Source organism: Tauraco erythrolophus, chromosome 8 (genome assembly GCF_009769465.1).
Source record: "Tauraco erythrolophus isolate bTauEry1 chromosome 8, bTauEry1.pri, whole genome shotgun sequence".
Classification (NCBI taxonomy): domain Eukaryota; kingdom Metazoa; phylum Chordata; class Aves; order Musophagiformes; family Musophagidae; genus Tauraco; species Tauraco erythrolophus.
In genome coordinates this window covers 29,011,666-29,083,754 of record NC_141472.1, presented here as the reverse complement: position 1 = coordinate 29,083,754, position 72,089 = coordinate 29,011,666, and the positions used below count along the sequence as shown (strand labels likewise).

General features: G+C 39.8%; 1 protein-coding gene and 1 long non-coding RNA gene across 5 annotated transcripts; one reads left to right on the top strand and one right to left on the bottom strand.

Annotated features, from left to right (window-relative positions):
• Positions 1-26,371: 26,371 nt before the first annotated feature.
• Positions 26,372-34,644, bottom strand: LOC147528378 (uncharacterized). 3 transcript variants are annotated; one of them, XR_015222312.1, is made up of 4 exons: positions 32,792-34,644; positions 31,682-32,233; positions 29,714-29,829; positions 26,372-26,410 (listed from the first exon to the last, which is right to left on the bottom strand). It is a non-coding gene; the product is annotated as an uncharacterized LOC147528378 (long non-coding RNA). The 3 variants fall into 3 exon arrangements; XR_015222310.1 differs by lacking the exon at positions 32,792-34,644 and having other exon boundaries at positions 31,682-32,323; XR_015222311.1 differs by lacking the exon at positions 32,792-34,644 and having other exon boundaries at positions 32,101-32,323.
• GYPC (glycophorin C (Gerbich blood group)) lies at positions 26,408-61,515 on the top strand. Of its 2 annotated transcripts, XM_086616182.1 has the most exons (4): positions 46,911-47,783; positions 51,205-51,208; positions 54,041-54,088; positions 56,657-61,515. In XM_086616182.1, the coding sequence occupies exons 1-4, from the start codon at positions 47,658-47,660 to the stop codon at positions 56,851-56,853; spliced, it is 375 nt and encodes a 124-aa protein (XP_086472308.1). In that variant the 5' UTR covers positions 46,911-47,657; the 3' UTR covers positions 56,854-61,515. The 2 variants fall into 2 exon arrangements, with proteins under 2 accessions (XP_009988516.1, XP_086472308.1); XM_009990214.2 differs by lacking the exons at positions 46,911-47,783; positions 51,205-51,208 and adding an exon at positions 26,408-26,483 and having other exon boundaries at positions 54,038-54,088.
• Positions 61,516-72,089: the final 10,574 nt, after the last annotated feature.

Here is a 72,089-nt window from a genome sequence, read left to right as displayed (position 1 = left end):
TGCAAACAGCTCTTGAGACTTCACATTGTGACTTTCTGAACTTTCTTCTGTATTTCACTTCATGTTTCTCTGAAGCACAATTTACATCACAGGCAGAAGTAGGAAGCTGAGAATTCCCACAGATTTAATGTTAGTTTTCTTGGGAAAAGGACAGAGCAAAAATTGTCTAAAAACTAAATAAGCACTTTCAGATTAATAAATATTAATAGCAAAGATTTGCACTTACAGAGCAACTTCCATCTGGAGGTCTTGCCGGGCTTCATAAATATTAACAATTCAGTTCCATCAAAATCTATGAGAATATTTCCACTGAGATTCTATGAAAATGAGTCTTGGTGTTGTGTTTTTCTGGTTATTATTTTTACCCCTTCTTCTGACTCACAGCAATCCTGTTCCTCCTTGGATCTTGCCAGACATTGGGGCTCGTGCTCTGAACAGACCTCCATCTGAACATCTCTCCTCAATTTGTGAGCTTAATTAGCCCTGAAGTGATTTTTTTTCCAAGAGGTGGCGACTCCCTGTGTGTTTGCTTTTCCTCTTCTCTACAAGCAGAAGGGACAGAGAGCTGGTCAGAAAAGTGTTATCATCAGGAACAAGCATATCTGTTTCATCTGGAAGTGCAGGCTATTCCTGAAAGCAGGGTTCAAAGCACTTCTCTTGTCTCCTAACCGTCCCTACCTGTTAACTATTTCCCTGCTGCCAGTGGTCCCCTGTTTCATAGAGGGGCTTGGATCAAAAGCAGCATTAACACTAACATGAATCAGATCTTCATTAAAGGAGTGCTCAAAATGAGAAGGTAGAAACACTTCTGTGAAGAGTCAAAACCTTGCACTGCAAGTTGGCTGGATGCATGCCTTTGGGAAGATCACAGGATCCTAGAGAGTTCCAAGGCATCTAGAGTCAGAGCTGCTTCTTCCCATGACACAAGGTAACATTTGAGTTGTGAAGTCAGCAGGAGCCCAGAGCTGCCACCTCACATAGAAGCCAAATTTGATCAGCTGAATAATATTTGTTTTCCCATTAGGGTTCTTTTCTGTTTACTCATGCAGGTTATTTGCTTGTTTTACTCTCTCTTGCCTTTTTTCTTGCTTCCTCAAATATTAATTTATTGAATAATTTCTCTCAGGGTATCCACAGTGTCAGAAGAAAGACTAACATAACTCTGTGGAGAGGGAATTTTCTGAAGTCTGATTTGCTGTTGATGAAGGGTTTGCTTTGTTTTCGTTTCATGGATGCAACCACTGCTCTAGACTGTGACACACTGCTGGACACTTTTCTGATTTTGCAGTTTCCGATGGAAAGTGTCTGGTTTTAAAATATATTTGAAAAGACTTTTGGCTTTTGGGTATTAATTTTAAACAATTTGTTCTTTTCTTTCTTGATTTACTTTATAGAAAAATAAATATTTGAGACTAGATGTTAGCAGGGAAGATTGTTTTTGCTTCTCCCACTTCCCTCATCTCTAAATGAACAAACACATGGTCAAGGAATGAGTTCATAGGATGACTTGGCAGTTATTTTGTAAAAGAGGAAAATAATGAAGGAAGGACTATATTTGTTAAAAAAATCAAACAAATCATGACTTGTGCATTCAGACAGAAATCTGAGATTCAACGTCGATTTAAAAAAAGACACGCGAAACTACATTGTGGAGTAGTCTGATTCATCAAGCTTTTAAAACAGAAAAATTGAAAGAAATTTAATAAAAGTCTTTTTAAAAAATCAATTCTGCACCACAAAGGCCAGACTGTTAACACTGTCTGCAAGGAATCCAAGCCTATAATGTGGATCAGAAGCCAATATCCTTGCTAATAGGGAGAGTGGGAGGATCATTTCAGTTGCCTGTCCTCAACGCTTTGTGTTATGGTTTTGTCCTGAATAAATGGTTTCACAAGTGAACTGTTGAAGTAAATGGTCTTTAAATGACATTACAAAATGAATTGTAAACAACAGGACCTTCACAGTTTAAAGGAGAAATGTTCGGTTCCGTTCTTTCCTTCTTGTGTCTGAAAGCCTTGAATATCTTGTAGAACAACACACATACAATATAAATGCTGCAGCATCTCTGTTTGCTTAGAGAATTTGCAGATTGACTTAGTGTAAAGTCAATCCATCCTCAGCTAATACTCAGCTGAGCCCAGGGGGTGAAATTATGTGATAATTCTTTACAGTGTCTTCCATGGCTGTGTTTTACCTTCAAAATCTAAGCATTTTACCCTCAATCACCTATCAAAAATGGTTCTTATATTTTATGAAGTGGTAGCTTAAACTGAGATGCTCACGGCTACCTGAACAGTGACCTGCAGCACACAACATGCAGAGAGGTTAAAGGATCTCTGCTTGTTTAGTCTAGTAAAAGAAGGCTAAGAGGCTTGCTGGCACTGGCTGCTGTCTGCTCTTATTATGATACCTGTACAATCTTTTTTGAACCAGGGGAAAAGCAGCACAAACATACTGGGACCAGGGGCCAGTCCCTCAGGTGAGTGTCAGAGATCCGGAGTCACAGACAACACAACTCAGCCAACTTGACCTATTCGTTCTTTCTGCTGGCTGAAACTGCCAACATTAATTCACACCAGAGAGCAGCCAGAGCAAGGAAGTCATTGCACATAGACCAGGCATCAGCTGCCAGGCACTAACAATGCTTGATTTTTACCTGACCCAACTCATTTCCTAGATATGAAAGAGTTTGCAGTTCAGTGACTCTTCTGTGGGCTAGCCAGTCCTGCCTTACAATCCTGCCTAGAAATATAAATAGCTTAAAAAGAACACTTTTTTTTTTTTTAATCTACTCAAGATTTGACCTCTGACATTGATAACATGAGAGGAGAGGCAGTCTTACATGAAAGTAAACAGCCTGAACCTTCTGAAAAGGGAATTCACTGCTGAAATTTCACTGTTAAATTCATACCACAAAACCCAGTGTATTTACTTCTCTCTGCTCACTGAAAAACATTTTCCTCTCCCTTCCCAGGTGCCCTGGTGATTTTGTAGGGATTCCTCCACAAAGACCACTTTTTATTTTTTCCTTTTTCTTTTCTTTCTTTTTTTCTTTTTTTTTTTTTTTCTCCCAAAAGAAAGAAAACACAAAGCATTTGAATGAGATTTGGACTCCAGGACGACCTCTCCTTTAGTTCCCCATTGGGACATTTGTACTCACATTCCTCCCCGGACTACATTTCCTGCACCTCTGCAGGCTCGTTTTAGCCACAAACACCAACTTCTGTCACAAAGTATGGATTTTCAGCCCTTTTGCTGAAGCAGCCCTAGCATCAGCCCCTGGGACAAGGGCTATCCCTTCTTCCCAGCCAGGGTTAGTAAAAGCAGGGGTGGTATGACCTTGATTACTTGTGACAGAAAATGCTCCCAAGCAAGAGAAAGAGTGAAAGAGAAGGTGCCAGGATCAGACCTTTGCTGGAATGTATTTTCCTTGAGAAATATAATCCCTTGAGACCAGGGCTTGTGGGTGTGTGATGTGTGGTATCCTCCTCCTCTGCTGTGTTTACGTAGGGCTCACTCAACCCCATGGGCATGAAAACAAAATCTCCCCTCATGAGCCTTTGTGGCGAGTCACCCACCTCCCTCAAGCGCAGATGTGAATTGCAGGCTACCTGAAAGTCTCACATGTAATACAGAGACGAGTTTGTTTTTCTGTTCCTGGACTTTTGGCTGTTGAAAACTATCTTGTGCTACAATACAGTGTCAGGGGGACACACCTCTTCCAGTGCGTTTCTGATTCACGAGAGGACAGTCTTTGCGATTGGAAGCTGAGGGCTTAAGCAATCTCTTTTCCCCTGCTGGTGACCAGAGTTCTTGTTCTCAATGCTGCTTACAGATAGTCATCTCTTGCACAAAATTGTCTTATCTTACTCCCGTGAAGGAGACGTCTGAGATGCATCTGGGAGATGAATGCATGTTTATCTGAGCCTGCCTCTTTCAGGATGCCTTAGCTCAGAGATAGGGGAAGGATGCTAGACCTTTTGTTTCCTTCTGTGAAGAAAAATCCAGGCTCTGGGAGGGGCTGAGAGACTTTAAACAAGAAATAAGGAGGCTTGAGGGAATACAAAGAGTTCTCACTTTTTTCTTGAGAGTAAGAAAACAGGAACAGAAAGAAGTGGAACGGGTGAAAAGGAAAAGAGAAAACAGGTATGATGGGCAATGGAGAAAGGTAATGAAACAAGGCCAGAGCCAGGAATGGAGAAAAGGAAAAGGAGATAGTTTTCCAGAGAGAAAGCACAGGTCTGAATTCTGCAAGCCATTCTCTCTTTCTGAAGGATAATACCTAAAGAGCAAACAAAAACCAAAGACACTATGATATCCCCCTCAGGATGTCTTCCAGCAGAAGTCTGTATGGGGCTGTTGTGCTGTGTGGGCAGGGACCTGGTTGTGCAGGTAGCCCAGCACATACCTAGGAAGACAGGATGACTGTCCATCTGCTCGCCCTGATATTGGCTGGGGTCCCAGAGCTGCACAGGGAAGAATTCAGATGACAAAATGGTAAGCATATTTTGTCTGTCTGTCTAGCTGCTTATCCAGGCACTGCTGTCTCCTTCCTCTTGCTCTTCCTGGAAATCTGGAGTGAAGCAGTGGATGCCAAACTCTCCTTCCTGCCTTGGTGATTGCAAAGCTTCTTTCAGTGAAGTATAAGAGGAGAGGAAAAAGCCAGCACAAGTGTTAAGGATCCCAGGACATCATCCTGACCCCTTCCTTTCCTTTCCCATGGAGATGATTCCAGCTGCTGTTCTTATTCTATTTCAGCTTCAAGCTCCTTATATTTGTACCTCGCCATGATAAAAATTAGGGCTTCTAGTTCAGGTACAAAGAAAAGAGAAAGGGAAAATAGTAATAAATAGTAATACCATTATTGCTATTGTTAATAATAATAATAATAATTAATAATTAATAATAGAAATTTGGAAGATGTAATATGATGCAGAATTAGTCAGAGACAAATTAGTAGGAGATTAAAAAAGGGCAGGAAAATATTCTGACGTGCTTTTAAATACCAAGGCCTAAGATAATCAGGCCTTTTCCCAGGGATTTTTTGCTATCTTTCAACTTTAGTTGCATTGTATTTTCTTCTCAATGCAAATACAAAACCCAGAGCTCCTGCTGACATGGAGAGATTCTTCAAAATAAATGTTAATATGATCTGTCTCACCTCCCAGAGACAGGCTCTCATTTTGAACACGGTTTGTGATAGTTCCTAGTTTCACCCTCCAAATCCCAGAACAAACTAATGCAAGCTACAGCCTGGAAAGAGAACATTCACTTCTAAATTAAGGCTTTAAAATGCTATCTACAAGTGAAAAGAAACACGAGATTTCTGTTGTCATTATTATTACTTAATACATAGCCGGGGAATCTAATCTAATATGCCACCCTGCCCTGCAATGTAGGAGTCCATCAAACCAAATTAATTAACCAAGTGGAATTAATTAATCCCTTTGATACTACCCAGTTTGAGAACTGAGTGTTTGAGTTTTTTTAAACTTTCAAACTGGCAGCTGGGAGAAATTACTTCTTTTAAATAAACATGCAAATGAAAAAAAATTCATGCTGAAAGGAGTATTTTTTCTGTCTTGATCTAAGATTATTTAGACTTCCTCCTCATATTGTAGTTTTTCCTATTGTTATCTTTTTCTCTCTCTACCATTCTAGAAGTTGGGGTAGAATACAAACATTATTTCAGGCCCAAATTAAACAAAGGCAATAAAATACTTAGAACGGAACCTAGGTATGGAATTAGTAGTGGACTAAGGAGCCCTTTTCTTCTCCATTAACACTGGCTAGTGTAATATGGGCTGTCACATCATGTAATATTGTCATCGTCAAGTGGCTACATAGCCCTTTAGACTGGAACTGCATTTAGGTGCTGTTACTTCTTGCCTTGGCTCTGCGACCATGAAAAAGAGCAGCTTTATACATATTTGTATATTTGTGATCATTTCTCCACTCAGATATCTTTTCTTTAAGCTGAAGGCCTAAACTGTCATTTTTCTCTCCCAATATTTTATCACAGGTCATGTTTACTAGAGCAGTGACCATTCACTTGGTCTCCCCTGAACTCCCTTCAACTGCTTCATACCTTTTCTGTAGTGTACAGTAGAAAGCTACACACTGTAGCTTGTCTAAAGCCTTGTCAATGCTCAGATAACTTTCTATGTTACAGGTGATACTCCTACTTATATGTTTACTTTTTGCATGACATCATGAACACGACATGACTAGTTCAACTGTTACAACTCTTCAACTGTCTGAAGAACTGCTACTTATACTGCTTCTTCTGTCTTTGCACTTGATTTTTCCTTTCTCACTCTGATGTCTCACACTTTCTATTCTTATATTATGTCATCACAGATTTTTCCCAACCACATCTGCAACATAGCTGAATTAGTTTCAATTCTTATTTTTTTCTCCAGTGTCTTTGCAAGCCCCTCCTGGGTTGTACTCTACAGTTTTAATAAACATGATATCTATTTTATCAGGCAGGTTATTAGTAAAAAAGTTAAAAGAATTGTCTATAGGTCTGCAGAATTACATGCAAAATATTATTCTGGTTGAAGATGGAATCACTGAATCACTACTTTTGCTCTCAGTTCATACCCACTGAATATTAACCTCCTTCCCTCAATTTTCTTTGGCTGTCTTAGAGTCCCTGTGTATCCCTTCCTCATTGGCATGTTTTTTTCACAACTGAGGACAGAAGAGCAGGAACAAGAAAATGCTCTATGGGATTTGACTGTTCAGTGTTCTTCAGTGCCTGCCCACAAGTCTGCTGGACCCAATTTCTTCTCCTTCTTCACATTGCTACTAGGCTGATACAAACGGCACAAAGCATCACCTCATTTTTCCTGGGGCCTGGGAAAATACATCTTCCTCTTAAAGAACATAAATAGCTTCCTAGTATTGTCTCACCAATGATGAACCCAGTCATTTCCTTCTTCCTGGATGTACAAAAATGTTTGTCCAGCCATGCCAGATTCGCTCTGTCTTGTTATTCACAGATTATGGGGACATGCTACTTGGGTAGGAAACAAATCAAAACAAAAATCTAGTACAAGTATATTAATAAAACTGAGCAGAGTAAAGAACCGAAGTCTAGACTGTTCAAAGACACCTAATCCAGTAAAATCCTTTTTTTATTGTATTGTGCCTAATATATTTGCGTACATATACTTGTAAATCCTAGCTAAAATTTCCAGACCACGTTCAGACCACCTACTGCAGCATCTAATGAAGATTTAGTCTATATTATTATATTTATTGCCAAAAAGCAATGAGCAATACAGACACAGATGGTGAGAGTCATGTCATAGATGGTGAGATGCATGTCACCTAACTTGTAAAGTCTTCAGGGTTAGCATCCATATCTAAAGTAAGTAGTCTAGGCTCCTTTTATAGAGAGTGGACAGAAATAGGAATTTCTCAGTTGCAATTTGTCACAGCCCAAATTACATGTTTAAAAAGGATTAGATGAATCATGGCCTGGAAACACCTGTTGCTTTCCCTTAGTCATAAAAGGAATCAACATGATCCGTATATTGGTCAATATTGCACATAGTCAAACTTGGAAAAGAAGAATCTCAGTGGAAAGCTTGGAGCTGACATATTCCAAACAATACATAGACAGAAACAAAAGCTGTGTCCAGGTTATTGTCATGTCTCGTCCTACTTTCCTTTGCTGACCTGATGGGAATAAATATGGCCCCTGGGAGTCCCACCATTCCCTGGAACCTAGAGGCTGTATTAAGGGCTCAAACCCCTTCCCTTTGGGTTAAATATCAGCAGAGGGGTGAGACCCAGCAGGATAATGTGACCATTCCAACTTTCAAAACTGGGTCACAGAGGACAAAACACTAATTATAAGTTCATATGTGTAGCTTTTATCTAAGAAGTGACTTTCTGAGTTGCTAACTTAAGTTGAAGTGATGTGTTACTTTATCTGGCAAGGATCTTTAAGAATAAGTCACTTGAAAATAACAAAATGCATGGCTATGAAGGCATAATAGAGCATCCACAGAAGCGCAGGGGAGTGGGTGTGACTTACACGGATCTCAGCAAGATCTTTAACACATCGCTATGCATAGGCAGGTGGCAAATGAGATCAATGAAGGCAGGGAAAGGGACATGGGGCTTACTATGCAGAAGTCGAAAGATGCAACATTTAAGCATTGCAAGTACACAGAAATCATTGCTGGTAAGCATAGCATGAGAATCTAGAAAAAGTGAGGTGCTTGTCGTTATTTGTCCACTCTTTTCTTAGGCTTGATTCGGGATGGGTACAAATAATAGTAGCTCTTTGGGAAAAACAGGATTTGGTGAGGATACACAGGATCAGATGCCCGGTTTGGAGAAGCCAAACCTTAAGTCTAATAGTTCAAAATTAAAATGTCAGATAACTGCAAATGGTACTCACTAGCTGAGGAAGAGACAGATTTCCAAGGTTTCAGAAGGCTTACGGTAAATCATCAGAAGAAAGCAAACAAACAAGTCCTCAATTAAGCAAAAACCCTTTTTCATTTTTATTTTAAATGAACTAGTGAGGTTCTGAACAAGCAATACAGCAACTACTTGCTACTCAATATTTTTGTGTTACATATATACAGAACCATTAACAGCATCCAACACAGAGCCAGGCAGTGATAGACAAATGGATAGAGGAAGAACAGGCTTATGGTCTGAAACCCAGTGAAAGGCTACATAAAGCTCAGCAGAATAAATATGTTGAATTTAGGAAGGAAACTTGTGGGTGATTTCACTGCCACTTCAGATACCTTAAGGGAAAGTGCAGCTCTTTAAAGTGACCCAGCTAGTTTGTCTCTGGGAATCCACTTAAATATTGGTCCTCCTTTCATGAATTGTCTCCAAAGAAAACCACAGGAAGCAAAGATCTGCTGGTTTTGAAGTTTGTCTACTTCAACAGGAAAAAAACAAAGAGATGGTCTCCCATTTCCAAGGACGTCCTGAAAGCAGGCAGCAAGGACTCAGCTTACTTCACCAAATGGACAACACATTAGAGAACTCCGAAGAAACATAAAAAAAAAGCTTCAGCACTCATTTTGTTTTGGGACATTTCCTTTGTGTATCTTTCTGACGAGATATTTAACATCATTCCATATGAAGTGGCTGCATATTCTACTGTATTAAAGGGCATTAAGCAGAACCTTCAGCTTTTGTAAATTTTCATGTTATTAGCATGGCAGCTATTAGCTATCACAGCGCAAAAGTGTGACTTTGGACATGACTGGTTTGCAGCCAATCAGGTCAGATATGTGTGGGCAGATTGCATGTCAGTCTTCAGCACTTAGAGGGATGGAACTGTATAACACATGCTAAGAGATGCTGGCTGCTCTTCTGACCTTTAGATTACAATACCACAAGAAAGAACAAGGCTCCTAGAACTGGAAATTGGTCCCACTGTGAATGTGATGTGTGGGACCTACATACACAGAAAAGTAGGAGAAATAGTTGGATGACTGATGTGCATATACAACTTTTTTTTTGCATACATAAATTGTGCAATTACATCCTTTTCATTTGCATGTCATATTCTAATTGACTATAGTATCAGGAATCCTCACAGAGAAGATGATGAATTTTTGCTATGTTTACAGACATACTCTTACCCTCAAAGCTTTCAGTAATTTAAAGTCTTGTTACTCATTTCTTCTGTCTTCAGATATTTTTGCACTGGAAAGTACAAAATTCCTTTACAGGAAGTTCCAAAATTACAATATGTAATTCCTGAAGTACAGAAATTACAAGAATTTCTAACTGTTTGGTATAGAATTATCAAGATTCAAGAGTTTTAAAAACATGAAAAATATTTATCATAGGAAAAGGAGGAATCAAAGCAATTTCAAAAGGTAAATTATGATTCAAGCTTTTTATCAAAACAGTTTTTATTGGTACTCTTTGATAAGCAATGGCATAACTATATATGAAACTATAACAGATTCCTCTACATAAAGGAATATTAAAATATCTGTCCTGACCTTGACAAAGTAACCTTTTCTGTGGTGAGGGTATCCACCAGCAGCAGTCTGGAGAAGTAATATCAAGATTCATCATTGATATTGCTGGTCAGAAGCCTCCTTTCTGTCAAAATGTTTTCAGTGACAGTTCATTTGTATCAGTCTCTGTCTTTTTCTTCATTGTCTCCCAAGGATGTATTCCCCTCCTGGTGAATTGTGTATGTACAACACAGACCTCTGAAGCCTCCTGACAAATCATCACCTGCGCTATATTACAAAGAGTTTTCCAAGAGGGTGCCATTTGGTTCCAGAGTCTTGCAGTCCTGTCCTGGGGCACGTGGCACAGCTTGGATACAAGCTCCTTCCAGAAGTTTCAGTAGAATTGCACATCATGTAATTCAAATCGAGTGAATTTAGTAACAAGTGCCCTCAGCTGTGAAAATAGATGCCTCATAAATAGCATCCAGACATTAGAAAACCTGAGGACTCCTGAGGACTTCACAAAACATAAGAGGAAGCAACATTAGTACATGGTTTGCAGGAATCTGGTGACAAAAAAAGGAGCAGATATTAAAAGCAAACATCAAAATGAAGCAACAGTTGTTTTGAATAGTTGCTACAGTGTTAGGCATTGGGGAGCCGTGAAACTTCCTCAGCCATTCTTGTTGCTGTCTTTTTCCTACATTGTCACTAATATCCAAGCTACTGTAGTAATTTAATTTTACTTTATTGCACTGCTTTTCCAGCCCTTCTAATGAGATAAGGATTTCTGACAACATTGAAACTTGAGGTGGTAACAATTTGCAAGACAGACCAGACACAGAGTATGAACTGTACAAGTTATAAATGAAAGAGAGGAGGGGGAAAAAGGTATGTTTTGCATTCCTTGGAGTCAGACCAGAGAAGCAGGACCTCAGTTCTCACTGCTGAGAGGTATTTGAGATAGTGGGGAGTTGGCTCAGAACATATCTATCCGTAAAGTTTGGCTCCAAGACAAAACTGGCTTTCTGATTAAACAAGAGGATGGCAGCCTTTGCTGTTCAGTTACTTGAACCATGCTCAGGAGGATGATCAGCTTGAACCTCAAGGGTGACCTTTTACAGGGGATATAGAGAATGCCTACATTTTGAGGAGAGTGTGACACGAAAAGCTAGTTTATTTAGTAGCACTACGTCCAGGAGCAATACAGCTGCGGAAGTCCACGGCGCTTCCAGGGCTGTTCACCTTTCTAGAAGAGCTCCGCACAGTATTGGCACACCTATCCTGCCTTCTCACACCCTGAATGACAGAGATAGACAGACTGCCTCATCCAGAGGTAGCTTGGTTTACTTCATTGCACCCTGGCTCTGGACAGAATAGTCATTGTCTTTCTCTGCTCCTCCTTTGCCTGTTTCTAAAAGAGGGGAGAATTTCCTTCCTAGTCCTTTTTCTGGAGCTCTTCCTCACTTCGTCTTTGTTCTGCAATATTACTTAACTTCCTATTGTTTACTACAGCTCTACATATCACAATACTTCCACTACTATTACTTTTTATCTTGTTATCTTTTACTAAATCATATCATTACCTCCTTCTTGTCACTTTCATGCACCAAACCATCCTTGACCCCTTTTTTGTCACATGCTTTATCAGCATAACTTTTGTTGGTAATGCCACATACTTTTGAGAGCATTTTGGGAAAGTAACAACAAGCAGGTTATTTTGGTAGAGCACATGTTGTCACACCAGGGAAGAAGAGGTTACATAGCAAGGACAAATGTGTCATGATTTCCAGGGGACACCAATCTGTTTAGAAGCTGTAACTCCAGGTGCAAGAGAGTTCGTGGCATCGCACTAACGTCCGCAGCAGGATATCAGAGAAAGCCTCTAGTGAATGACTCTGCAGTGAGAAACTTTGATGACTCGGGCTCATGCTGAGAAAAGTAGTTGAGCTGAAGTCATAGAATAAAGTAGAAAACAATATATCCTCCTATTCAATTGTTCTCTCTGAGTAGTTTTAAAGTATTCTGAACCCCCAGGTCAGAATCTCTTTTATTTCCAACAGAGTTCTATCATTTTACATCAGCAGAGAATTTGGCCCTCTTTCTTTTGCACAGAGAAGGGTTATATTAAATTTAATACCTAATATCACTCTCAGTTACATAGCGATAAATCTAAAGTTACTCTACTCTTTCGAGCTCAAAGTACCGAGTGCAAATCCAATAGGTTTATCCGACTTTTACAGTGAGATAACAGAAAATAAGCTGTGCTTCAGGACATTAAGACCAGAAGTAACATACAGTAAAAGAACTAATCTTGGAAATAAATTATTAGGATTGTGCAAATACAAGAAATAAAAATCTCAATAGGCAAGGAGAGAAGAGTTAAGATGCTCTGCCTGGAATTGCAATTTATTTTCTTCTCCTGGTAGAAGCTGTCCTGGACACGATATGCCAGCTGCTGTCTCTGATATATGTCTCCTGCTTCCCCATATGCTTCATATATAGGCTTGCATATCACTCTGCAGTCAGCCAGCAGCTTTAAAATGTCACACTGATAGCTTGCTTGGTGACACTGCCCACCCTCTGTGCTTATGACTTAATTTGTAGGTCTCAAGTCTACTTATATACACATAAAGGCAGAACGAAGGAGGTGGTTTACAGTTAAATTCTTGAGCAATGCTACAACAACAAACTCTGGAGTGAGCTAATACAGATGGTTTCATCGGCTCATGGCCTGTAGGGACAGAAGCCACATCACAGTCATGTCATCAGATACTCTGCCCTTTAGAGGCTTTTCATTGGCTGATTCAGAGATTAATATTTTCAAGACCACTTAGGCCACAGAATGATATCGAGCTAATAAATTCTGTTTGACTCATAAATCTTCCAGCAAGGTGTCTGTAAAATTTCAAGAAATAGAAAAATTCATACTTTTTCTTAGTACTTTGTTCTAAATCTTATTTGTTAAAAAAGTGTGTCTTTTTACTTATTTGCATTTTTATGGAGTAAATGCATAATTGTTAACTCTCATTAAACTTTACTTCACTAGATTTAAAATCCTTTTTTGTACCCGATTATTTCTTTCCCATAGAGATATTTGAGAGCAATAATCATATCACCTCTTGATCTTCCTTTTGATAAGTTAAACAGATGTATTTCTGCAGCAAGGCCTTGGTCTTGTATGAATCATAAATGCAGTATACTTAAACATATGTCTCTTCCATGCTTTCAAAATGGAAAAGAAAAAGATCCACCATGGTGTTCCTTCTTGTTTTCCAAAATGTTGACAAGATTGCAGAAGTTAGGTCAAGCCACCACAGTTCCCAGAAGAGGTGAGGTCAGCCGTTGATTGATCCTCTCAGACTTTTTATAAAGATCTGCAGCTGATGAGATTTTTTTCAAAGTCAAAGGACACATTTAGTTTCAAGCAGTCAACTGGCTTCCCAGAGAATTCACTCTACGCAAGGGGGCAAAAGTCCCTGTACAATCAAGGGAGGAAAACGAAATGACACCAAAAGGCAACTTGGCATGTCTAAGAGGTACTACTCTCTCTCTGCTGCAACAGGTAACCCCTGTATAGCAAGCATTCCGCATTCACAGTGCCAAATGCACTATTCAAGACAGATGCATGAAGGTGAAAAAGAAGAAGAACCTTAATCATTTAGTGGCCAGAGTGCCTACCCAGAAAACTGGAGTATGCCTTGGGGTTTTTCATCTTGGGAGCATGAAATTGGTGATCTCACTTGTCCACAATGAGCTCTAACCACAGTGCTATGCCATGACCCTAATGGAAGATAACTATGCAGAGCCAAGGGGTAAAAAAAAAAGTCAAGAGTTACCAATGTCTATCTGTGGCAAAGATATCAGTTAAAAGTAAAGTGGACATGCAATGACTTCTCATTGTGCTTGCATGTATTTTACAAGAAAACATTGTGGTGATATAATTTTTAGTCTGACAGAGCTGTCCACATTTCTACTTTCAGAATGTAAATGACATAAGATTTTTAACTGATTTAGGTTAAGCTAATGTGACTTCCAAATGTAGAAAAACCCTTCATATTTCAATATTACAGGTGTGTTTCTCTTTCTAGATAATAGTTGCAGTGCAGGATGCTTTTAAATCTTTTTTTTTTTCCCAGTGATCAAAACATTCAACATTTCCAACCTTTTCTGTCAGTATATTGTAGGTGATCTTCTGTTCCTCTAAGGAATCCAAATAATTTTTATCTCTCTGCCAGCAAACTGCAATTTTGTGATATCTGCTCACTAGCAGAGTATGGAGAATTGCTAGAAACATTCTGTCTTCCTTCTGGTATTAGGATAAACACATGAACAGAATTACTGAATCTCCCCACATACCTTCCAAAACTTGAAAGACACTGACCTTACACTGGTAAAAAGCTGACTATAAACATAAATATTGGGGATTTTGGTGTGTGTGGAATTAGTGTCTAGATATTGCCCATGGCTGTTCAATTTGCCATTGAATTCACTATTAAGTCAATGTTGACTTTATGGATAATATAAAAATGTTAACTAATATGATAACAGCAATGATTTAAGAGAAGTTAGATGGGAAGATTAACAGGTCAGGGCTAGCACCAAAAGAAATAAATGTTAACACAAGAGAAAAACAACAATGCTATTTGGTGGAGGTGTTTCAAATTTTTTTCAGGTGAGTTGCAAGGAGAACAAAACATCATCCTCAATAACCACTTTAAACTTCAATGGCTCTATACAATGCCCTTAACAACAAGCTTTAACTTTTGTTCAGCCCTGAATTGGTCAGGCAGTTGGACAAGATGATTGTTGCAGGTCCCTTCCATCTGAAATTGTTCTATTATACTCTGCTCTACTCTACTCTACTCTACTCTACTCTACTCTACTCTACTCTACTCTACTCTACTCTGCTTTACCCTACTCTATACATAAACAATATCTGGGTACTCTATTCAGCAAGATCAGATACCAGCTAGACACTATCATTTTATTTTTCATTTTATATTTTAGCTGAGATACTGTAAGCTAGATCATTTATATGGGAATCGGTCCATATTCCCTAGATATCTTTAAGCACTTCTATCTCTCCTTCATTTATGCACCTACAAAAAGTACATAGCTATATTTGTACAAGTATCAACTAGGTGATCTCACAGCTCAAAGATTCATTATTTTAGGCTATTAGGTACAGCAAAATTCCATAACTTTGAAGGTACTAGAGAAAAACAAATTCTATTGGTAGCTAGTGAAATTCAATATCCTAAGGGTTATTCCCTATGCTAAACTTGAAAGAAGATGGTTTTATATTAGATATATGATAAATAGAGGGATAATTTATTATTTGCAATTATTTTTCTTTAGTAGAAGTTACCCGCTCCATTTGAAAAAATTATATTCTTTTATTAGAACTTGTATACCTCCATCTCACTGTCAAAAAACGTATTTAAAGTTGTATTCTAAATCTCTACTAACACAATGTTAATACTGGAATACTGAGTAAATTTCTGAATGCATTTAAGATGAGAACAACCATTTTCATCCATGGGAATTTTAACAAGGACTACAGTGACTAGAAAACAGTAGACGTTTTCAGCGAAAGGTCAGGATTTGAATTAATGTAAAAAAAGTTGACCAACAGCAAAAGAAACAATAAGTCAAAAATAATTTTGCTGTAATTACTGTACTTTTCAAGTAATTAAAGCTTTGATGGCATTACGTATAATGGGCAATAACATGACTTTATTTATTTAACCTATAAGCAGGACATTTCAGAGGATATCTGGCAATCGTTTTTTGAAGCTGAAAAAGAAAACAAGAGAAAATGATGGCAGGTTAAATTTCAAATGATAGAATATTGATACAGAGTATTAATTAATACAGAGCATTTATTCGTGCTACATGGTGCGTATAATCAGCTACACTTACAAAATGAGGATTTGATTGCCAACTATTCCAAAGCATATCAGCACTTTTATGTGGAAAATGAAGGGACTTTGTCCATTTACATTTGCTAAATAAAAGAAGGATGGTCTCTGTGAGGAGCATGAAATGGTACCAGAATACAAATAGCAAATCTAAATATTCCTAGAAATGCTGCAACATCCTTTGTATCTCAGCAAAGAAGGGTGTTGGGTTTTTTCCTCAGAGGGGAAACAAAATTAGTGGTGTAGTTCATCATACTTAATTTTAGGCATAGAATGAATCACCTTCTGGAAACCTCTGTCTCCTCCTTTGACTCCAGAGGGAAAGCAGAAGACTAGAATAGATTATGTGACTAATATTTCAATCACTGAAGATACATAAAATGACATTAACCCCTTATCTTTAAAAAGCTTCTTCAATAGACTACCTCATTGTTGAATCTAACTAGGAAATTTTACTTGGGTTCTGTGGTAGAGGAAGAGTCCATACATAATTGTTTATAGGAAACCTTCAGTAATCAGGAAAATCTTTAAGCATGCTTTCAACTTGGGAAAAGACTTAAGGATGTGCTTAAAATTAAGAGCATGTTTTGTATTTTCTTAAATTAAGGTAGCCATAAGGACATTCTTCAGTGCTTTTGCTTTCCTAATATGAGTTTGAGCTGCTAGAGAAGAATCAGCAGTGTAGCGCTGGTGCCACACAGAATTTCTCCAGCACTTATTTCAGTGTTTGAAAAAAACTGACAGGATCCAGTGATCGCAGAGATTTCTGAACTTAGATCTTTCCCAAAACTTGCTGATCTAAACCAACTCCATTCCTGAACTCTCCCTGTCAAATCTAGATCTTCTTTCAGCCTGACTTCACAAACCAAAATTCATATTAATGTACTTGGTAGAAAAGATATATGTTTAGGTTATTCAGATACTTGTCCTGTAGTTACGTTTATTGTCCTGACTTATAACTTCTCAGGCAGCTCTTTGATTTAATAAGGAGAAAAACTATTTCTAAATAAAGCATTGCAGATTTCACAGTAAAGGGTGTATGTATCAGTAGACTTTGCTTACAGCTTGTTACAAGAAAGGAGTAATCTCTATATATTCTCTTTCAGCATCTCACATTTCCTTGCAGTGTAATGCTTACCACGTCCAACAGGAATACAGGGAAGGTAAAATGTAGATCTGCGAGAGTGTTGCAGCTAAAATTTTCAACCATGTTCATACTTATCATTTAAATAAGTTTCAAGGAAGTCTGTGACATTGTACCCACAGCCTGCATTTGAACTTTGCAGTAAAACAAAACAAAGCTCATTGTATAATTTAGTCAGCAGAAGCATTCATTGTGTGTTCCAGCCCCTGATTAGCTGTGAGTGGGTCTGGTGAGCTGTTGCAGTTGGGCTTGTTGCCATTCCAGCATGTGCAGTTTGAGAGTTTTTTGCTTTGTTTTGATCTTTGCAGCTGTATATTCTTCTCCTGCTGAACATCAAAAATCTTGAAGTAGTGCCAATCAGATACAGCTGAATTGCCTTTGCCACAGTAAAAAAAAAATGATCAGCATGCAATTTATTATTAGAATAGACCGTTCTAAATTTTTATTCCCATCACAGCAGACATCTATATCCATTTTTGTATAAAAACTTACTTAGCGCAAATAAAAGGAACAGTAGATTAGCTGGTTTTAAGACCATATCCTAAAATATTAGTTGGACTCAGTGGGGAGTGAACCTCAAGGATAGCCACATCCAGGGCATTTAGTCGCAATTTGGGAACTCTTTCACTCTCTCTCCCTGTACAAAGCTTGTAAAACAAATTTATTATCAGTGGCTTAGGAATCTCACTTAAGTGAGATGAATGTCTTGCTGCTCGAGAGAACTATAAACTGCTCATTAAGCAGGGGTGGGTGAATTTCCTTTAAGATTGAAAGGGAAAATAAGGCATTCCCTTGTGTCTTGCTAAAAGACACTGGGGAATCACGTGTCTTACACTTGGTTTTGGCTTTGAGCGTCCTCCCTGGAACTCTGGTTTTACAGTCACTTTCTTATCTGCTTAATTCTTGTGAATAGTCTTTTGAAAGCAATGGAGGGAACTGTCTGCAGGATATTAGTAAATCCAGTCACAAGACTGCACTGGGAAGACATACGTGTTCATGTGGCAAGGGTCAAAAAACATGTTTTTTTCCTTAGAGTACACCAGTGAGCAGAGAAGAAAAATTTATTTTTGCACTATAGCTGTAAGTTTACACCAGGATTTTAGCCAGGGCTCCACGGATACTATGTCTATTGATTTAGGAATTGTTTAGAATAAGATTTAATAAAATAACCAAAAACAAAGGAAGAAAAAAAAGAATACGAAAAAAAATCCAAAAACTACCAGCATAAAAACGTTCATTGCTTTGGAAGCTTCAATTTCATCTTAGTGATCCCAAAGGATGCCCTGCATGTGGGATACGGTAACCACTTGCCACTTTGGGAATGATATCCAAGAGCCTAAGGATTTGCTTTGCAAACACTACAGCCAGGGATCAGGGGAGAACACATCCTGAGGGAGCTTGGGAGGACCCAGGTTTGTGCTAACTGCTTGTAAGCCCGTTCTTCCCACTGCAGTGCTGAGTTATTGGTGCGATTCTAATGAACTCCATTAGGATTGCAGACTACATCTTCTAGTTATTTAATTAATCACTCAACAAAGGAAACAACTTGACTAAGTTGATAAACACAAATATCTTCATGATTTCTCAGACAAGTTGCAGAATGAAATAAAAAACTATGCAAGTGTAAAGTTGTTTTAAAATAAAAACAACTAAAATTACATGACTCATGAAAAAAATGAAGTTCAAGCCTCCCTTGAGCTAGGAATTTTGTGAAGTTATTTTTAAAGCAGTGATAGGAGCAGTGCTAAGTGACAGCTTCTTGGGGTCATCACACACATCTTCATGGTGCCTTGGTTTCATTCAATTTAATTATGCCCTTATCACATGCCATCTTTGTGTTCAGATAGTGGGTTAAAACACTGAACTCTGCACTGAAGTATTTCTGCTTTTACAATTAATCCAATGCTATGGAAAGCAACCTGATAACCAAAGTGAAGACTGTTAAAATATCAATATGATGAGGAAGATAATCTAGCATAGTTATTATAAAGTGTGCTTGTAAAAATTACCAGGATAGCATTAATTTGGTAGGATAAATATCTTTGAGCAAGTCTAGCCTGCAATCCTGCATAGAAACTGCTAGTTGTGGATTGACCAGAGGTATGGAAAAGAAGAAAAGCAAGATCTTTCTGTTTTTGCACTTACAGAAGAAAGAAGTCTTAATCTGATGCCTTTTTCTCCAGAGAGGATAGTACACTCAAGTTAAAAATGAAAGCAAATACCTCAGTGTTATTACATTTCAGGAAGTACCATCTGCCAATTTAACTGTGTCTATTTGAGTCCATGTTGTTGCAACATGGGAAGCAGACTCAGGAATGGATTTAAAGAACACACACTTGTCCAGCACCTTCGTTGGACATAGCCCAGCTACTGCTTTGGTCAAAGCATTCACGTCGTGATCAGAAAGATCTCAACTTTGGATGTCTCCCATCCATGCCTGATCCATCCAGATTAGAAAGAGTAGAAAAGAGGCTGAAGCCCTTGCTAAAGTACCAGAGAGCTTAGAATCCAACCTCCTAGAGATCAGTCTGAGACAAACCCATAGTTCATGTTACCCAATGTCAGTATAGGTGATGGACAAGCAACCTTTGAGACGATTTTGACCTGCACTTATCTAGCAGTGAAAGCATAATTTCACACTTGGGTAACAAAACATACCAGGCTCCATAAGCATGAGGATTCTTAACTTTCTATTTTCTGGCCATTTTAGAGTTATGCAGTGACCTAGGAAAAAAAAATGTGTTGAAATTATGCTACAGATAATATGGTTCCTGTTGCTCACCAACATAGGCTGCGGCTCCACGGCAGGTTGTTGCATCTCCCGCAGCCAGGAGGAAATGGCCCGCCTTTTATAGGAAGGGCCTAAACCTTACCAGCTGGATGCATATCCATAATTCCCCCTTTTTGTTTACTAGTTTTTAGAACTTCATGGTGAACAGAAACCCAGTTCGGGGTCACCAGATGTTGCCCACCAACATAGGCTGCGGCTCCACGGCAGGTTGCTGCATCTCCCACAGCCAGGAGGAAATGGCCTGCCTTTTGTAGGAAGGGCCTAAACCTTACCAGCTGGATGCATATCCATAGGTTCCAACTACATAAACAAGAATGACAGTTTTCAGTTAAACTGAAGGTCTAACTACACCAGATCCACAAGGAATGATGACTTCCAGTATTTTAATTCTATTTTATGTGAGCAAGTCTTTCTTTTCATTTTAAAGTTCAGCACGATTAACTTTATTTTTCTTATCTTGTAGTTCTTTTGTTATGAAAAATCCATGTACCAAAGCCTGCTCTCAGATTTCTTGAACTCAGCAAGAGCTGATAGTATGATTCACTCTCTTCACTCAGCTTATGTTAACATTGTCCCAAACGTGTGTTATGAAACAGCATGTCAACATCCTGTTGACTGGTCTAGCGTATGAGCAGACAATGTGCTTTTCAGTGGTATCAGGTATTAGAATGGAGAGGAGGCAGGAATCAGTGGCTCTAAGGCATTCTGTCTGATCTTTGGACATGACAGCACTATAGATAGTCACAGAGAATCTGCAACGCTTTTTCCACTGAGCTCTTGACCTTACCCATTTTCCCTCCATGGTGTCATTAAACAAACTGCAGCTCATTGAAAGCCAAGCACAGGGCTGTAGAGAAGATGTAGAGTCTCCTTATATTTCCGTTTCACTGAGTGATGGCATGTTTTGAGAAGGACTTGTATTGTAGTGACACTGAGGGTTCTCCTGATAATGGGGACTCAAATGGAAAAGAACATACCCCAAATAAACTACCAGCCTAAGTGGGGATGCCTTAAACACCAATAGGCACACTACACCCTTTAGCTGCAAATAGTTGTGAGATAAAGCAAAGCAGGGGTTATGCTGTGTTCCAGGCATAGGAATATATCCCAAAGATTCAAGTAGAATTCAGAGGGGTGGTAAAAATAAAGACGTGCGCCTGAGATACAAAGTGGAAAAGAGAACTGATCTCTTATGTCCAGAGTAAATCCTTCTCTTTTGGCCTTATGTGAAAGTCTAGAACTTGTTCGGTAACAAATAGCTATGACTGCAGACAGAGAATTCCTGCTCTGTGCCTCAAGGATTTCCCAGCTAGTTGCACTTACAGTCACTGGCAGCACAGGCACCACTTAAAACAGAAGTTATACTTGCATCATAGTCCATCCTGGGTAAAAAGTCTACTTTGATCCCTTTTGCATGGTCACAAAGGCTTCATTTTCCATTATATTCTCCAGATCTGAGTTAGCCCACACAGGGAAAGGGGACACTAGAGCCAGTAATCTTCTCAGTCTCAGCACAAAAATAAATGGGAAATAGGGAGCAAAGAAGAGGACTGAAGGGGAGTCAGGGGAGACACCCTACTGCACAAGGTAGCAAATAAATAGCCTATTATTCCTTACCCAAGGAGGCAGGTAATCAGTAGGAAATGGTGTTTCATGGGGTGTCCAAAGCCAAATCACTGGGAGCTATCGCAAGTCAAATGAAGCACGTGATTGGGAAAAGCGAGCATGGATTCACCAAGGGCAAATCATGCCTGGCAAACCTGATCACCTTCCACAACAAAGTAACCTGGCCGGTTGATGTGGAGCGAGTGGTGGGCATTGTCTAACCGGATTTCTCCAAGAATTTTCATATGATTCCCCACAGCCTCCTCCTAGAGAAACCGATGCGTTGTGGTCTAGACAAGTGCTCTGTGTGGTGGGTGAGGAACTGGCTAGCAGGGCACATCCATAGGGTGGTGGTAAATAGCACCTTTTCAAACAGGTAACCTGTAACAAGGAGGAGTCCGCCAGGGACTGATATTGGGCCCAAAGCTGCTTAATATCTTCATAAGTGATCTGGATGATGGGATCAAGTGTACTCTGGTGAAGTCTGCTGATGATATCAAACTGATCCAAGAAGTGGACACTTCAGAAGGGAGAGCCACCCTGCAGTAAGACCTGGATAGTCTGGAAGAGTGGGCTAACAAGAACCTTATGAAGTTCAATAAGGACAAGTGTAAGGTTTCACACCTGGGAACACATCATCCAGGAGTGCAGCACAGGCTGGGATCTACCTGGCTGGGAAGCAGCTCTGTGGAAAGGGGCCTGGCGGTTCTGGTGGACAAGCAGCTCAATATGAGTGCACAGTGTGCTGCTGTGGCAAAGCCAGCAGACAGGATGCTGGGTTGCATCAACAAGGGAATCACTGGTGGAGGTGAAGTCATTATCTCACTCTACTCAGTGCTTGTCAGGCCACAACTGGAATGCTGTGTTCAGTTTTGGTCTCTGCTATACAAAAAAGATGTAGACAGGCTGTAGAGGGTCCAGAGAAGGTCCACAAAGATGATTAAAAGACTAGGGAGCCTGTCATATGAGGAAAAGCTAAGAGAACAGGGCTTGTTCAGCCTCAAGAAAAGAAGGCTTAGGGGAGTTCTTATTACCATGTTCCAGTATTTAAAAGGTGGCTACAAAGAAGATGGAGACTTCCTTTTTACAAGGAGTTGCATGGAAAAGATGAGGGGTAATGGGTACAAGTTAATCCTCGAGACATTCTGATTGGACACAAGAGGAAAATTTTTCACAATGAGAACAATCAGTCATTGGAATAATCTCCCCAGAGAAGTGGTGGATTCCCCAACATCAGACTCTTTTAAGATTCAGATGGACAAGGTGCTGGGCCATCTAGTTTATACCATGCTTTTGCCAAAAAAGGTTAGACTAAATGATCCTTGAGGTGTCTTCCAACCTGGTATTCTATGATTTAAATGCTTTCCTGAAGCATCTCTCATGTGAAGCATCTCTCCTTCAGGATTCAGCTTAGCTTCTGCTGCACCATAGCTATATCTCTCCCAACCACACAGAGGCCACCAGCCTGGCCTGTTTAAGACAGTCTAAAGTGTGTAGCTAGCAGAAGAGAGGAGAAAGCCAACACCATGTCTCTCGTCAGCTGGCCAGGTGACCACAGCACGCAGTCTGGTGGGACATACTGCTGGCTCATGCAAATGTGACTGACAGTACGGGCATGAGACCCATCTTGAGCTCACAACCAGGCAAGAACCGCTTCAGCTGCTACTACATCTTCTCCTCAAAAGACCAGGTGGGAGATTCAAACACCCTCTCTGAGGCTGTAAGGCTGCATAGGGTGGACAGCAAAGACTATTACTGAAAGATTTCTGCTTGGCCTCTTTCAATCTTGCCACAGTTTTTACAGGCTGAGATTACAAATTTTGCATTATGTTTTGTCATAAAAATCCAGTGAAGACAAGGATTTCTAGTCCGATGTCTTATTGTTGTCAGACATAACTTCCTGAAGACAGACTTTTTGCTTTGGTTTATTTATTTTTTTTCCTTCGAGTGTCACCTAAACCCTCCCTTCCTGTTGGGAACAACAGCTGCAGCACGTGGAATCGACTTGCTCAGCCTGAACGACTGTGAAATATCATTTATCTTGGAGCAAGATAGTATCAAAGAGAACAACTGTGTGGGCCTGACTATGAATTCATTATATAGCTGTGCTTAAGAGGAGGAGGTGAAGTTGCAGTATCAGAGGAAAAAGAGGTCCCACTTCTGAGCTAACACTCTTGGACCTAAAAGGACTGTCATATTTGAAGGCAATACTGAGACAAAAAAGGAATTTTGTTTTCCTTGCTCAGAAAAACACTCTGAGCTTTCAAAGGTTGGAGATACAGAAGTATTAACCAGGGCAGGAAACCGATACTTCTGCAGGTTAATGGGAACATGGTGGCCCCAGAAGATCAAGTATGTGGCAGATGAAAGCCACGCGGCTGACACACGCACTTCCCAGCATATCTGTGTTATTCCACAGATCCAGTGGATCCAATATGAATGCCACCGCCCTTAGATAAGAAATGCTTTCAGCTACCCTTGTGTTATCTTCATCCTTTTGCCTTCTGCAAGGCTTTTTTTCCAGAAGCCACAGCTGTATTTAAAGTTCAGGAGAGAGTTCAGACAAGCTGGAATTTAACAATTAATCACATGTTTTCCCCACCACCACACCACTCCCATCTTTTCCTCTGGGTTCCTTCAGTGCCTCCTGTCCCCCAGGGCCAACCAGCTGAGGGTTGGGGCAGGCAGGGAGCATTGGGCTCCTCTTTAGTTTGTGACCTGGTCTCAGGCTCCTCCGGAAGTGTGCTGGGCTGTGTGGAGTTGTGATGCTTACTTCCCTTTTCGACCTCACATATTTCCCATTACTGATGAGTGGGAAAGGTCAGGGAGGGTCTCTTTAATGGCCTGCTTGAGGGTAAGCAACACCCTTGGGAAATGGCCCTCTGATTTCCTAGGAATCCCAGCCTGTTCAATAAACAAAGAAAGAAGTCCTAAGAAAATTGAAGATATCAAGGTATTAAAGGGGACTTTCCCATGTGGACTTAGTTCTGCCAGGATCTTCTTATGCAAACTTGGGTATAACTCTCCCAATGATTTTGGTGATAGGAGAGTAGCCTTAATAAGAACAAAGAAGACAGATGCAGGATGTGTTGCATGGATGCAAAGGGGTTCAGTACTAGGAGCTAACCGGGATCCAAGGGGACCCCACCTGGTTGTGTGTATGCCATTTTGAGTAGTCTGTCACAAAACTCCAGGGAAGGATCTAAACCGCTGACACTGACATAATGAAGGCATCAATACTTTCCATCCTTCAACTCGCCTGCAGTTGCTGAGAAGCCTTTTCTCAACAGCAGTTCTGAAATGTCTCAGGGATCAGGATGATGAAATATTAAATGTAATAACTTTGCGTGACAACAATTCTCATGTTCCAGGACAGAAAGCCCCAATTTTACCTGTGCACTTTGTGCTTCAAATATAGCAGAAGAAGTAATAGGTAACATGCCCATCAGTATTTTTGCAGAGAAGCTATCTGGTGTAAATCAGTGTTGTGCTATAGAGTTGAAGCCAGTGGAGCAATGTCAGGAGTTTTTGCTATTATTTTTCCCTCTTTGTTTTGTGCCTTGCTTTGCTCTGTCTATCACTAAATGTTCCAGGGCTCTCCACCACGAACCCAGTGTGGAAAATGCTGACCGAAGTTTTTTACTGTATCCGTGCTCGCAAACAAGCTGTTATTTGTCATTGGCATGTAAATAAGTCACTGTTCTTTTTTCCATCCTATAGCTGTTAAATAAATACTGTGAACCAAGTTTGCAGCATTGGTTTCTTGTAGGAGGTCACTGAGATGATTTCACAGAAATATCCTGCGACAGTTTTGCAAAACAGGATGAGTCTCAGCCTGATTTTCATGACTCTGTTTTTTTCCACTTCCATTCCTATGGTTACTGAGTTTTCGCTGTCACAGGGAGGCAGTTAATTCATCCTGACTCACAGAGACCAGGAAAATGAAAACTTTGTCCACTCTTCTTAGTGTCTAAGACATATGGGTTATAAATTACTTCTATTTTGGTGTGACCTAGAAGTCCTAGTCTGTGTCAACCACAGACTGTATATGCATACTTGCAACAACTACATACTGCTGATGGCAGTATAACATGCAGATAGCCAAGCAGATAGCTTTAAATGGTAGCAATGTAAACAACGGAGCTGGTAGCCTAGTCCAGGCTGAAAAAACTTGCTGTGGAGTATGAGGAAATTAACCCATGAAGACCAATAAATATATCTTATTTATAAACAATGCCTGCCTGCAGATAAAAATATCAAGGCTGGGAGGAAATCAGTTGTATCACCTTTATTCTACAGATGACAAACTGAGGCAGAGGTTAAATGCTTTGCCCAAGGTGCTATAAGAAGCCTGTGTCAGAGCCAGGACTGGAGTTACCTGTGTCTCAGCCTGTGCCACAACCACAGGTTCCTCCTTGTACTGAGCACAGTGTAGATTCATGCTATATGCTGACATAACTACTCTGACCCAGTAAATGTCGCTCTCAATTTTCACCCATTAAAAGGACAGAATCGGTTAGGCTGTGAGTGTTAAGGGTGCTGCTGGGCAATGAAAACTGAAAGCTCTACTTCCGATCTCACCCACAGATAACAGACATTTCGGGAAAGGAGTCAGCAGCAAGTTTTGCACTTAAATAATATCAACAGTGGTGGGTAGGGGTTTGGGAAGCGAATCTAATAGGTGCGTCTAGCTTAAGCTATGAATGAAAAGAGCGTTTTCTTTCCACTGGTTGCTGGCTCGTAAAAGCAAAGCGGTGGAATACATCCAACTTGCAAACTCGAATACAGTTACTGCTATCTGCAAATGGGTGCCCCTCCCCGCTCATGTGAGCTACACAGGCAAAAGAGAATGACACATGTGCTGTTTCCTTTTCCAGTTGCAAAGGGGTCAGGAGCCAGGCAAGGAGAACCCGAACAAGAGAAGCATTTTCCTGGGCTCTTCCAGCTGTTCTGGTCAATCCCGCCGTCGGTTCTGAGCAGGGAAGAGATACTGTCAACACAAATAAGGCATTTTTCAAAGGCGTAAATTATGAGTTACCAAAACAATGCGACATCTCGACCACGTGAGTACCCTTTCCCCCCCCTTCCTTACAATAAGAGTGGATTTACCAGTCTGCCGCTTAAGGAAAAGATTGTTTAATGTGTTTCGTATGGAAAAAAAAAAAGAAAAAAGATAAAAGAAAAAGAAAAAAGAACGCCTGAGACTAATCCTGAAGAAAAAAAGTTGTGATGAAACTGTTTTCCTTTTTCATTCTTTGTGTTTGTGAGCGAGTGTGTGTGTGAAGAACTGAAACTCCGACTCCTGAATAGGACTGACCAAAGTTAGTAACGTTTCCGTCTAAACCCTGGCTTAGAAAAGTTTCATTTGAATGTTTTTCCCTCCCCCTGCCTTCAGGAATGAAAATATAAAAAGCGTACTGACGCTTTTCTAAGATATTAATGGTGCTGCCCAACTTGTGTTTAGAGTCTGAAGCTGTCTGTGTGTAATTTGAGATGCAAGCCACAAACTGACAGTCTATATTTAAAGCCACAATGTGATTCTGCTCCTGGAAATTTAGAAACACAGGCTTAAGGACAAACAAATGAGTTTCTCAGCAAGAGAGGGCACAGGAGGGAAAGTCCTCTGCTGGCATAACTCTGCACATTTCAGTAAATTTGAAAAGAGAGAATTTGGCCCAAACAGTCAAGCAAGGCTTAGCTGCAGCACGGTAGCGTTCATTTTGGGACAGTATTTAAAAGAAAGCGGAGGGGAAGTCGGGTAGATTCTGATTTGATAAGCTGAGAAAAGTCAATGGGAAAACTCTGAGTTTTTAGTGCTGCAATAACAGTTCCATATGTCTTTTATGGCTTTAGTATAATCTTTCCTGCTTTAATTCAAGGCAGTAGTTTTGTATTATTTTTAATAAACAAGCTGCCAATAGCAGTATTGTTTATCATATCATGGTATCAGTAATGAAGGCAGAAAGTACAGACGGCATTTCTGGAGGCTGCCTACGATTCAGGGTTTGATCCAGAGATTGCTGTAAGAATATTTGGTCTGTATGGATGTTGACACTGACAATGTTTCCCCAGCTCCAAATGAGGCAGGCTGATCCAGTAGAAATGACATAGTGATCAGCATCTCTGGGATCCCAAACAGCAATTTCTATTTACTCTTTAGTCCTTTTTGCAAGTTCCAACAAGAAAGACTAGGCACTAGGTTTATATTAGATTTTATTCTATTTTATTAAGCACTTTAGAATATTATATCTGTTTTTTCTGTTGTTTTTATGACAGCTTATTTTCTATTAATGACGGGAAAGAAATATGCAGGCTAATTCAGAATTCTGAGAGTTTGGGTTTGGAAAAGCTTGAGTAAATTACTGCCATTGGTACTCTCCAAGCGTGTGCAGAAGCGTGGTTGTGACTCATTGAGATGCATTTTGCTCATTATGCAATATCAACAAGGGTCCAAACTCAATCTTGTATCTTTAGTGACAGGCTTGGCCAGGTGACATGTCCAGTAGCAGCTCTACAGTCCTGAATACATCATGAATCACTGCTCTGACAGACTCAGGTTATCAGAGGACCCCATGGAAGGCCCTAGGGTGGATCTGGATGAGGAGTTAGTAACCCATGGGGCCTTTTGTCTGTTCATAATGAAAAAAGCTGATGCATCAGGTTCTCTTGTTTTTTCCAAAATCTAGGCAGGAATTCTCAGCTTGAATCATTTTACAATCATATGATTGCCAGTGAAAACAAATGGCTCGCAATCAAGCTAGAAGTAGTATTCTGACTGAAAAATAGTGACTATCTATTCTTTATTTGCCCTCATGATTTGCCTTACTGATTCAGACAGAATGTTCTTATATTTTGTTTCAGTCTGTCTCTGTCTGTTTTTTTTTTTTTAAATTACATTAATCAAATTTACCAATTAAGAAAACAAATTAGAGGGGAATTTGATGGTACTGTATTCCTGTATAATGCAAGTTTAGTGCATTGTTTTTATAATACTTGAGGTTTTCAGGGTAGGTCTTGGGGAAAAGGGTCTTATTTCTTAGTGAAATTACAGCAATTTTTGCAAGAAACAAGGTATTGAAAGATCAGTGTATTGACAGGCACTGCACAGCATGGACAGCAGATGTTTGCCAGAGAGGCAGAGTAATTGGGAAAACAAATTTGCTTCATAACCATAGCGAAAAAGTTTGAAATGGGTGTGAAAATGCATAAAGAATCAGCAAAGCCCTTTTACTGTACTGAACATATTAATTCTTTGCTGAGTACCTGCAGGTGAGACCACAGAGCAGCTGCCTACAGATGTAAACTGAACAGTGCTAAGTTACCTAATTGCTCACGTTCTTTGCTTATCTGCTTGTATTCGCTCAGGGCTGATAAGGAATTTTTATTCATTCTATAAATACAGTATGACCCTGGCAATCCAAGTGGGAGCAGACTACTGTTTCAGATGTAAAATATTCAACTCTGTGAACCCTGCAACTGTATTCTGCCTCTGTATGGGGATGCCACACCGTCTAAACTCGGGCACTTCTGCTGCCCTCTTCAGATATCCCATCGCTCTGAGTGGTCTCTGCATACTCAGCAGAGAGCCAAGGGAGCCAATAATTCAGCCTGCTGATTTTAGGCAGTGTGTGTACATTTACTCCATTGGTCATTTTTAGTAGACATTTGTGTGTGGCTGGAATAAAATGGAATACTTAAGGAAAGAAGTCTGCTACCAAAGCCAAAAATGGAGTTGGGCTACAATTTCGTTGGCTGGGATTCAATACAATATTGTGCTGTGAATATAACTCCATTTTCTCTTTTTCTTCTTCTTCTGATATAAAAGGGACCTACCCTGACTGTAAGAATGTGAACTTCCTGGTTTTTAAATTCATCATTTGTTTCCTCCCACCTCTGCTCAGACGTACAGGCAGTAGCTGCCTGACTTACTACAAAAATCTGAGGAATTCCACAGGTTTGGCAATCTCTGTTCAGACTGCAGCTTTTTGCTCTCTTTCTTTTAGACTGCAGTGACCCAGTTCCAAGGCAATGGGACAGCTCAAATGAGGTGAAAGGCTCATGCAAATAAACGTCACTGGGTTGAAGGTTCAGTCTGGGGAGGCAGTGATCTATGCAAAGCCATCTTTGCGGTCGAAGGTGTTCATACCCCTGGAGAAGGTGCTCTGCACCTTACAGGATTTCACCTGTACTTGGCATGCCGGGAATGTTTTATCTGGGGCCTCTTACACTCCCAGTGCCAGCTGTCAAAGGAACTAGTGGTTAAGGAGAGCAGTTTCTCTTCGTTATCACCTACCAGCAGATGACATCTTCCTTCTGGGTGTGCGGGGAAGCAGTGCAGTCTCTGTTATGTAGAAGAATTGACCCAAAAGGAAACCAGGAGGCAAGACTGGACCTCAGGCCATGCCCCAGCTGCAGAGAGAGGAAGAGGATCAGGAACAGGATGAAGCAAGGCAAGCCTTGTGAGCTGTATGCTTTCCATCCGCATTGCCAGCTATGGTTCAGCAGTAGCCCAGGTGCAAGCCCTGCCCTGCTCAGGGGGAGCAGATCCTGCTGCTACCTCCATCCCGCCCGCAGGAGGTCTCATCTCCATCTTGCCCAGCTTCTCCGCCTGTCGCAATGACAGCTAGGGCTTCTGGCAAATACAGCCAAGTATGTGTGGGCTGTGCCCTCCAGAAAGGCCAAGAACTTGGCAAAGGTGGCCATTGATAAAGGCAAAGTGACTTACAGCTGTGAATAGCGAGTCTGGTTCTGAGAACAGCCTTGCCCTATCTTTATATGTTTTGGGGCTGCAAACTGATCCTTGAAACATTCCAGGAGCAATACTACTTACCTTTCACACAGGGCCTGTGAAAAGCCACAAATGAATCCCATAGACTTTTAATCTTGTTATTCACTGCCTTGGCAATAGATTTGATTTCATTGCTCTTAATCAACAGAAGCGCTTGTCTGTGACAGTATCTAATAAACAAATATGGAGGCTATTGATTATGAAAATTTCGGTCTTCACTGGTAAACCTGCGAGTATTTATAAGCAAGGAAACCTGTAGATTATAATAACCTCTCATTTTTAGCACAGAAGCCTCAAAATGTGTCCCACAAGCATTTATGTAAATCGAATTTCTCTGCTTGTATATTTGTCTCCCACCACTGTGCATACGCATTCGAAAATTTGGCTTTATACCCCAGGGCTCTCCTGACACCCTCATTGTCTGAGATGATATGAAAGTCTGCAAATTGAAAGGCTCAGAATGCATCTGAAATTTCAGTAATTAACAGCAGAAATGTTGGCAAACTGCTAAACTGGAGAGAATGAGGGGGATGTCCACCCAGATAGGAGTCTGCTTTTTTAAAATACAGAGTTCTCAGCATTTCTGGGCACTGCTTTTCACAAAAAAACCAACAACAACAAAAAAAATCCCCACAAAACAAAAACAAAAACAAAAACAAAAACAGGCAATTATTTACCCAGTAGATGTTAGAGATTCAGGTTGTGGCTGGTTATGTACTTAATCCTATTAGTGTTACAGAATTGTGCAGTGTCTGCATCTCCTTGCCGCTACTGCTGCACCTTTCTTTCTAGGCTCTGGTGGAATATACCCCGTATCCATCACTGTTCAAACGACTGAGTCCAATCAGCAAAGCCTTTTGTAAAACAGGCTTTCGGGACTGCATTCTTTAATGAAAGTCTGTTTGTGTGTCTGCTCTGTGGAATGCCTGTCTCTATTGTTGTTGAGGGATTAGTATTCCTATAGCATAGAGAAATTTAAGCCAACAGAGGGTTCTGATTGTGCTAGGTGCTGCACGATCACCCTTTCTCCAAAAGGCTGGTAGACTACATAGAGAGGGCAGATTACAGGTAGGAGAGAAATTACTGGGGCACTGCTGGAGAGGCAGCCTTTGGCTCTGGGAAGGCATTTATAGCAGCCAGGAGGTAGGAATTCGTATTGATTCCAGTAGATCCACTGGGGTAACAGTTCTTTGCTTCCGACTCTCTAATTTTGTAATACGTGTTTAGAAAAAAACAAAGCTCAGAAGTCAGTTGCAACTGGCCTATTTGTCTCCCACGGAAAGATCAGAAAACTTTTAAACACAACATTTGGTACTAGTAGGATCTTTGTTTACGTGTTTTTTGCTTCACATCCAAGATGTGATCGGAAATGCACGAAAAATTGAGGGATGTCCGGATGTTGCAGTGAGAAGACTATACGAACACCTTAGCTGGGCAAGTATTTGGACAGCAGACAGACTGTGTTTTACTTACCTCTGAAAGACTGAAGTTCCTAAGTCAAATGAATTTGACAGTGTTACCCCAGTAATGAGTTGATGAAAAATTCACCAGCTGCTAAGCATTCTGAAAAACTACTTGGTGAATGAAGAAAAGTGGCACTTGGAGAAATCAGGTCTGGTTTGCCAACAATTTATGAACATGAATGGAGGAAAGGACTGTCTTCTCTGGATAATTTATTTGTAACCCATAACTCAATTGCACCAAGTAACGATACTGTGACGTTATAACAACAGGCATGCAGCTCATAATTTGTAGCTGAAATAAGATCTGTACTCCTCCATTTCTCCAAGAGTCAGCATGAACTAATTCACACCAGATTCCTAACTCTCCAATGTTAGCATGGAAATCAAGTGCATTGTCTGTGCTATGCTGCTCCCTTATTGCAGGTGTACCTTGCACGTGTAGTTTCACCAATGAGACATCTGGCTAAATGATTTTCCTCTTAATTAATCTTCTCATCTGCAAAGGAGGCCAGTTTCTCATATCTTCTTCTCTTCTGACATATGTTTCACCACAGGGTTCTTCCTGATGAAGCAGAAAACTTCACTTAAAATCTCAACGGGTTAAACTTGCTCTACTGCATTGAAGTTCTAAAGTGATCTTTTTTTTTTTCCTTCCCTCTCTCTCTCTTTTTCATCTTAGAAAAAAAAATAAATTCAGTTATTTCAGGAGGGTCTACCTCTTTCTTCTTCAGATAAGACCTGAAATGGAGTTAAGCTTTTTATCAGTAAGTTGCAGGGGTGCTTTTGAACACACCCCGAGACAGCTACATGTTATCGTGAGTGATAAACGCCTACTTTACTAGGGACTGCATGTTTAAAATGTCTCGTTTTATGAAGCGGTCCACATTACACAAAACATGCATGACAAGGTCACAGCAATGCAGAATCATACATCAAATCTTTACATGTGTGTAGGCGTTTAGCTTTGCAAACGGACTATTTTAGTAACATTGAACTTAGAAAATGGATTTGAACTCTTTATATACATACACATATACACACAGAGTATGAGTATATATAATATACTGAATATCTATATGCATACAGGTACACAGACATACATATATATATACACACCAACCTTTTCACGGCTTATGTGGCTTTTCACCAGTCAGGCCTCTGGATACGGAGAGTTTCATTTCCCTGGCCACATCTCTATTCACAGACTAATACCCACAAACTCATGTTTCCCTTTTTGTATGATAGATACCTTCAAAAGTAGCAGAAAAAAAGACTAGATTTTTGAAGGCTTCACAGAACCGTAAGCTCAGTGACAAGGAAGAAAGCAAGAAGGTATGGGCTACATATAAGGAGTTGGAAAATGTTACAAAACAGCCTTTTTATATGATACAGTAAAACATCAGTGAAGTGGCCTTATGCAAACTGTCCCTTGCAGATGCCAGATTCAGGTGTCTCTCTGCTTATTGTATATGCACTCGGAGCCTAGCCCCTCATGGTGGTATAGGCACTGAATCACTTCATGTTTTGAATTTAGACATCACAGTATTTGCCTGAATCCATCTTGGAGATTATCTCAGGACCCAGTCTGCATGAGCAAAGATCCAGAGAAAAACAATGATAAGGACTTCAGAAACAAGGAGGAAGTAGATATTCTATATGGATCAAGCTGTTTAAAAGGGGAGAATCCAGATTAGGAAAGGCCAAGTTTACACTCTTCTTGATGCAAAGAATGGTGCAAGTTTAAACCTCAAGCAGGCACGAGATTTGGTCAGGGTTGGGTTCTTCTAGTAGCTCATCTGTGCTGGGAGAATTTGGTAGTTGCACCAAGGACTTCACTTCAGGACAGTTTTCCAGAAAAACGGAACACTTCAGCTTATTCACTCTGAAATAAAAGTTATTCTTTAAAGAGTAACTAAACTCTTTTGGAAACAGAATACTTAGGAATCAATTCAATCATATTTCTGTGTTCCTCTCAAAGAGTTATGGGAAAATGAATTTATAATGGAGTAGCTTTCACAGAATTGTTACTCCAGGTTAACTTGATCCTTTTGTGTAGGTAAATTTGTTCTCTGTACATAGGAAAAATAAGCTTCTTTTCTTTGAAAAAGCCTTCTTCCTAAGACAAAAGCAAAATACTTCTCATCTGCTATTTGGATGGGATGAAAATGCAGCTCCTGATGACCAACCTTAGCTAAACCAAATAATCCTTACGTAAAACAAATAGCCCACAAATCACTTAAACGCCGGTGATTAAAGAGTTACATGTATGAATGAGTGGAGAGAAAAAAATATTTCTAGTGAAGAGTTGCTATAAAAATGTGGTCAACCCTTGGAAGGAAACTTGTGTACGTTTTCAAAATTCTGAAGTATGTTTAAAATGATACTCTGGATTTTTATATTTTATTTCTATCTTCTGGGATCTATATGAGTATGTTATTGAATTCTGTTTTCAGGGTTTTCTTAGTATGTACTAGGGCAAGAAATGTGCCAATTTATTATGAAATTACATTTTCAGTAGAGTCTGTTATTTCCTGAGGCTTTAATAATCAGCACTCATGAGCTAGCAGAGGTTGTTCTTCTAACTATTGATGGTTTATTCAAATGTCAAGAGCACAGTCGCTGGCCTATCCAACACAGAGAGCAGAAAATGAAATTCTTGATGTATCCGTGGTGCAAGGATTCTCACAGAGAGCTGACCAGTCTCTATTATTATCTCTCTCTCACACCTGACCTCTCTGGTTGTCTAGTTCAGATATCCTCTGCACCTTCTAATCCTTCCTCCTGTCTCTTTCTCAGCCCACAGGTAAGTGCTCATATCTCAACACAGAAGAGACACATAGGTCCCAGTTGTCAAATGCCATTTCCTTTCTTCTTTCAAGGACCTTCCACAATCCTAGCAGTTGGAATGAAGAAAAGCACAGGCAAGGAAGACATAAATCTTCCCTTGTCATCCTATGGGCTAAGGCCCTGTTTCCTTTGGGAGTCGCCCCCTCTTCCATCTCCCTCCCTCTACTTTTCTCCTTTGGTTTCTCTTTGCTCTCTCATCTTCACAGCTTGCTGTGAAACAACACCTTCCCCCCTCCAGATCTTTCCTATTGTCACACAGGAATTTTTATTTACAACCTGGGATATACTTTTTACATCCTGATTCCGCAACTGAGAGAGTTTATTATTGTCTATCTCCCTTGAATTTCCATAACGACATCAGTGAACTTTGATTTTTGGAGTCTGTCACATACAAATCCAATTTTCTTCTCACTGAACTCGTCAGGATTTTTTTATTTTATTTTAAAGGGGTCTGTACTATTGGTTACTAATGGCAATTAAGCCCTTGGTGAAAACAGGGTGATAGACACAGGACTAGGCTGCATCTCTACAGAAAACCCTGCATGAGGTGTTGAGCAGAGCAGATCAGGAAACAAAACTGTCGTTGAGAGTCATGCTTCCGTTCTGGCTTCCCCTTTACTTCGGGAAAAGGGGAAGTCATCATTTTCATGCTCTTTTTCAAAACCACTTAGTGTGCGCTGCACACCCAGTCGCTTTTCCTATCACTCTTCCTATCTCTGTTCCAGTCATGAAGAAAGGAGTGAATGCCTTCTGCCAACATCAGCATGGCTAAGAAGAACAACACCAAGTCAGGGAGGAGAAAGGTTCTTTGTAGGTCCTTCTTGTGCAAACTGTGTCCACTTAATGGCATGGGACCAATTTTTGTGAAACCTTGTTGATTGCCTTTGGCACTTTCCCAGCTCCAGCTGAGAGGTGTCTTCTCCTCCATACTTTAGTCTCAAGTAACAATTAGTGTCAGGACCCTTGATTATTCTTAAAAAAAAAACCAAAAACAAACAAACAACAACGACAAAAAAAAAAAAAAAAAAAAAAAAAAACCAAACCAACACCTTTTATCTCACCTGTTTTAGAGCTGGATGGATCTAGTCCCTCCTAACACCTCTCCCATGCTTCTGACTTGAACATCCACCTCACCATATCTCCCCAGTTTATGTTCCCCGCTTCTCAAGCTAACCATTCCACATCTTGACCCAAGAACTAAGCTGTCATTTCTACTTACTTGCTGTACAGGGGACAATTTGAGATTACTGCAAGTCCAAGCCATTATCACAAAGGCAGTGATACATGGTGACTACGTGTGGTGAGAGATGAAAAAGTAGTCTTGTACCACCCCAGAAAGAATCTGGTTTGCTCATAGCCCGGTCTAGCCGAGTTTTTCCTCTGTTTCCAGCTCTCCAATCAATGTCTCCTTCCTACTCATGATTAAAAGCAAGTTCTTACCATCTTTCCTTTCACATCCTTCCTATTCCTTCTTAACAGTCTTCTCCGTTGCATAAATATATCCTTTTTGGTTTGCTTTATTTAGTCTGTAAATTCCTCAGGACAGAAATCATGTCTCCTTCTACCTCCTTTCTAAACAAAAAGCACCAAACAATTATTTGCCACTTCAGTGCTCATGATAAGGGGCACTGACCACATCCATCTTCCCAACTTACCTCATCAAGTTGCTCATTCTGAGCAGAAATCTAGGCCTCCTGAAGCATAAAGATAAAATGCAAAAAACAACCTTAGGTATGACATCAACTGGCAAAGCATATCAAGTTGGAAGGACTTTAGGGTTTTCTCCTTGAAAATATTTTTCCCCTAAACATATTTATTTGTATTCTCTGAGATAGTCTTCAGACTGTGGAGATCAAAGCAAACTGGAAATCCAGCGGAGTTTTTAAGTGTATTAAAGGTAGTGTGTTTCAAAGCCACATGCCTGAACATTTAAGCACCATGGAAGAAATGAAGTAGCAGGTGGTAACACATGTAAGCATGATTGTTCTAATTTTCATACTTTTCAACTTGTCAAAGCCTAGCTCTGTAATATAACATTTGACAAAAAGCTAAAATAAGGGATGCTGCATGCACACACATAGACACTGGAGAGCATAAAACCCAAGGACACTAGGCAGCTTTGGATTTTCTCTTTTAGTCACATTTCAGATCTCGTAAGTAATTTACAGCAATAAGGATGCGGATTTACCACACTTACGTGGAATCTGGCAAAACTGGGCGTGGAGTGAGTGCTTCTTGGGAGATTTGAACACAGAAATGTAGTTCTCTGATGCACATTTTTTCACCAAGGTAAAGAGTATAAAATGCCATCCACTACAGACTAGTGGCATTTTGTAAATGTCTGTGTATTGTGAATAGAGATAACCAGTCTTTAATGTTCCTCACTTAGCAACTGAAGCATTGTTGGAAATAGTTTCAGGTGGTTTCAGAGAGCCTAAGTGAGATAAAATGAGACTATTTTTCTTTTTGTTACCCCTATAGAAATGAGAACATAATAACAAGAGGTGTCTACCAGATCTACCCCCTTTCCTACTAACTTTCTGTGCATATTTTCTGATCAGCTCTAGCTGCAAACACCCAGCTTTATTACCTGAGGTCCTGACATGTAAACAAATAGTTGACTTTTTCTGTCTCCTTCAGGTTTCTGCAGAGCTTCTCAGGAAATCTTTTATTCACTGCAAGTTATCATTGCACTGCCAAAGTCGGTGGTATTGAGATACTTGTATCCTGGAATTTTAGATTGCTCATGTCAGTTTCATTGGACTTTGGATCAGAATTCGCTGATTTCAGATCTTCACTTTTTAATATGATTCTGCATCAAATGTCTTGACTTAGCTCACAGCAGCCTCTTTTACTGTCACCACAGATTTTAATGAAGACAGAGGGATTTATCAGTGGTAGCTAGTAGGAACCACCATTGAAGGCAGGGGATAGTGGGGAGCAAATAAAGATAAACTGATCCTATATAGTCCCAAAGAAGAAAACTTCCTGCTGATTCAAATTCTTGTACATTAAGAAAACTTGTTTATGGCTCCTGAACTCATTCTCCCTGTGGATTAATGATCCATAAGGGTCTCCTTGTAACAAGCAGGAGTAAATCAACCCTCCTGCTTTTGGCAGGCAGGAATGCAACTGGGGAGGTAAATGCTTTTGCATTTCCCCTTCTGGAATCCATTAAAATCTATGAATCTCAGACAAAGACTCTTCTTCCTCCTCCCATTTTCTGTGTGAGATGCTTAATCTCTGCATCCTGGGGGCATAACCATTTGTGAGCTGGCAACAGAGCGTGAGCCAAGCTGGTCTCTTCTGGGTTACCTCCACTGATTTGCTTTATTTGAAATGAATGAAACCTTTCATTTCAACAGCATCTGACTCATGTCAGAAGGTTCCTGACTGACTGGAGCAACAATGGGGTGGCAGAGACAGATGAAACTGTTTAAAAAGTGTCATTGTTAAATAAGTAAGGATCAGCTTTAAACACGGGGGGAGAAAGGAGGAGGAGGTAAGATGCATGACACTGTTTTTAAGAGAAAATGCAGTCTATGCTTTCACCCCTACTCCTCTTCATGACTTGCATTTCCTTTAAGGAAAAGGTCATGCCTTCTCTCCTGGGCTGCTATGAGTCTTCCTCAGGCAGGAAGCATATCCTGTGTCCTGTTTTCTCCAGAGGCCAGTAGCAGAGCACATGAGAGCATGACTTCCATGTCACTGCTTCCACTGAGCTGTTTTTAAGTGACATGAGTACTGAATCGCTGGGTACATCTCCCTCCCTTTCAAACGTGGTGCAGCCCAGCCCCAGGACCTTGCAGAGTGTGGCAGCTGGTGGAGGTGGCCAGAGGGGAAATACAAGCTACTCCCATTGGAGGTCTGGGTGCCTGTTTTTGTGAGATATGAAATTGCAGCAGTCATTGGGAGCAGGGAGGAGCACATGTCCTGTAGTTAAAGATCGTGGCTGTGATCCATTCCAGAAGAGAGGGGTGTCTTTTCCTCACTGAATGAGGAAAATAGGCTTGGAAACTGGAACATCTAGCACATGCTCTTTTCCATCTAAGTGATTTCCTTCACAGCTGACACCTGAGAAGAGGCTCTCACCCCCTAAAGGACCAGCCTTCCCCAGTTATGCCCTGCTGCCTGCAGCACACTGCAAGGTCTGAGGCTTGTGGATGACTGAGGGAAATCTGCCAAGGAGATACTGATGGATGTGAGTGTCCAGCTTAGCAATTGATTTTGTTTGCCGCTGTTTGGCACATTAAGGTAACAGCTTGCTGTCTGTGGGCATGAGCATCCATACCCCAAAGAAGATACTTCTCCTCCATACGGAACATAATCCCGGGAGAGGGGAGATGCAGCAAAAAATGCAAAATCAGTCCCTTGACAGGTGCAAAGCCGTGGCACACCAGCTATGGCCAAGGACCATATCGTCTCTCCAGGCTCCTGGGGCACACATATCTGTCTTTCCTATTCCACATCCTTGCTGGGATATTTGTAATCCATCTTCTAGCTAATGAGATTTGGTACCAATTTTTCCTATCTTTCGTTTCACTGCCATTGCACAATGAAGTCATGCTGTGGCATTACCGGAGCTGCCTGTGGGTTTCCCTTGGTCCTCACCAGCTGGCCATTAGGTTACACCAGTATTAAGAAAAAGAGATTTTCTTTCCCAGGTACACTGCCACCTCTTCCCATTTACTACAATATCCATGACAAGTGATTGCCATCCTATGTCTTATCCTGTTGGTGCTAGGTGTTCTTGCCTAACCAGGACTTAAAAGCATGAAAGTGCTGTAGTGAGCATGGAGGCGATGGTCCGCCTTCCCCGTTAGAACCAGTAGCAGATGCCTAATGGAGAGTTAAAGCACAAGGCAAGCATCTAGGGATTTGAGGCATGAGAAATTCTTGAGCCAGTCAGTATTTCAGTGTTTAAAGGGTTGCCTTGGGCTGTAAAAACTTTTGCATTTACCAGAGTTTCTCTTATTAAATACTTTAACCTCCGGCTCACATCCAGACTTGGCGCTTGGCAGGGCTAAGCCTTACTTCCCTCTCTTCCCTCTTCCTGAATGAGCTCTTTTAACTTGAAGTTGAAGGAATTCAGCCTTGGGAGCTCAGCATTACTGAAGGCACAGCTCCTGTCAGGGATCAAGACACTCCTCTCCCTTGTTGCCCGAGGTAAACACAGTTCCTCCAGGAGCCACAAAGAACACATGTGGCCATGGCTTTATCCTTTTGTCCCCTCTAACAGCCAGCTGTGCAGCAGAAGCTGCCCCAGCAGCGAGAAAGGCTGTACCTGAAACTCTCCATGCAACTCAGCAGAGCACAAGGGTGCCGCTATGCCTAGTCCCTGTCTGGGAACGCAAGCTGGGTAGAGAAAGTCTCTGCCACTCCTTCTCCCCTCCACATTCAGCAGAGCTTCTGCTTATCAGATGAAAATATTCGGTGGAAGGCTCTAAGGAAGCAAAGCCAGACTGCTGTGTATACTGCTTCTTTATAGAGTTTGTGCATATCCTAGGGAACACTTCTTGCTGACTGTCTCCTAAAGGGACGCCCAGGAGCAAAGCAGATGAAAAGACAAACCTTAGAGCTTCTGCATGGGTATTTAACTCTCGTGGGGTGGTAGGGGCACAGGGAAATGCTACCACTTCTCATGAAAGTAGCTTAGTGGGTTTAGAAACACAGGCGTTCAGGTCTTGTGGAAGAAGGAATTAAATTTGACAGACAGGTCCTGTAAAAGCGTGGGCTGTTTTATCCACTGCTTTCTTTTTTCTATTCCAGCTATGTAGAAGGAACCAAAACATGCAAAAAGGATGTAGGCTTTACTCCTCTCTGACTTGTAACAGATACATACTTGTGCCCAAGCCTTGCCCTGACATGAAGTACAGCACAGCTCCCCCTGAAATAAACTGCAGCTCGCACATATCTCAGGGCGGAACTTGGCTCTTAAACAAAGTTTAATGGGAGTCTACTCTGGCTGAACTCTAGTTATGACTTCATATTTTCCAGGGCTGTGCTAGTGCTATTGGTTTGTTCATTTCCTTCTTTTTTTTTTTTTTTTTCATTCTTTTTGTACTAATAGGTGTTTCAGTGGGATAACTTGACCTTATGATACTGTTCCAAAGCAGACTTCTCTGGAGGCAATGGTAAATATTTGGCATATGTTGTAAAAGAGCTTTGAGAAATTTGCAGGGTCTCTCATGACTGCTTGAGAAAGCAGATTTTTGCAGCCTGTTAGGCAGCGTCAACTGATGAATTAAACTGGGAAGTTGGAGAACAGAGAGGATGGACAGAGGCTATATATGATGATCTTGACAATATATCCTTCATTCTGTCATGTTTGTAATATTTATAAAATAGAGTTTTTAAAAGCTTTCACCGTTGGCTCAGCCAAGGAGTTCGAATGCGTGGGAGATCTGCCACCAACTTCAAATGAAGCAGAAGCAGTTTAACAGGGAGAGCTTTTGCAAATCCCATCTTGTATGTATACACTTGGTATTTCACTTTCTGTGTTGGAGCAGTGCCTGAATCTGATACAAGTGTAAATGAGACAGCAGTGACTGCTGATGCTGATGCTGCAGGTATGGAAGAGCAGCATCCCTCCAGGCAGCGAGAAAGGTACAGAGTAACAGCTCTGCTCTAAGGTTCCTATTTTGACAGCTGAGAGAGGGCCTTTTTACTTCTTAATGCATTCCAATAAATTCTTATGCAGGGAATGCCAAGCCTAACTTTTCCCATGGCCTTCTAGAGCTGCTGTATTTCAAAGGAGTCCTTTGGCTGTGAAAATCTGGAGTTTTCTGTTCTGTTCAGACCAATCTAGCAAGGAAATATCCAGGTTTATCCAGCTGTTTTTCTCCTTGTGCTTCTCTTTTGGGGAACCTGTTTTTTCTAAATGTAGATTTATAATGTACTTCACCCATCCAAAAGAGCATTCCTGCTTTTTGCCGTCTCTGTATGCACCGAGCAAACCCCTCCCTGTTAACAGAGTGACCCACAGTCAGACCACATGGTGACTTGGAGCAGTTTGCCAATAAGTAAATACCCTCCGCCTCTTTTCTTTTGGTGGGCTGATTTTCTGCTGGATCAGCTTGAAAGGAAAAGGGTTAAGAACAAGAATGCCCTTTTCTGGTGGAATGTAACAGCCAGCTCAGCTCACAACAATTCACTTTCAGCTTTCCTGCATATATATTTCATACATTTAGGAAAGAAGCAGCCCAAAGGCTTTACAGCGAGTCAAAAATATGTTCATCAGAGAAGTGCCATAGCAAGCATTTGTTGCTATTGAAAAGTACTAGACCATATTTCTTTGCTTAATGATACACATTAATCCCCTATTGAAATTGCTAGGGTTGTCCAAGCTGAATCAGGCTTTAAAGGTTTAAAATATAGTCCAAACTATAAAAATGTTGCGTTATGACCAAAACAGGACCTGAAAAAAATTTCAGCAATGTCCCTTTGATTTTTCCTTTGCTGTTTGAGCCACTAAGGACACGGTCCAGAAGTTTTGAAATCGTCACAGAAAAATGGCATTTTTTAAATTGTTCACCAAAATATGAATATTATCCAAGTACTCACTGCTACTTCTGTTTTCAGTCCAGTTTCCTAATGATACTAGCCTTATATGTTCCTACTGCCTATCTGTCTGCTTGTCTGCTCATCCATCTGTCACTTTCCATCAAAAACTTTTGGATCCACTGACCAGTTTCAACCAGATTTGAAAGAGAAGCAGAAATCTCAGAAATTAAATTCTCCAAGCTGTATGAAAGTCGATGTTTGTCTACAGAGAACCATTCAAGTGTGCAGTAACACAAAAAAAAGACTTCTTATTAGGAGACTAAACTGTATGGAGTACTTTTCTAGTTAGGAATGTAAGAGCATCAAATTTTGGCACAATAAGGTTGTTTGTATAAACATGATCACAGCTTAACAGGCAAAAGCAGAGTGTAAGACACTATTTAAGCATCTGCAGGAGAGATCCAGTCCTTCTGACCAATGCGTGTTGAAAACTCTGCAAAAAGGCTCTGACTACCTTATAGAAAAGCAAAACCTCAGCACAGGATTTGGAAAGGGATGGTTAAGCAATGCTAGCAGTAATGGCTGGGATTTATTTTCCCTAATTATAGACTCCAGAAAGCTAGGCTTCTAATCTAAGCTAGTCTAAGTTTGCTATTTGGTTGACGGGAAGAGAAATTCCCACCTCATCCTCCAGGATTCATCACACTTCTGTTCGAGCTGAATGGATCTCCTTGCAAGAAGGCATGTCAGAATTAGATAGGATAGGATAGGATAGGATAGGATAGGATAGGATAGGATAGGATAGGATAGGATAGGACAGAACAGTGCCAATTGGAAGGGACCTACAACAGTCATGTAGTCTAACTGCCAGCTAGTGTCCTCTCTGCAGCACCTGTGCAGACAGTTTAGGTCACATAGACTCCTTTCCAGTAGTCAAGCATGTCACCGGGCTGGTTATTAGCTCTCCGTGTACATGGTACTTACCATTCACATTCCGTTAGGAGAGAGGACATTAGTAATGAGTTGTTAATGAATCTCTGAACAATATAAGTCCTATGCTAATAAACATTCAGTGTATGACTTCGATGAAGATTTTTTCATGCTTAGCTCTGTTAATGTGTTCAATATGCTATTTGTCAAATAATGCCAGACAACTGTCCACAAATAATAGGCAAGGGAGACTTTTTTTTCCTTTTTTCCCCCTTCTTTTTAACAATTGTTGCACAATCTGTCTAGACCTGCTCAGATGAATAGATAGATGGTAAAGAAGTTTTGCTAAAATTGCTCAACTCAGTTCAGACAGCTTGGACTAGCACAGAAAGGCTTTTCAGATAATAAAATGGACTTTGTCTTTTTAAAATGAACAGATATGCAAAAGAGATCTGCATATTCATTGTAGAATCCTTGGAAAATGAGAAATGTTGTTGCCCTGAGCTACTATTTGCCTTGCAAGTTTCTAAGGTGCTTCAATATGTTTTATTTTCTTTGTTTAATACACTCAATATTTAAAGCATGTGGATTGTTTCCACTACAGATATCTCCATTAATAATATTAACCTCGTCAGCGCTCCAGGAAAGATCTCTGTATCCCTAAAGAGCATATGCTAAACATCCTGACATTTCCACTTGCAATGCTTAGTAGACAGTGCCTTAGGCAAGCGCTGGTGCATGAGCTGGATATAACTGAATACAATTCATATCAAATAAGCCAGGGGACAGAGCACAGAGAGCTCCTGTTTCCAAGAATTGTCACCTGTCAGGCTGCTTTGCTACAAAACACTGGTGGTGGGAATGAGACATAAAGGAGGAAACTTGCCCATGTTGGGAAAAAGATTACACTTTTCTAAGGATAGTAGCCTAACACTACATTGTTTGAATTGTCAGGATAATATAGTTGTGCATAACTGCAGGCTTTTGCCAGGTTCCACATAATTTCTAGATTTCATCATCTGTAATTTGTACATACCACCTGTAATTTAAGCACAAGGTCAAGCTTTTTCATCTCAAAACAAGAGACAGACGTTTATCAGCCTTAACAGAATAATCGAAGTGTTTCTTTCCTTGCATGTCAGTGTTCATTAAAACAAGTTTTCTACCAGCAACAGAACCAGTGAAACATGTTTTGGATTTATGTCTCTGCCCTCTAAATCCCACTCCCAGCTTACCCTGGCTCCCTCCCACAGCAGTTCCTCATGGGAGGGGAAGCACCTTGCTGCAGCTCCTCTGAACCTACGTGCATGATGACTGAAAAGCACGTGGTGACCGGACAACTGGCTGCTGCTGGACAGAGCTTAGAATTGCTGAGTTCTTGCTGCCTTTCCTTTGCTGCTGGACTACTTTGGTCTTCCTTTTCTCTCCAGCCTAGAGTTTTCATGAAAATTGAAACAAAGCTCTTTGCCTGCTCTTCCTTTGAAAACAGTTAGAGTAGAACACCGGAGTCAAAACTTACGGAGGTTACAAGGACAGGCACACAAGACGACCAGAGAAAATCAGCGCAAAAATGTATTTGATGGAAATATTTCAAACAATAACAAACAGTGCAGTCAGTCAGGGGCACTAATTTTAACTAATGTTTGTCTTGAATAGTGCCACATCCATAGAAAGGGTATGTTTCAAATGTAGACTAAAATCTAATCTTAAGAAGTTACTAAGGTCATAAAACCAAGCACAGTAACGTTAAGAAACATTATCCTTATCCTCTGATGACACAGTCAAAATGCCTGAGGGTCAGGACTGAGGCTGGTAGACCTGTTAGGTAGAAATTAAAAGCACATCTTGGTAAATAATTACAAGCAGTTTTGCAGTTAAATTGTCTTACTACATTATATAACCATTTACACAAGGAATTGGGAAGGAATTTTCGTGTTCTCCAGGACTTCTTGGCCTCTGACTTTCCACTGAAACATTTTAGCTCGAATTTTTGTACTAACTTTTGCACCATGCAAAGTTTAGGTCAGCTAGGCTGCTTCTTTCATGCACTGTTTCTCGAGAATTACAAGTTAAGTATCTGTTACACGTTGTCAGATGGGCTTTCGCTATATCCGTAGTCAGCGCCTTTGATTACCTATGATCATTTGCAACATTTGCAATGGTTAATCAATTAAGTCAGTGACTCTTTTCAGTTCAGTTTTGATCTCAGTGAATGAGCAAACAGCTGCTCTGTTCCCATTTCGATTCAACAAAAATGACTAGATATTGTTGACTTTGGAGGGAAGTCAGGCAGAAATTATTTGGCAGACTGGCTGGATATTTAGTGTTTCTTTCAAAACCTTCCCAATTAAAAAGCCCTCAAAAGGAGTAGACTATTCCAATGAAGAGAGAGAAGGGGGAAGGAGGTACACCTGCCAGAAACCGTCCTGAGTGTGGACTGTGCCTTATGGATTGATTCATACCCCATTTGTCACTCCTTCTTTAATGAAGCAATACCAGGTCAATTTTTCTTCCCCAGCAAGATATTGTACATTTGGAGCATAAGCTGACTTTGATGGTTGTGGACGAAAAATGCAAATGATGGCCTGGTAACATTTACATATTTCGGTGGAAAAGTAAGGAACTTTTTGCAGTGATATGACTATAAATACAAGGCAGACAAAACTGGGCACAACTTGCAAGTTGCACATGCATCATTTTCTGAAAAAAATTAGACCTTCTTCCAGGTCCACACACTTCATACACCCTTTATATGATAAGAAGCGGTGTTTGCTCTTCAGACGATCAGGCAGTCCCATAGGAGGAGCACAGCAAAAAAAAAGCCACTATACATGAGCAGCAAGACTACCACTGAGTGGACCTTGTTGGCTTCCTGCATCCCATCTCTAAAGACAATATTTCTACAGCGTCCTTTTGTGAGCTTCATTGCCCACTTGCTAAGGACCTCCAGTGCTAGTGGAGGCAGCTCCTTTCTCTAACTTTTCCTCTACACTGGGTTTCTTCTGCTGACCATGAAACCGTCTTGTTCTTCCTGATGCTATAAGCAGCAGACAGATCTATCCTGGAGATAGATCAGATTCTCCCTTCTCTGGAGAGGAGAAGGCTCTGGGGTGATCTTATTGCAGTCTTCCAGTACTTAAAGGGGGCCTGTAGGAAAGCTGGAGAGGTACTTTTGACAAGGGCATGTAGTGACAGGACAAGAGGCAATGGCTTTAAACTGAAAGAGGGGAGATTTATATTAGATATAAGGAAGAAATTTTTTACTCTGAGGGTGGTGAGGTACTGGAAGAGGTTGCCCAGAGAAGTTGTGGATGCCCCATCCCTGGAAGTGTTCAAGGCCAGGTTAGACGAGGCTTTGGGCAACCTGGTGTAGTGGAAGGTGTCCCTGCCCCTGGCAGAGGGGTTGGAACTAGATGATCTTTGAGGTCCCTTCCAACCCTAACCATTCTATGATTCTACGATTCTATCATCTGAATTTCTCTGTCAATTTTTTACTGTATGTATACATCAGTGTGAATACATGGGACACATTAAATATCTGTTACCAGATGGAACATGGGCCTCCAATAAGCTCTCTCTCAAGTACTGTGCTGTATGGGGTCTTTAAGGTTGCAATATTTATAGTACTACCAAGTGGGGATTTCCATTTTAATGCGCTTACTGGATGCACTTTGCTGAATTGTCATTAGAACTGGTGGTTGTTTTTCAGCCACCCTGAGCTAAGGAGCTAAAGTACTTTATGTATGTTCCTAATAAGTGCAAATAAATAAAATATTAAAAAAAAAAGAGTAGGTGGTTTGAACTAAAAAGGGGATTGAGTTTTTTTCCAGTTCTTTTTGAGAATAAACAGAAAAGTTTGATTTAATTAAAAAATATCTGTATTTACATTATGTAATCCTTTAAAACTCAGTTTTTCTCTTTTTTAATTTGTTAGTTAATTTTTTTATTTCAAAATATAGAATATCAGCTCAATTCTAGGAGTTCCTTATTATTTTTTACCTAAAATAAGTTCCCAAGTTTCATGAACATTTTCTCTTTCTCCTTCTTATCATTAAGGGATATCATATGATTATTTTTCGACATGCTGCCTTTTAGTGTATCTGTCCATCTCTGAATTTCCCTAAGACTCAAGTGCAATTCAACTTCCCAAAAGAAGGAAAAACTGTGTGAGTGAAGCCATTACTCCCTCAAACATTGGAAAACATGTTTTCTCTTATTTGCTTTATAACATTCTATAATGGTACAAAAATATTTTGCTGACACTGTATATCTGAATCCAATGTGAACTGTTAAAACTATGTGGCAACTCTAATCTAATTAAACCAATTTGATAATGCCCTTTGATCCTTGCTGTATTACAAAATGTGAAAAGTCTTGAACAGACCTTTATTTTAATTGAATGAGACTGGATTTTGTCTTCTCAATTAATGACTAAGTACTTGTTAGCTAGGAAAACAAGAGGATTTGGCCCAGTGCGTTTTAAATTTGTAGATACTTTTAATCTGCATGATTTACGTTACATTTGGAGCACAGTCCATCTACTTACTCAAAAGGTCATGCAGTTGTTGTTGTATGTCATCATTATTGTCCTTACAATAATTTAGTAAATAAATGGAATCCAAATTATTCTGTCTGTTGTCCAGATTGACAGATGAGAAACTGTACCTTAATTTTGAAATAATGGCCTTGATGTGTTTCATTATCTAATGGGAGATGGTGATGGCCTTTTCAGCAGAATGTGTCGAAATGATGGGTTCATGTTGATGACCCATTGGGATAAGAGATGCCAGCTCTGGCAAGGCACTGCACACTTACTGGTAAATATTAAAATAGTTAATGACTTTTTTTTTTAATCCAGAAAGGCTTCAGTACGATGCATCTGATATTGTAACACAGGCCAGAGAGCATCTTTAGCAATTAACATATTTTTAACATGAAGTTTTCAGTAGTTGGTTCAACTCATTTTTACATATGCAGCTGCAGTGAACCAGTTCTAACTATAGCTTGTAAATTAAATCGGTATGCTAAGGTTAATAGATTAATGATTTTCTCATGAATGCGATGTGTTGGCAAGGCACGAACATAAACCAAAGGGCAAGGAGGACATACCACAGTTGCATAAACAATGGCGATGTTAAGACTTCTTTAGTTCTTCCTTACTAATGTGTGTAAGAAAAGTCTTGCATCAGTGATGACAATAGGCAGACATTAAGACCTGCTTTTACAGTTGAGAGGAATGAAGACTGCAGAAGAACATACAAAGAACAAAAAGAGCTCCTGGGAAAGGAACATTTATAATAAATACATTTTTATATAGATAATATTAAAAAATAAAGAATTGCAGAAATTATATTAAAGGGCTTTAACAATTGCAAAAGCTTCCTGGTAGGCTCTGTATATTCCTCAATACTGACAGAAGTTTACAATGTTTTATTGAACCCGATCAAATACCTTGCTATCATCTTCAGTGAAATCAATCAGACCAGTGATGAGTGCTTTTGAAACCTCACCTAATTCTTTACATAAAAAGGCAGTATTCCTTTAAAATTACAACTTTTTTAAAATAAGGCAGAATTTGTACAGCATGTTGTGGTAGGCCAGTTGATACAACCCCAAAAATAGACAGTAATTTACTAGACTTGGTATTACTGAGTAAACTGTATTTCATTAATCTCCAGTTATACTTAAAGCCCTCTTTCAAATGTATGAGTTTATGAAAGAACAATCAATAGAGAGGCAATATCCTTCTCTGAATTACATTTATATCTGGCCTGAATCATGAACTGTATGTTATTCAGTTTGAATGTCTCCTTTGTTTACCAGAAGTCCACAGATAGATAGTACTAATATTTAAGACAAAAACGTTAAACATTTAATAGTTGAATTCTAAAGACACATTTCAGCCTACAGACTGCTTACACACCGCTTGCTGCAACAACACAGTCAATATTTGGGGTGGTTCTGCAAAGCATGTCCATGAATATACTAAGATAAGGTTGGGCTGTTCCTCACCTGGAAAAGTCCCACTAGCAGCAGTGCTTTTCATAAGGTGATTAGGTGAGCTGATTAAAGATGAAGTCTTACAGGGTGTTTCCTAGTCTGCAAGCCTAGGAAAGCCCTAAGAAGGAAATGACTACCCTAAGGATCTCAGCTCATCATTCACAGGGATTGAATGAATATCAAGCACTTCTTATACAATGAACAGGCTCATCAATGAACAAGAGAGAAAATGGGTTGCCCAAGAAAGCACTCAGAGACCTACTTGAGTGTAATTTAGCAGTCAAGACTTCATCTGAGTTTGTAACCGCAAGCAGGCAGCAGCAGAGCATCATGATAAGGGACAGCTTAAGTTGCTAAGAAGCACAAGCTTGTGGGTAGGAAAATCCTGAAAGGCAGGAGCAGTAGCAATGCTGCCTGACTGGTGTTGAGTGGCTTTGAAAATTGTGTTGTAAAAGCTGTTTATCACGTGTAGATATCTATGTACTCACTCAGCTGGCCTCACCTGCTCCAAAACTGCAGTATCACCCACAGCTGCAAGCAAATCATGACAAAACATGAGCTGTAATCTTGGGCTTTTCTTTCTATATTCAACACTACTTAGCAATGAGCACTAGTCCAGTTTTGGTTTGGAGCTTTATCTTAGGAAATGAGAGAGATACTGAGACGCTTGGGGTGAGTTCTAGGTAATTCCATCTGACTGCCGTTGTGGATTACACAGCAGAGATTTGGTAGTTCACACCAGTAGATTAGATCTATCCTGTAGGATGATTCCTATGCATTCACATCAAATGTGCCAAGTGGGAATCCCTTTGCAGGGACAGTTTTCCTTTCATGCCTTTCCCCTGTGTAAATCCATAACTAGTAAACATGTAGGTACTTAAATCGCTAACTACAGTGCTGACTGCAAACCACTAAGGGAAGGGTTCAAGTACCGGATTTTTTTTTTCTGGAAACTCCTTTAGCGAGGGAAAATGATGCCTGAAAAATTAAAAGGCTTGAACCTCTCTGCAAGTTTATCCCATGTGCCACTGACCGTAGCCACAGAAGCACATTAAAGCATTGTTTTCTGCAAGTAGCAGGATCTAAAATCTGTGCTTTCTGTGCTGGGTGGGAGAAGGTACTTTGGGAACAAATATGACCCTTCTCATCACCAGGTAAATTGAATGGCTTGTCAATTTGGATGTCTTAGCATGGTTACGCTCCTAAAGTAGCTCACTGATAAATCTTGCATCTTTATCAGTATTCTCGTAATACTGTGTTTTCCTTAAAGACCTGTCTCCTGGTGTCATAAAATCATGCCAAAATTTCAGTTTTCATCTACAAAGTGCATTTTGGTTTTAGTATTGTAGAGAAGAGCTGGAAATAAGACTTCAATGAAGCTCAGGTATGAAAGAAAGGGCAAATAAAAAAAAAATTGAAATTATTTTAAAGCCAATGTCATAATTTTTGAGCAGGAAGTGAATTATGGCTTTTAGTGATTCAGATTTGTAATTTAAAGAACAAAAGAAACCATTTACAACTGCCAGGAGAAGTGCATAGCAAAACAAGAAGAGTCCTGAACCTCAAACAAACATTTTCACTGCTGGACCTGTCTCCTTCAAACAAGTGCTCCTCAGCTGAAATGGAATGGGATCAGTTTAAACTAAAAAAATACAATCGAATTTAGTAAAAGTCAAGTTTTATTGGAAAATCACACTTGGAGAAGATGATTTAAGAAATTTAATGACAAATTTAGCAGGAAAAACTCACCACTGGCTACTTTAACATAAAAGCTAGTTCTACCGGATTTTCACCTTTGAAGCACAAAGCCAGAAATCTGTTTGCAGTATTTAAGTCAGGAATATTCCTGGAGCTTTCAGAGTCTGCTGCCTTCTCAGCATGATTTGATTGATGAGAATGAGACAGGTAGCAATTGTTGTTCTATGGCAAAATTCCTTATCTGTAAGTTTATGGGCAGAACTGGAATTTGATTAATTTCAGGTCATGGCATAAAGGCGTTTTCTTTCCCTTCAGTCTGGCTTTTAGAAACATGCTTTCCAACAACAGACAATTTGATTTGTATGTTCTATTCTTGATTTAGCCAAGTCATTCTGATGGCCAGAGACTTTATGAAAAACAAGTTTTCCCACAATCTTTTGATTTCTGCATATCATGGTAACCAATGGCACTAAATAACAACACCGCCTAAACACTTTCAGGATCAGATTGTAGCTATGGACAAGGGCCAGTATAATTTAGAGGAAGTTTTGCAAGGACAGTTTAGCAGCAAATAAACAAAGATGTCCTTGAAACAAAGGAAAACAATGAAAAGAGGTGCAATAGCAGTTAGTGAAACAAAGAGTTCTGAGTGCTCTGCACACAAAGAGTAGCATAAAGAAGGTACAAGAAAACCAAAGTCTACAGCCATTGCTCAGCTAAAAATTCCTCCAGTACCTTGGATATCTTTTCTGCCTCAAAAAGTGAAGATTCAGTCCTACAGTAATGCTATGTATTTCCCACATGGACTGAGCTGAAGTTAAAGTGAACATGCCAATATTCCTGGCCAAGCATGGATTCCCAGCTGGATAGTAGCTGTTGTCTCACCCCTACTTTGGGAAGATGGCCTCATTTGGTAAGCACCGTGCCTTGCATTTTCCTCAGTCATGTTTCGCGAAGGCTGATACTGCATGAATCTCAGATGAAACTGATACCTTCCTCCTCTGCCCAGCAATATTATGATATTGCCATGAATCACATAGCTATTTTTTGACTATGTGAAGTTTCAGGGACTGTGAGACAGGTATTGAGGGTCCCTCTCTCCCTTCCATCACCCTTGCTCTGAAAATGGTCTGGCAGCAGACTCTGGAAACTTCTGGTCGTTGGTGGTAGCTGCAGTGTTCTAGCAATCCGGATGATGTGGCAAGAGGCCAGTTGAGAGCACAGCAAGCACTTTCTGGGGTAAAAAGTCGAGACACAAAGGAAAAGTCAGACTCTTGTGCTTGCAGTAAAATGGGAACTATGGTGAGTGGAGTCACATCACGGTGTTAGTGGGTTGCTGAATGTCACAGCATCATTAGCTTCAGAGATCAGTGTCGACTACAGAGTAGCTCAAGATGGGTCCAGCATTCTTCTGAAAACTTAGAAAGTATAGTATGGAAATGAAAACTTTTCTGCAAAGTGATGATACTGTAATCCATTATAAAAAAAAAAAAAGTTTGGTAGCAAGTACTAAAGATAAGATACCTGCTTGTTATCTGAATCTGAGAAGCACCTGGGAATGACAGGAAAGAGCAGAGAGCTGCTTGCATAACTTTTTATAATTAAAGGGATAATGATTTGATCTGGAATTAATGTTTGGAAGCAAGCTGTGTGGCTAGGGAAGCACTTTAGAATTCACACCTTCAAGTATTTGATTGCTGTAGAGGAGCCTGCGTTTTTGGCATGCAGCGTATATTTGATGTATAAAGAAATACAGAACAGTTTGACCTTGAAGCGATTAATCTCTTCTGAGGCACATGGGTTTTGAATGGACGTGGATATAATTAGAGTTTTTAAATTACACAAGGCGTGCTCAATCTTTCCATCAGTGTATAGCTGGAAGAAAATGTGGGAAGGATCTCCGGGCAAGAGGAAAGGACTCCTAGTTCCCAAAAAAAGCATCTCCCATGTTTGGGAAGAGATATCTCCTTTAAATCTCAGCTCTCCTCTGTTTATTGCAATTTGATATAGGAGACTGGACATGAGTAAGGAGAAAGCTGCTGATGGTGTCCTATCCTTGTATCATCTATCACAGATTTAGCGAAAGGAGAGCCAGATATCAGCCATAGTGTCACTGTTGAATTTATAGAAGGACTTGGAATTAGCATTTTTACCTTTTCCAGAGAACTTTTCTATCCACTGTATTTACCAAATGGAAATTAAAAAAGATCTCACATAAAGCTATTTGCTTTATTTGGAAACCAGTATTTTTTAGAATTGAATAAATAGTACAATAATAAACAAAGGAAGGAGTGTCCTGTCATAAACCTACCATGAAAGAACTCCAGGAGTTCATCACCTTTTCAGACAGCCGCATAATTCGGGACTAAGTGGGTTGATATCAATGAAACAAAATAAGAAGCAGAAAACAAGATCAAAATTGTACCTTGACAAGCTACAGAGAAGATAGTGAAGAAATGCTTATCTATATGAATTTACTTTCACTTAAGGTCTATATCAGACAATAAGGAGGGGAAAAATCCTCACTATTTTTTTTAGGATTTTTTTTCCTCTCCCTTTTAAAAAACTTTGGCTATTCATCGGTTGTTTTGGATATTTTTAGTAAGTGCTGTAATTAAGAACAAAATGTAATTCAAATTCTAACTGCTCTTTCAGCAGCTTACAACTTTTCAGACCAATATCTTACTTTTTAAAAGGACATGGTCAGATGCTTCTCTTTTGCACTTAAATTGCAAAGTTATATTTTTTTATAAATGATAATCCAGTAAAGTACATAATTTGATTTATCAGCACTGAATTCAGACTTATTCTAAGTGACAGCTGTGTTTTATACTACAGGCATAGCGGACTTGCTTTGATTCCAAATGAAGGTTTAAAAGAAAGCAAATGCTAAGATTAAAAACAGGATGTTGCAGATAAATAAAGACTATTTGAAATCAATAAAGCCAGATTAATTCGCATCAAATCAAGATCCAGATCATACTCTGAAAAGCCATAAATGGGAAAATAAATAGGCACCAATGTTTTTTCCCCAAAACTGCCTTTCTGAGAGTAATCACAGTACCTGAATGCTCTTAATTTAATCATTCACTGGAGGATGTTACAGGTAAGTGCTCATAATAAACAGTAGGTGTTTCCCTGAGGGCCATGATAGTTTGCATAATGTGCTAGTTATTTATTTTCCAGTGTTACAGTGACAGAAAACTGGTACATTACAGCTAATTCTAATGACATGTTTCAAAATGTCTTTTGCTAACGAGAGATCTTGTTTAGGTTCTGAGTTTCAGAGGTTAAAATAATACGGCACCACCAGTACAGTCACTGCTGTTAGATATGATCCAATTCCTTTTTCTTTAATTAACTTTAGCATGTTTTAATCTATTTATAGAAGAAGAAATTGAGACCCCCACAGCTGGAACAGATGTGGCTGTTATTGGAGGTAAGTAGCAGACTGTACTAAGCAGCATCATTAGAATTAAAACAGCGGGTTGGTTGATGTCTTGCATTTTGCAAAACCCCTACTTCGCTGACAAGACAACAGGAGCGGCACAATTAGAGTTAATTAGGCCAGTGGGAAATCTGTTCCCAGAGGGGCTGTTGGCAAGATAACAAGATGAGATAATGAATATAAACTATATAGTGAGCCGTACCACTCCCATCCATTTCCTCATTTTAAGACAAAATACCTAAGAGTCAATCAGCAAAGTCAATCTGTGATATTCTTCATTATTCACTGGGCCAAGATTGTCATTTATTGCAAAACTGGTGTAGAACCTTTGAATTGAGCCATTCCAGCTCATACCAGCTGACCCGTTATTTTTACAGAATATACTACAATGCATTTCCTGGTGTTCCGTTAAAGCTCTCTCATGCATTTAAACTAAATACAGTTGTCAGAATAAATGAGCAAAGCTATGTTCACGGAGAGAACCTGTCTTTTTATTTTTATTGTGTTTGTTCATTTCCATGCTAACGCACTAATTTCAGTCATTCACAAGGGGGTAAACCAATCATTAGTGCAAATTGGTGAGGTTCTGCTATATTTCCCTCAGGTCCCATCTCCCGTAACTTTAATTTCAGCTTTCTATGAACAAGTAGCAGGTAAATTGATTTGTACTTAGTCCCTTAGGCTTATTAATATTGTGCTACATCCAAAGCCTATTAAAACCTCTTGTGTCAAGGGATACCAGTGAGGTCCTAAAAATTGATGAAGCCCCCACTGCAACTATGATATTATTGTAAACCTAAAGTTCTTTGTATAAGCAATTTCACTTCTGCTAGCAGTAACTTCCCTTTCCAGAACCAGGCACCATAAAATCTATGGGATAAAATTGCAGGCATATTTTTTAGGACAGAGTTATCATTTTTATTTACCCTGCTAATGTTCTGTCCAGTCCCCTGTTTTCATGCCAATAGGGTATCCCCACTCAGTTTACTGATGCAGAGAAATCTAAAGCTTTGAAAATACCCACTCCTGCCATATATCTTGAACACAGGGGACGGAAGAGAGATACTGTCTACATTGTCTCTGCAGAATAGTAGGCATTTCCAGGGAGCGATTCATCTGACCAAATATAGGAATTCAATTCTAGAAGAGGAATCACCCACACACATGCCATCCACTGACAGCAGAGGAATTGTAAAATCATAGAATCATAGGATACCAGGTTGGTAGGGACTTCAAGTATCACCTGGTCCAACCTTTCTCAGCAAAAGCATGGTATAGACGAGATGGCCCAGCATCCTGCCCAGCTGAATCTTAGAAGTGCCCAATGCTGGGGAAAGCCCAAGGGAATTAAGTCAGATGGTGACTCCTGAAATGTAAATGTCTACAGTGAGTCAGATTAATTCCTACCTATTGCATCCTCACAGCAGCTTCACACTCCACATATGGGATTTTCCTAGGAATGTCCTGTTCTCATGCTTTTTATTCTGTATTTCTTTAATGTTTGGTTTACTCCCGGAGTCATGTGAATACAGAATCAGCTCAGTATCATGTGTTTGTACAGAATCACAGCTAAAGAGTTTATAAGCATATCCCAGTTGCATTCAGAAAGTATTAAAAAAATAAAAATCGCACAAGTTGAATAAACTTTGAAATACTTCATTTATTTTCAGGATTCTTAAGTGAATAATTTCATCCAGAGGGAAGGGGTTACATCTTGTAGTATTTTAACAATGGACTTGTCAGGGGTGCCTCTTTTTTATGGACTTCTACCTTTCATGGTAGAAAAGTAAAATAAGGAAAGGGCTCTGGGAAGCAAGGACACACAGTGTTCTCTCCACAACCACCTCCAGAACTTGGATTTACTTTCCTTCACTAGGAGTGCTTCCACTCACCATTTAGTCCTATGCACATTTTGATAACCTACGGAATTTTTGTCCAGTCAAGACATTGCTAGTAATTAGCCTTAGTCCAGGAGACAGGAAATATCTACCCAGAATCCCTTCCTCCTCCCAGGTGTCGCTGCCACATTCATTACAATCAGGCTTTCTTAATTAGAACACAGCATGAAATGGCAGCTTGCAGATACAGAGCAGTAGTGCAGTCACACAGCTCCTGCTATTTGCTGAATGTCTCCTAAGAAATACTCAGTGCCCTGAACTCCTGAAATTGAGTGCACTCGTGGAGGCAGAGTCAAGTTGCCTCCAAGCTCCCCTGGGTGCATGTTACCAGAAGGACGAAATAAACTTATTAGTTTTCCTGTATATTCTCTTATTTCTCCTCAGTTTGTAATGAATGTTCAGCTTCAATGAATTCAACCAAACCAAGCCATTGATTTGAAAGAAAGCCAGTGAGACTTTGACCTGCATTCCTGCAGTATCTGTACCTCATCTTGTTTTTTGCACTGTCAGACTCTCTTCTGATTCTGGCCACTGCAACATGTGAACATCTTATGATACATGGACTTTTCTCTCTCAAGCAATTCAAGTTGTGACATCTGACTGTGAGATGCTACTCACATTTTCTTACTGACAATACATTTAACTGACGTCTTTCCTCTAGGTGTGATTGCTGCGGTGGTATTTGTCCTCATTTGCCTGCTGGTGGTGATGGTCCGGTACATGTACAGGCATAAGGGCACCTACCACACCAACGAGGCAAAAGGAACTGAGTTTGCTGAAAGCGCAGATGCTGCTTTGAAAAATGACCCCGCTCTCCAGGAAGCAGTGGATGAGAGCAAAAAGGAATATTTCATCTGAGAGGCAAGGATTTCCATGGAGACTTCCCCAAGGGAATCAATCAGAAATGCTACATCAACAGAAGTGCTAAGAGATGGATAATATGACGATACAGGCAGGCATCCTAATTGAAAAGTATTTCTTTACTTTTTTTGTCACTGGGTGGTTTCTTTTACTCTACCAGTGAAGAACTAAATGCCAGATACCTGTCTGTTGATTTTATTAGCAACACAGCTGGTCACAGTTGAAATCAATATCAGATAAGAAGAAACAAAATCTCAGTATGAGTGATACACCAAAACCAGATAAAGATAGCAAATGTCAAGCCTTGACATTTGATGAAAGTCGCAGATGCCAATGGAAAACGTCCTCTTAGAGTCAATGATGCATCCTATGCTGATATGATACAGAACTACCTGAAACTGAATTTCAAATGGTCACAGCACAAACATTAAACTAGATAAAGCTGATGTAGGTGGAACAAAAACAGCTTTGTAGCCCAGATATCTAGTCAATCCCCTTAAACGTGCAATTTTATTGGCACAGGAGTGTTTGTTTTATTCGTTTGGGGATTTAGATTGGGATTTTTTTTTTAATTTTTTGAATTTTATATATAAAAGTCAAAAACACCTCAAAGAAATAAAACTGTTTGAAAACATGGAAAATGTAAGAATGAAGGATTTGTTTTTAACTTGTTCTGCATGGCAGCTTGAGAACTGCAAAGTGTTGGAATTTACAATGTAGTATATAATAGTAGACTTACAAATATTATTCCAATTAGTTGGTAGGTTCCCTGCATGCACGCATAAATAGATAGATAGATATTAAAAGGTAAATCATCTTGGTTTGAACAGACCTTTTGAAACAATGGAGCTCAACTAGATTTTTTCATTTTTGCCTGAGTATTTATTTATTTATTTTGCTTTGGAAAATTCTCTTGAATACCTGCCAGTAGGATTTTGGATTTTTGCAGAGAGAGGAATTCAGTTCTGGTGCAGATACTGATAAAACTTTCACAAATGCAGCCATAAGACTGTCACTATAAAGAAGCCTGCTCATCTGCATCCCATTGGCTTGTATTAATGTCTCCCTCTGTATGGCCTCCGTATAGCGTTTACGTTGTGCTAGGTAAGAGAATGACACTGACCATCAATGATTCATTATAAATAAATAAATAAATTAGTCATGGTGGGTCACATGAAAAGATCTTATTCCTCGCGTAAGAATCAACGGTGATGAGTTTCCTTACCCCAGTAAGTTGGCTTCCTAATTGAAGCCCACTGTTAGCTCCAGAAACAGGATAACTGTTCTCTGCACCTGCTCATCCCCAGCTGTGATGATGCCCTAGACTACTGAAAATAGAGGGGGAGAAATACATGATAACAAATAAGACACTGATGAGCTCTGCTCAACTTGATATGTTTTTTCCTGTGTTTTGATCTATATATGTGTGTACATATATATGAAGTCATCTGCAACTGTATTTTCAAGACATTGTTGCTGATCACTTGTGCTCACTTCTTGGCGCCAAAACTTGGAAGGCTCCTGGACTCCAGTATTTATTATTGGCATTGGTCACAAAAATGCTGTAAGAGAAGACAGGTCTGAACAAGAAAAGACTCTGAGGACTCAAGTGAAGAAATGGGATATTTTTGTCTTTCCAATCACAGTCTCAGTCTTATCTCAATACCTGATGGAGATGGACTCGCAATTATTCTCAGAATCTCAATAGCTTTGATTTTGAATCTTAAATCCCCGCAAGCCTACATTTTAACCAAAGAATATAAAAATCATGCCAGATTTACTAAATGCTTAATAATTTTTGTAATATAACATTGTAAAATCACATTGTATTCTGTGACTGATGCAGTACAAAATGTACAAAACCCAGCACTAGCACAGCTCAATCATTTTGATACGCACCTGACTGTTTCCTTCTAGGATACATTGCTATTTTAATCTTTTTACTATTTTTTATTTGAAAATTGAATCTGGTTTTATTTTTCTAGGAAACGTGTTGGAAAAATTCACTAATCTTAGCTGTAAGACTGAGTTTGTAAAACTGAAGACCCCTGACCCTCTAGTTCAATAAAAATGTAAATACTTCCTCAGAGGAGAGGATAACTGGGGTGACTTGAGCTCTGCTGCATCTCCCGCACAAGATGTAGGAACACCAAAAGCTTTCCTCCAGTGCTAATAGGAACTGTAGAGGACTACCAGCCTTTTGTCCTCCTTCATATACTCAGAACCATATAATATAAGTTTGGTTGTTAAAGAAAATTGACTTCAGAGGAAGGTGTGAGGGACAGGGGAATAAATTCCTGCCTCTCTCCTCAGTCATGAAATTCTGTTTTTTGCAACTTGAGACTGCTTATTATAATTAGGCAACTGTGTCATACCTGATACGCAGGAGAATTTGAATTAATGTCTCTTTTGGGGTGTGCGTGAGTTTTTTAATTATGAGGTGGACTGAGACAGACTAAATGTCCACATTGGAACTATAGAGGCCAGATTTTCTGGTGGTACAACATGAGTTCAGTGGAGCTTAGCCAATTCTTACCAGTTCAGTCAACACCAGATTTCATGTCATTGCTTCCCCTAAATCTGAACTGAATACAAGTACTGGTCTTTTTCTATATCCCTTCTTAGTAGCTAATTAAATCTCTTTATCCCATTTTCCCTATTCATATAGGCTGACAAGTGGCCCAAGCGTGCAGCAACAGCTTCCCTGTTGGTAATGAGCAGCTTCAAATACTTGCAGAGCAGTGACTGGCAAGAGCTATGGTTTCAGCTAGTGTATTTTTTTACAGTGTTTTTTTGGGGTCCAGGGCTTTGTGTGCTTGGAAATGATTCAAGCACGCTGAATAGAGAGAGAAGAGATGGTTTGTGGAGATTTTCTGTTTATTTGCTTTTTTTCAGGACTAATTTTGGTTTTTAATGAAGAAAGCTCATGTTATCTGATGACTGGCAGACTGTAACTGCCTGATCCTGCTATTTTTCACTCATACAATAGCTCTACTATCTTGAGTCATTCAATTTAGTTGTAAAAAGACTGCATTATAAACTTCCTATAACTTTTAGGACTAATTAGTAAAACATCCTCTGCAAGCAACATGCTGTGCTAAAACAAACATTACGTACAATGTTAAGATGTCTCAGTTGCCAGCCATAGCTTTTCATCACTGATGATTAAATGATTTTTACAATTTGCTTCCTGAATAGGAGAATTAAGGAAACAGGTTCTTTTTCCTCCACATGCTTTTATCCCACGTCCCTCCTGTGCTGTGGCCTGTTGTCCTGCAACTCTCCGATGCCTCATCTCGCCAACCATAACTGCTATTCTTGTCCGCAGCCCTCCAGACACCCAGCTGGATCTTCACTGACATTGGTCATTTACTTGTGTATTTATTTATTTATTTTTATCAGTGAAAGTATTCTGTCCCTCTCTGGCAGCCAAGAACTAATTTTCACAAAGGTTTTACACTTTGGACTTCCAATCCTGTGTCAAATTTGATCAACCCTGACCAACCTGACCTGAGACTGATTTACAGAGCGATCACGTATGCCACATTTTCACAGAAATCAGGTCTAAAAAAAGTACCACAAGCTCTCTAGTTAGTTAAATTTAGTGCTATAAATCTCTGGTGTTCACTAAACGAAGGAGCAGAATGATGATCCCTCAAGAAACTCAGTTTTGTCCTGATGCCTTAGTGCTTTGTGAAAGCTTGTTGAATCTCACTTTGCACAGAAAGCCACTGGCCCATGTTTAGAAGTATAAGTCATTTTTGGTGATGTACAGGAAAGCCGTGCATCAAAATGACCAATATTTGCTGGAGTTGGAGGAGAGAGGATAAATATGATCTTGTAAGAATAAGGAATACAAGACATTTTTTCAGAACACATGGAAATGACAAGAGTTAAACATAGTATTTCTGATTATATTGGTGAACTTTAAGAATGGGTCCATGGAGCTTTCATATTCTCTCTCTGGAAAAAAATCATTGGTTGCAAAAGGAAATTAATCTCCTTTTAAACCATCTTTTCTTCACAGGCTTTGGAAACAGGCTTCACAGATTCAACATTCTATCATTCTGCCTTAAACATCTGGAACTCAATTTCTTCTAATTTTTGGAGGATGCCTGTACAGTCCTCCCCTGCGCAAAAGCGACTGCTTGCCAGTGTCAGCCCCTGTAACAGCCTTACAGCTCAGCAGAGTAATTCTGCCCAAAACCAGTCAATCCCAAATGTGTATCTGGCTGCTCATTATTAGACCTGGTATGCGTTTTTTTCTGGGGCTTGACCTCTATCATTCCAGGTTTTCCTGAGGTCCAATATGCCATTAATGCACATTAATGCTGTCCCAAGGAATATTTAATCAGCCATTAGTCAAGATAACTACTTTTATTTTTTTGCTTTTAGAACAACAGGACCAAATCACTTTGGGGGACTATTAAATATAGTACCATAGGATCCTGCAGACCATCAACATCTATTTTTCTCTTAAATCAAACCTAGGGATCACTGGGGAAACGCCAGGACAGGAAAACAAAAAGGACTGTTTCCTTTCAGCAAAGAAGGCAGACAAGGTGCTGAAACATTTATAGCTGCAGAATAAATAGGATAGCACCACCAGCTACAGCCTGCAAGGATTCCTTGCAGAATACAGGAAACACTGAGACAAGATGTAAATCAGTAAAAAGATACAGAGGGAGAGAAGGTAATTAGATACCAATAGAGATGGAGAGCAGTTTTTCATCAAACATAGATATTACTGTTTGGAGAAATCAAAGTGTATTTGCTGAAGGTAAATGCTGACAACAAATTTCTTTGAATTATATGAGGTGTTTGAATTTCATGCATGTGCCAGTCCTATCAAAAAATGTTGGTAAATACATACCAAAAGAGTACTCACATTAAATGTATTAAGAGCTGTTCATTGCATTTTCTAAGATCACTCAGTTCTTCACATAAGAAAGCCTTGTGTGTTTAGAAAATGCAGAAGCTTCACAGCAGTAGTTGATATAAGACAGAAAACTAAAGAGCCCCTGAATAAACAATGAACACACATCTGATGTCTGGAGATTCAGGTAGTTAATAAAGGAAGCTAATGATATGAAAGAAAAACATACACAGTGAGCAAAAATTCCAACCACATTACAAAGAAATGAAACATTTGTAGTAATAGAAGTCCTTCTCTAGTTCAAGATGGCAATATTGTCAGTGACTGGAAATAAGGAATCCTTACTCTACATGACTGTTCCCTGTGTGGTTGGGATAAAATCCCACTGAAGTCAGAGGGACAAGAATTTCACTGACTATATTTATCCTTCCTAAAAAAAAAAAATAATAATGTATTTCCACCTATGTCAGAAAGAAATACATTAAATTGAAGTAAAAATCTTATAAGGGCTGATCTTTCAGCATAACCTCGCGTCTTCACACCATTTTTGTATCAAACTGTATGTATGATGTAAAGTACCTGATATGTTGTATTAAAGCCTATTTGAATTGCAGCAATGCTGTGACAAGAGTAGAGAACACAGAGTATTCAAAGCTTACTGCTGACTGTATGTTAAAACTAATTATAATATTTGTATTTACCAAAGCTATTAATACACTGCTGATGTAAATCTACTATATTTTGAATGGGAAAAAAAAAAGCTACAACATGAAGAAACAATAACTTTATAATTAAAGTTGTCATTTTCAGCATTTAAAAGAATATTCTCATATTTTTGTTCTCTTTTAAAATACCATGAACTTTTAGAATTGCCAATTATGTTGTTTTCATAAGAACGTAGATCAAAAAGGAACAGTAGGCTAGAATTTTTCTTAAATAGAGCATGCAAACCCTAAAAGATATACTACTGGTGTTTGTATTAAAAAAGCAAGAGAAGCTTTTGATAGATCTAAGAAGGAGTCAAACTTCAAATAAGAAATCAAACAATAATTCTCTCCAAATCAACATTACCCTGTGGATGCTAATGTGGACCTGTGCACTGGTCTATTATCTAAGGCATGGTATTTTAAAAATTCTAGGCAGGCTTATAAACAGCTAATGGGTGTTTACCGATGGATGGCCTGCTTTCCACCTAGCTGCCACCAAATGTGAATACTTCTGCTTTGCTCTTCATGCTTCCCACACAATTTCTGTTTTATCTTAATATATCCCTAAAGAATAATCAGAGGCTATGCCTAGTATAGTATGGGTTGTAATCTTGCCTCTGCTACCTCTTTTTTCAGAGATCATTGCTGTCAGTGGGAAAATAAACAGTAGGTCTTGAAGTGACATATTACTAAGTCAAAATGATGCCTCAAAATGGTGACAACCTGGAGGGTACTGGAAGGACAGTGGATCACCTAAGTTTTAATATCTATAAGTGGAGAAGTTGAAGTAAGAACAGCTCTTCCAATGGGCCTCTCATGTGCCATAGGACTTCGATGAGTAGGACTGTAAGGAGGCTAGCAGTAGCCAAATGGTTCATTAGCAATGTTCTTGCTGGCATAATAAGCAGATAGGTAAAACTACAGAAGACTGTGCACTGGATCCTCCACTATTAGCCAGCACATTATGAAAATTTGACCTTGACTTCATACCACATCTGACAATGGGATTCAGTGTTATTGGAGGTGCTTCACCAGACCAAATCTATGATGTCTTGTTCCCTTACCACTGGCACTGTGTGGTATGCAATTCTATGGAGATCGGCCATTTCCTGATGTCAAGAAATAATGAAAGTGCCTTGGAACCAAATTCACCCTTTACAGATGACCAGTAGTTGACAAGCTTACAGCATATACAAAGATCTGAGTAAAGGAAAAGAATACAAAAAAAAAAAAAAAAAGGAATACATGAAAATAAGAGTTTTCAGCAACATGGGCCGTCATATGGGAACATCTTACATATACATATAATTCACTTCACACCTCTTCTATCATCAGTGCTGAACCTAAAGCCTCAGTACAGGATGTTTTGACTACACTGAGAAAGAAAAGGGTCCAGACTTTGCAGTAACAAACCTGCTTCCCAGCAAACATTTTGACTAACCTTTCCATTTCAGCTTAAAAAAAAAAAAAAAAAAAGTAACACCTAAACCTTTTGCAGACAGTCTTGCGAGGGCTGCGCATAGAGAAATTCTGTAATTCTGATGTTTGGCTAATGTTCAGGAAGACTTGAGTGTTTACTCAGTTTCCTGTATCTTCAAAAGAAAGTATTTAATCTCCCAGGAGAATTGTTAGCAGATTCACTTGAAAGCCCTTCTCATTGCGACGTATGGATAAGCTAATAAAATGCATCTCAACACCACATTCTTGGTTACTGGGAGCAATCATCTTTATTCATTCTAACACCTAGTGGAGTGATCAATAGCATCTTAATAAAGCCCCCTGTAAGTCATATTTAACTCAAATAAGATTTTATATTGTATTTCAATTAAATTACACTTTCTGCTGTTCTTTACTGTCAATTTCTGCTTTTCTTTCCATTCATAATTTTTTGCTTCACGAATGCATATGTGACCCTCAGGGCTCTCCATACGTTTTCTAATATTTCTGTAATGTTATGCATAAATACAGTCTTGTGCTCAGAAATTCTTCTGTAGAGCTGGAATATCTCCATTCCCTTCTGTTCAGCTGCAGCACAACTTACCTACCAGAACAGAAGTGGAAGAATCAGAGACATTATTACATCTCTCAGTTTTCTGGTAAGGGGATAAAGATTGTTGTTGCATGAAGGGAGCTCAGGACTCTCTCAGTCTTTCTTCTTCCATGACGTGAGTGATGCTTTTGACATCAGGATGTAAGAAAGCAGAATGAAAAATGAAAGGCATGGCACAGAATCAGGAACAAGCTGATTGCCCTGAACAGCAAGGTGCTGAACACATGCCAAAAGTTAAGCCACGATAATAAGTCATAGACACTTCTGCTCAGCCCCCAAATAATTATTTGTCTTAGTCTTCGCATTCAATACCTCCTCTCCCTTCTTCCCCCCAAAAAAACATCTGGCAGCTGTTTTTAAGTTTAACCAGATCTCTCTTCTCTGCCGCTTCACTGACTGCAATGAAACATGAATTACAGGCCCAAGTAGAAGAGCAAATAGTTCAGGATCAGATTACTTTAAACATTATCTGACCTACCAAGTCAGCTGACTCACTGTCCCACTCAGAGGTATAAGTTACATGGATTTTGAAAGCCTGTCCCAGTTTTTTCATTTTGCCCCAGCCTTCCAGTCCTCTTTTTGTCCTTTCCTCCTAAAGGATCAGAAAGTTTCTTTTTAGGTTCTGGTTGATCTTTTCATAGATCCAGTCTTCAGAGGAGAGAGGGGATTGTTGTTGGTTTTGTTGTGAAGTGGTTTTCTCCACACAAAAAAATATTATAACTTGGCAAAACAGTTTTGTCAAACCTCAAAAAACAGTGGCATTTTGGTAAGGAAGGTAATGGCATAATCGTGAGTGAAGGTCACATTCCCAAAGAAGGTCAGCCTCCCTACCCAAACCAGGGGGACATCAAAGATTTAAAAGAAAACAAGTTAAAATATGAAGAATGTCATTCTGACATAAACCAAACAACATCTTTTCTGTAAACCAACTTCTTGGCCAAAGTTGAATTGGTTTTGAATAAAAAAAAAAAAAAATCACCTTTTAACTCCTCATAATTGTCTCCTTTCTGCAATAAAAAGTAAATAAATAACTAGTCTGAGGAAAAACCATTTTTAATCAGACAGATGAATAAGAGGTCATTATTCACTAAAACTATTTATTTTCCAACAGTTCTGTGCTGTATAGTAAAATTTGTTAACATTGCACAAAAGTAATATTTTTATTTCATTTTCCCTCTGCAGTAACGTTCATGGAATGTATTTGTGTCATTTTATCCAATAATAATTTGTCTTGTGAAGTGTCTTCCCAGGTCTTGCCCTCTCTCTCTACATGCATTGGGTTAAGGCGGAGCTGGGAAAATATATATAATCATTCATTGCCTTGCTCTGAGTCCAGGAGGGAGTTCACACCTTCCAAGGGCTTTGTTTTGTTTTATTGGTATTATTATGGAAAATTAAACCCCTGAGAAAATGCTATACAGTTTCTTGAAATTGTATACTTAACATACATATCTCTATAGTCACTAACCAGGGTATCTGCAAGAACATATCCTTGTGTTTTATTTGGTAACAACTTTGCAACATTGTCTTCTCCACCTTGCTGCTGTGAGTGCAAGTTTAAGACTGTATTTCTTCAGTCCTTTTTAAACTCTCAGCCAATATTCTTTCAGAAAGCCTGAGAAAATTACAGCATCATCTATCAGTACAAGGCTGCATAAGGATGTAGTTGGGTCATGGCACATTCTGTTGGTAGTAGTAGGTTTGTGGGACATTCACTTCATTTTAGTTGGCATCATCGAAGCTGAATTCATCTTTCCTCACTAAAGTTGGTTCTGAAGAAAACCAGAAAATACTTTGGATTCTGCAAGTAAACCAAAAAAATCTCCTGTATTTCAGGCAAAGCTGAATGATTCCTAAAAACAACAATTTTAGTGTTCTATTGTCTTCCAAAAAGGCGCAGACTTCTGCAGTTATACACGCCGGTACCTTAAAAGCCATTAGTCATGAGAACTGAAACTGTGACTGTTACAGCTAAAAGCAGAAGCGTCCTCAGATTTAGCTAAGCAACTAAAAGCTTCCAGCTGAATCTGGTGCCTCTCTCACATCCTTAGTTGGTCAGGAATACTTAATACACAAGAGGTGTATTGGTGTAAGCATGCAGTGGGATAGCTCATAAAAAATACAAGTGACTTCCTGCATGTCTCTGTCCACTAGATCATGAGATATATATATATATATGTATTCAGTGAGCATTCCTTTTCAGTAAAACACAAATTTGAGTTCTCTTTGTCCCAACAACAAATTGACATGAATATGTTGTCCCATTGCAGCTAGAAAATAATTTTTTAGAAGACTTCCTTCAGCTGTACGTCTTATACACAATATAGGAGCACCATAAGCCTTCTATGAATTAAGGAGCAGAAAAACTACTTCCCCAAAAGAGCGGTTACGTTTGCCCATTACAGTTTATTTGCTTAGTAAAGCCCATCACAATAAAAATGATGGGGTGACAACATCGGTGGACAAGGGTCGACCAACGGATGTCATCTACTTGGACTTGTGCAAAGCTTTTGACACTGTCCCGCACGACATTCTTCTCTCTAAACTAGAGAGTCATGGGTTTGATGGATGGACCACTCGGTGGATAAGGAATTGGCTCAATGGCCGCACTCAGAGAGTAGTGGTCAACGGCTCAATGTCCAAGTGGAGACCGGTCACGAGTGGCGTCCCTCAGGGGTCCGTGTTGGGCCCGGCCCTCTTCAACATCTTTGTCGGTGACGTGGACAGTGGCATGGAGTGCACCCTCAGCAAGTTCGCCGATGACACCAAGCTGTGTGGTGCCGTCGACACGCTGGAAGGGAGGGATGCCATCCAGAGGGACCTCGACAGGCTGGAGAGGTGGGCCCGTACCAACCTCATGAAGTTTAACCAGGCCAAATGCAAGGTCCTACATCTGGGTCGTGGCAATCCCAGGCATAAATACAGACTGGGTGGTGAATGGATCGACAGCAGCCCTGAGGAGAAGGACTTGGGAGTACTGGTGGACGAGAAGCTCAATATGAGCCGGCAATGTGCTCTTGCGGCCCAGAAGGCCAACCGCGTCCTGGGCTGCATCAAGAGGAGCGTGGCCAGCAGGTCGAGGGAGGTGATTCTCCCCCTCTACTCTGCCCTCGTGAGACCTCACTTGGAGTACTGCGTCCAGTTCTGGAGTCCCCAACATAAGAAGGACATGGACCAGTTGGAGAGGGTCCAGAGGAGGGCCACGAAGATGATAAGAGGGCTGGAGCACCTTTCCTATGAGGACAGGCTGAAAGAGTTGGGGCTGTTCAGCCTGGAGAAGAGGAGGCTCCGGGGTGACCTTATAGCGGTCTTCCAGTACCTCAAGGGGGCCTACAGGAAAGATGGGGAGAGGCTGTTCAGGAGGGCCAGTTATGATAGGACAAGGGGTAACGGTTTTAAAATAGAGGGAGGTAGGTTCAGGTTGGATATTAGGAAAAAATTTTTTACCATGAGAGTGGTAGAACACTGGAACAGGTTGCCCAGAGAGGTGGTGGATGCTCCATCCCTGGAGACGTTCAAGGCCAGGTTGGACAAGGCCCTGAGCAACCTGATCTAGTTGGAGATGTCCCTGTTCCTTGCAGGGGGGTTGGACTAGATGACCTTTGAAGGTCCCTTCCAGCCCTAACCATTCTATGATTCTATGATTCTATGCATTTCCTGAGAATTATAAAGAAAAGAAACAGTATTTGAAATACCCATTTGCAGCAAATTAACAATGAAATAGTTTAGTGTTGGCTTATTTTTTGTAGAGGTTTCTGGAGTAACAAGGATCCAGCACTCCTATTAAAAGTATTTCTCATATGAAAAATCCACTAGTATTTAAAAGGAGTTGACATGCATTGTCAGTACTGCAGAGCTCAGGAGATAAAACCCCTTGCCAAGGTGAACAACTTTCTACAGGTTATAACTGGTAAACACTCGGGGCCATAAGATGGACTGACTTTCAGTTAAATTGGGCTTATTGTGATTTCCCATGTCCTTCCAGTTAAGGACACTGGAGTGGGGGAAGTCTGTAAAGAAATCAAGGACAAAAGCAACCAGCCAGATCAAGAAGTTTATGAGGCGAATTAGCCAGGGTGACTTGGTCAAGTTGACATTCCCAGTCAAAAAGGCAAGTGAGGCTACGATGAACTGGGAAAGCAGGAATGAAGGACTCTATTAGTTCTGTGAGCAAGGTCTCTCAGTGTGCCCAGATTTGCACTGGGACTGTAATAAAGTGGAGTTTTTTGTTTTTTCTTTTTTAACAGCAATATAGCTTAGCTAGCGAAATTCCTGATGGGAGTAAAATAAAATAATCCCTTCAAAGATACATAACCTTCTGCTCTAGAAGGGTGTATGCAGCTTCTGGGATGCAGAACATTTACATATCCATTCAATTGTCAAGACAGTGGCTGCTAAACTAGTCTAATCCAAATAGTATGTCTACCTACAGGCAACACTTGAACGTAAAAAAAACCCAGCAATTAAAAGGTCTCCATAACTTGGGAGATGTCCAGTCTCTGCCTGTATATCTCTGCCAGTGTTTTTACTAGGTTTTTGTGGAGAGTGAGTGAAACAGCAATACATCTCACACGTTTACTCTGAACGACATACCCTGGCTGCACAGCACCTCGCTGGAACAACTTTGCAAACCACAAAATTTCATATTCCAGCTAACAGGACAAGATAGCAATACAAATTGTGTTTCCTAAAGTCTTTTACTAAGCCCACATAGAGAAAGTTAAGATTTACACTGCTGTATCCATTAACGTTAGTGGGAACGAACAAGATCAGGGAATGATTTGTATCCCCAGGTGTGTATGTGCTAATTTTGGATGGATCATAAGTAAACGCCTCACTTAGCTTCGTGAAGAGCAGAAGCGCCTGGAGTTGCTCTGACTGCCCCAGACTTGTGCAGCATTTTGTAGCTTTGGTTCTGTTTCAGAGCAGCTGCTTCATCCCACCATTACCACAAGGAGCTCTGCTGTCTCACCACTCAGATCTGCATGCAGCCTCAATAACCTCCACATCAACATCTGCTGCCAGCTTGTGAGGACCGTCAGCTACAGACAGAATGCTTTCCACAGGGTCTTATCACCTCTGATTGAACCACCAAAAATGGACTTTGCAATAACCTTAACAACGGCTGGAAGAGGCTACAGATGCTGGGCAGAGTGCACAACTTGCAACAGCAGCTGGATCAGATGCTGTAAAACCCGAGCAACCTGTCAGCTAGAAATGCTATGTTGGTGGGCAAACACACAAACACATGGACCTGGGAAGGCAGATGAGCTCTGCCATGGTATGTTGGGAACCGTGGAAAGTGAACTCATATCGCCTAGCACCTGTGCTGCGTAAACACATCTATATGCTTGTGATTCAAGAGCAGTCTGGCCACAAAGACAGGCTGAATTAACCCAGCACCTCTCTGTGGTTGTTCAAACTCAGTTACAACATAGTCTGAGAGATATCTCTTCTGACAGCTGAGTCAGATGGAAGTAGGAATTGATGGTAGTCACTCACCATGAAGATCAAGCTGTGGATCTCACAAATATTTTATCACCATACAGAACAGAAAACTTCTGCTTGAAATTCTCTGCACCTGCGCATTGATGGGCAAAGTCCAGGCAGGATCTGTATGTAAAAGGCTGGTTTCTTGTTTGGATCCAGGGTTTCCAGCTCAGGCCACAGGCAGCTGGTATAAATTAACACACAGATCCCTTGACTTCAATGTAGATAATTCCACTTGAAAAAAACTACTAATGTAAATTGGTGAAGGAGCCAATACATGAACATTTTGAAAATTGAGATCTGGATGAAGAATAGTTATGAAAAGGCTGGGATTCAAGACTTAAGACTGAGTATATTTTTTGTTAGGTTTCCAACAGCAATTTATGTTGCAATAGGTAAATTGGAGGATTAAAAGGATCTCAAACACAGCAAACAAACAGCATTTTTGAAAGCAAAGGGATCTATCCTTTCTAAATTATATTGGCAGAGTCTTAATTTTGCAGAACTGATGGCTTTTGTTTTATCTCCTCAGCACAGTTAATCTGACAACGTGAGACTGTAATTATAAGCCAAGGCAAACTTGCACACATTCTAGGGAGAGTATTTTTTAAACAGAAAAAAAAAATGTTATTGTGCATTAATGACTTCATTAAACAAATTTCTCAGGATTTTGGGAGGGGGACTGAAATGATGGGCTAGAATTATCTTCTTCAAACATCTGGGAGCAGAGCACAGCTGGCTTTCTATTGGAGCTTGGCACTCAGCGTGCTATGGGACATACTTGAGTACATAAGAGAGGCTCTTATGAAGCTGAATCATTTGGGCAATTAACACTCAAAGCAATTTTCACACAAACCCTTGATACATGAAATTTGAGTTTTCCATAAGTGACAGGCAGGTTTCTGTATGCAGACAGCTCCAGCCTTGCTGTAGCACTTCAAGGTTTATGAAGGGGAAAATGCTTTCAAAGACGGAAGGTGCTTTAAACAAGTTTTTCTGTTCATTTGAAAAGGAAGACTTACTGACAATGTTTTACTATTGTAGGCCTGTCAAAAATTAGTTACCTCACACGAATATTCAGATCAAGGGGAAAAGTTTGAAAGTTCTACATCACAACCATATAATGTCTTAGAAGACTAAAGAAATAACTTTTAATTTGTTCTCACCTCTTGCATAAGATCTTGCTCTGAGTGTAAACCGTAGAGTCTCTCTTAAGAGGCACACGGTTTTGCTCATGTTTTCTGTAGACAGTAACAGCTTCAGGTAATGGCAAGAAATTTAAACAGATGAGGGAAAAAAAAATGGATTTCATAAGTGTAATTACTTTGGATCAAAATTCCTGGAATGTAATTAATCTTTTTTAAATATATATTAAAAAGCCAACAAAATTTAAGTTGCCTATTAATGTTAAAAGGCCACATAGAATATAGTTCACTGACTCAGAATTCCCGAAGATCTGATTTCACTGACTCAGATCCCAAAAGATCCCAAAGATCAAATTCAAATTGAATTTGAAAGGCTTAGAATGGGTAATTCTGTTCATTTGGCAGTCAGAAATTATCATAGGCAGGTAAAGAGAGTAAAATTTGGAGTTAGTCACAGACAAGAACATTAGGAATAGAAAATAGACTTTGTTCTACCATCATCCATAACCCAAGCACTTTGCAAAGTAAAGACATCATCCTTGAACTTAAAGTACAAAATAAGAGGAAGAAAAACTATCTTCTCCCACCCCTTCAGTCTGTGAACTGTAAGTGAAGGTTCAATATTCACAAAATTAATTTTATTTATTTTATAATATTTAGGTTATTTTTCTTATTTTTTTAATTAAGTGCAGGACTAGGTAAAATAGAAAACAGAAAAATTCTCTTCATTTTACTAGTCCTTTGGTTCTGCAGGGAAGTGACTTCAGATACTCTTTGAAAAGGAATGTTGTGATTTAGTAGCAGTACAAGGAAGGTTATTTAGAAGACGATGTTACATAGAACATACGCTACCCACCGCTCTGCTGTTACACTATCAGCTGGTTTTGATAAAGCTACTCAATTTCCACAGAGATAACTGAGAACAGAATCCGCCTGAAGACACCTGGTTTGATTAGAGTTTTTAA

What these genes read in the sequence shown, in the direction of transcription:
- GYPC (XM_086616182.1), top strand. Translation starts at nt 47,658, where the DNA reads ATGGGAGATGGTGATGGCCTTTTCAGCAGAATGTGTCGAAATGATGGG. An exon ending in AGATGTGGCTGTTATTGGAG is followed by an intron (nt 54,089 to 56,656) that starts GTAAGTAGCAGA and finishes TCTTTCCTCTAG; the next exon opens with GTGTGATTGCTGCGGTGGTA.